Source organism: Oncorhynchus clarkii, chromosome 20, assembly GCF_045791955.1.
Source record: "Oncorhynchus clarkii lewisi isolate Uvic-CL-2024 chromosome 20, UVic_Ocla_1.0, whole genome shotgun sequence".
In the NCBI taxonomy this organism is placed as follows: Eukaryota; Metazoa; Chordata; class Actinopteri; order Salmoniformes; family Salmonidae; genus Oncorhynchus; species Oncorhynchus clarkii.
This window is the reverse complement of record NC_092166.1, coordinates 50,070,047-50,142,135: the sequence shown is the minus strand read 5'-3', so window position 1 is coordinate 50,142,135 and position 72,089 is coordinate 50,070,047. Positions and strand designations below refer to the sequence as shown.

Below are 72,089 nucleotides of genomic sequence, written 5' to 3'. Positions count from 1 at the left end.
TGTGTACATACACTAGATGCTGTAGTAGTTACCATTACTTGACAATGTGTGTGTGTACATACATTAGATGCTGTAGTAGTTACCATTACTTGACAGTGTGTGTGTGTACATACACTAGATGCTGTAGTAGTTACCATTACTTGACAGTGTGTGTGTATACATACACTAGATGCTGTAGTAGTTACCATTACTTGACAGTGTGTTTGTGTGTACATACACTAGATGCTGTAGTAGTTACCATTACTTGACAATGTGTTTGAGTGTGTATACATACACTAGATGCTGTAGTAGTTACCATTACTTGACAATGTGTTTGTGTGTGTATACATACACTAGATGCTGTAGTAGTTACCATTACTTGACAATGTGTGTGTGTGTGTGTGTGTGTGTACATACACTAGATGCTGTAGTAGTTACCATTACTTGACAATGTGTGTGTATACATACACTAGATGCTGTAGTAGTTACCATTACTTGACAAAGTGTGTGTGTGTATACATACACTAGATGCTGTAGTAGCTACCATTACTTGACAATGTGTTTGTGTGTGTACATACACTAGATGCTGTAGTAGTTACCATTACTTGACAATGTGTGTGTGTACATACACTAGATGCTGTAGTAGTTACCATTACTTGACAATGTGTGTGTGTGTGTGTGTACATACACTAGATGCTGTAGTAGTTACCATTACTTGACAGTGTGTTTGTGTGTGTATACATACACTAGATGCTGTAGTAGTTACCATTACTTGACAATGTGTGTGTGTACATACATTAGATGCTGTAGTAGTTACCATTACTTGACAGTGTGTGTGTGTACATACACTAGATGCTGTAGTAGTTACCATTACTTGACAATGTGTTTGTGTGTGTGTACATACACTAGATGCTGTAGTAGTTACCATTACTTGACAGTGTGTTTGTGTGTGTATACATACACTAGATGCTGTAGTAGTTACCATTACTTGACAGTGTGTGTGTACATACACTAGATGCTGTAGTAGTTACCATTACTTGACAGTGTGTGTGTATAAATACACTAGATGCTGTAGTAGTTACCATTACTTGACAGTGTGTGTGTATACATACACTAGATGCTGTAGTAGTTACCATTACTTGACAGTGTGTGTATACATACACTAGATGCTGTAGTAGTTACCATTACTTGACAATGTTTGTGTGTGTACATACACTAGATGCTGTAGTAGTTACCATTACTTGACAGTGTGTGTACATACACTAGATGCTGTAGTAGTTACCATTACTTGACAATGTGTGTGTGTGTGTGTACATACACTAGATGCTGTAGTAGTTACCATTACTTGACAGTGTGTGTACATACACTAGAAGCTGTAGTAGTTACCATTACTTGACAATGTGTGTGTGTGTGTGTACATACATTAGATGCTGTAGTAGTTACCATTACTTGACAATGTGTTTGTGTGTACATACACTAGATGCTGTAGTAGTTGCCATTACTTGACAGTGTGAGTGTGTACATACACTAGATGCTGTAGTAGTTACCATTACTTGACAATGTGTGTGTGTGTGTGTGTGTGTGTGTGTGTACATACACTAGATGCTGTAGTAGTTACCATTACTTGACAATGTGTGTGTATACATACACTAGATGCTGTAGTAGTTACCATTACTTGACAAAGTGTGTGTGTGTATACATACACTAGATGCTGTAGTAGTTACCATTACTTGACAATGTGTGTGTGTGTGTACATACACTAGATGCTGTAGTAGTTACCATTACTTGACAAAGTGTGTGTGTGTATACATACACTAGATGCTGTAGTAGTTATCATTACTTGACAATGTGTGTGTGTGTACATACACTAGATGCTGTAGTAGTTACCATTACTTGACAATGTGTGTGTGTGTGTGTGTACACACACTAGATGCCGTAGTAGTTACCATTACTTGACAATGTGTGTGTGTACATACATTAGATGCTGTAGTAGTTACCATTACTTGACAGTGTGTGTGTGTACATACACTAGATGCTGTAGTAGTTACCATTACTTGACAATGTGTTTGTGTGTGTATACATACACTAGATGCTGTAGTAGTTACCATTACTTGACAATGTGTTTGTGTGTGTACATACACTAGATGCTGTAGTAGTTACCATTACTTGACAATGTGTGTGTGTGTACATACACTAGATGCTGTAGTAGTTACCATTACTTGACAATGTGTGTGTGTGTGTGTACATACACTAGATGCTGTAGTAGTTACCATTACTTGACAGTGTGTGTGTATACATACACTAGATGCTGTAGTAGTTACCATTACTTGACAGTGTGTTTGTGTGTACATACACTAGATGCTGTAGTAGTTACCATTACTTGACAAAGTGTGTGTGTGCATACATACACTAGATGCTGTAGTAGTTACCATTACTTGACAATGTGTTTGTGTGTGTACATACACTAGATGCTGTAGTAGTTACCATTACTTGACAATGTGTGTGTGTACATACACTAGATGCTGTAGTAGTTACCATTACTTGACAATGTGTGTGTGTGTGTGTGTGTGTGTGTACATACACTAGATGCTGTAGTAGTTACCATTACTTGACAATGTGTGTGTGTACATACATTAGATGCTGTAGTAGTTACCATTACTTGACAGTGTGTGTGTGTACATACACTAGATGCTGTAGTAGTTACCATTACTTGACAATGTGTTTGTGTGTGTGTACATACACTAGATGCTGTAGCAGTTACCATTACTTGACAATGTGTTTGTGTGTGTGTACATACACTAGATGCTGTAGTAGTTACCATTACTTGACAGTGTGTTTGTGTGTGTATACATACACTAGATGCTGTAGTAGTTACCATTACTTGACAGTGTGTGTGTACATACATTAGATGCTGTAGTAGTTACCATTACTTGACAGTGTGTGTGTGTACATACACTAGATGCTGTAGTAGTTACCATTACTTGACAGTGTGTGTGTATACATACACTATATGCTGTAGTAGTTACCATTACTTGACAGTGTGTTTGTGTTTACATACACTAGATGCTGTAGTATTTACCATTACTTGACAATGTGTTTGTGTGTGTATACATACACTAGATGCTGTAGTAGTTACCATTACTTGACAATGTGTTTGTGTGTGTATACATACACTAGATGCTGTAGTAGTTACCATTACTTGACAATGTGTGTGTGTGTGTGTGTGTGTGTACATACACTAGATGCTGTAGTAGTTACCATTACTTGACAATGTGTGTGTATACATACACTAGATGCTGTAGTAGTTACCATTACTTGACAAAGTGTGTGTGTGTATACATACACTAGATGCTGTAGTAGTTACCATTACTTGACAATGTGTTTGTGTGTGTACATACACTAGATGCTGTAGTAGTTACCATTACTTGACAATGTGTGTGTGTACATACACTAGATGCTGTAGTAGTTACCATTACTTGACAATGTATGTGTGTGTGTGTGTGTACATACACTAGATGCTGTAGTAGTTACCATTACTTGACAATGTGTGTGTGTACATACATTAGATGCTGTAGTAGTTACCATTACTTGACAGTGTGTGTGTGTACATACACTAGATGCTGTAGTAGTTACCATTACTTGACAATGTGTTTGTGTGTGTGTACATACACTAGATGCTGTAGTAGTTACCATTACTTGACAGTGTGTGTGTGTGTATACATACACTAGATGCTGTAGTAGTTACCATTACTTGACATGTGTGTGTGTGTACATACACTAGATGCTGTAGTAGTTACCATTACTTGACAGTGTGTGTGTATACATACACTAGATGCTGTAGTAGTTACCATTACTTGGCAGTGTGTGTGTATACATACACTAGATGCTGTAGTAGTTACCATTACTTGACAGTGTGTGTGTGTATACATACACTAGATGCTGTAGTAGTTACCATTACTTGACAGTGTGTGTGTATAAATACACTAGATGCTGTAGTAGTTACCATTACTTGACAGTGTGTGTATACATACACTAGATGCTGTAGTAGTTACCATTACTTGACAATGTTTGTGTGTGTACATACACTAGATGCTGTAGTAGTTACCATTACTTGACAGTGTGTGTACATACACTAGATGCTGTAGTAGTTACCATTACTTGACAATGTGTGTGTGTGTGTGTGTGTACATACACTAGATGCTGTAGTAGTTACCATTACTTGACATGTGTGTGTGTGTGTACATACACTAGATGCTGTAGTAGTTACCATTACTTGACAATGTGTGTGTGTGTACATACACTAGATGCTGTAGTAGTTACCATTACTTGACAGTGTGTGTGTGTACATACACTAGATGCTGTAGTAGTTACCATTACTTGACAGTGTGTGTGTGTGTGTGTACATACACTAGATGCTGTAGTAGTTACCATTACTTGACAATGTGTTTGTGTGTACATACACTAGATGCTGTAGTAGTTGCCATTACTTGACAGTGTGTGTGTGTACATACACTAGATGCTGTAGTAGTTACCATTACTTGACAGTGTGTGTGTGTGTGTGTACATACACTAGATGCTGTAGTAGTTACCATTACTTGACAATGTGTGTGTGTGTGTGTGTGTGTGTGTGTGTGTGTGTACATACACTAGATGCTGTAGTAGTTACCATTACTTGACAATGTGTGTGTATACATACACTAGATGCTGTAGTAGTTACCATTACTTGACAAAGTGTGTGTGTGTATACATACACTAGATGCTGTAGTAGTTACCATTACTTGACAATGTGTGTGTGTGTGTACATACACTAGATGCTGTAGTAGTTACCATTACTTGACAAAGTGTGTGTGTGTATACATACACTAGATGCTGTAGTAGTTACCATTACTTGACAATGTGTCTGTGTGTACATACACTAGATGCTGTAGTAGTTACCATTACTTGACAATGTGTGTGTGTGTGTGTGTACATACACTAGATGCTGTAGTAGTTACCATTACTTGACAGTGTGTGTGTGTGTGTGTGTGTGTACATACACTAGATGCTGTAGTAGTTACCATTACTTGACAATGTGTTTGTGTGTACATACACTAGATGCTGTAGTAGTTACCATTACTTGACAATGTGTGTGTGTGTGTGTGTGTGTACATACACTAGATGCTGTAGTAGTTACCATTACTTGACAATGTGTGTGTGTACATACATTAGATGCTGTAGTAGTTACCATTACTTGACAGTGTGTGTGTATACATACACTAGATGCTGTAGTAGTTACCATTACTTGACAGTGTGTGTGTATACATACACTAGATGCTGTAGTAGTTACCATTACTTGACAGTGTGTGTGTGTATACATACACTAGATGCTGTAGTAGTTACCATTACTTGACAGTGTGTGTGTGTACATACACTAGATGCTGTAGTAGTTACCATTACTTGACAGTGTGTGTATACATACACTAGATGCTGTAGTAGTTACCATTACTTGACAATGTTTGTGTGTGTACATACACTAGATGCTGTAGTAGTTACCATTACTTGACAGTGTGTGTACATACACTAGATGCTGTAGTAGTTACCATTACTTGACAATGTGTGTGTGTGTGTGTGTACATACACTAGATGCTGTAGTAGTTACCATTACTTGACAGTGTGTGTGTATACATACACTAGATGCTGTAGTAGTTACCATTACTTGGCAGTGTGTGTGTATACATACACTAGATGCTGTAGTAGTTACCATTACTTGACAGTGTGTGTGTGTATACATACACTAGATGCTGTAGTAGTTACCATTACTTGACAGTGTGTGTGTATAAATACACTAGATGCTGTAGTAGTTACCATTACTTGACAGTGTGTGTATACATACACTAGATGCTGTAGTAGTTACCATTACTTGACAATGTTTGTGTGTGTACATACACTAGATGCTGTAGTAGTTACCATTACTTGACAGTGTGTGTACATACACTAGATGCTGTAGTAGTTACCATTACTTGACAATGTGTGTGTGTGTGTGTGTACATACACTAGATGCTGTAGTAGTTACCATTACTTGACAGTGTGTGTACATACACTAGATGCTGTAGTAGTTACCATTACTTGACAATGTGTTTGTGTGTACATACACTAGATGCTGTAGTAGTTGCCATTACTTGACAGTGTGTGTGTGTACATACACTAGATGCTGTAGTAGTTACCATTACTTGACAGTGTGTGTGTGTGTGTGTACATACACTAGATGCTGTAGTAGTTACCATTACTTGACAATGTGTTTGTGTGTACATACACTAGATGCTGTAGTAGTTGCCATTACTTGACAGTGTGTGTGTGTACATACACTAGATGCTGTAGTAGTTACCATTACTTGACAGTGTGTGTGTGTGTGTGTACATACACTAGATGCTGTAGTAGTTACCATTACTTGACAATGTGTGTGTGTGTGTGTGTGTGTGTGTGTGTACATACACTAGATGCTGTAGTAGTTACCATTACTTGACAATGTGTGTGTATACATACACTAGATGCTGTAGTAGTTACCATTACTTGACAAAGTGTGTGTGTGTATACATACACTAGATGCTGTAGTAGTTACCATTACTTGAAAATGTGTGTGTGTGTGTACATACACTAGATGCTGTAGTAGTTACCATTACTTGACAAAGAGTGTGTGTGTGTATACATACACTAGATGCTGTAGTAGTTACCATTACTTGACAATGTGTCTGTGTGTACATACACTAGATGCTGTAGTAGTTACCATTACTTGACAATGTGTGTGTGTGTGTGTGTACATACACTAGATGCTGTAGTAGTTACCATTACTTGACAGTGTGTGTGTGTGTGTGTGTGTACATACACTAGATGCTGTAGTAGTTACCATTACTTGACAATGTGTTTGTGTGTACATACACTAGATGCTGTAGTAGTTGCCATTACTTGACAGTGTGTGTGTGCACATACACTAGATGCTGTAGTAGTTACCATTACTTGACAGTGTGTGTGTGTGTGTGTACATACACTAGATGCTGTAGTAGTTACCATTACTTGACAATGTGTGTGTGTGTGTGTGTGTGTACATACACTAGATGCTGTAGTAGTTACCATTACTTGACAGTGTGTTTGTACATACACTAGATGCTGTAGTAGTTACCATTACTTGACAGTGTGTGTGTATACATACACTAGATGCTGTAGTAGTTACCATTACTTGGCAGTGTGTGTGTATACATACACTAGATGCTGTAGTAGTTACCATTACTTGACAGTGTGTGTGTGTATACATACACTAGATGCTGTAGTAGTTACCATTACTTGACAGTGTGTGTGTATAAATACACTAGATGCTGTAGTAGTTACCATTACTTGACAGTGTGTGTATACATACACTAGATGCTGTAGTAGTTACCATTACTTGACAATGTTTGTGTGTGTACATACACTAGATGCTGTAGTAGTTACCATTACTTGACAGTGTGTGTACATACACTAGATGCTGTAGTAGTTACCATTACTTGACAATGTGTGTGTGTGTGTGTGTACATACACTAGATGCTGTAGTAGTTACCATTACTTGACAATGTGTTTGTGTGTACATACACTAGATGCTGTAGTAGTTGCCATTACTTGACAGTGTGTGTGTGTACATACACTAGATGCTGTAGTAGTTACCATTACTTGACAGTGTGTGTGTGTGTGTGTACATACACTAGATGCTGTAGTAGTTACCATTACTTGACAATGTGTTTGTGTGTACATACACTAGATGCTGTAGTAGTTGCCATTACTTGACAGTGTGTGTGTGTACATACACTAGATGCTGTAGTAGTTACCATTACTTGACAGTGTGTGTGTGTGTGTGTACATACACTAGATGCTGTAGTAGTTACCATTACTTGACAATGTGTGTGTGTGTGTGTGTGTGTGTGTGTGTGTGTGTGTGTGTACATACACTAGATGCTGTAGTAGTTACCATTACTTGACAATGTGTGTGTATACATACACTAGATGCTGTAGTAGTTACCATTACTTGACAAAGTGTGTGTGTGTATACATACACTAGATGCTGTAGTAGTTACCATTACTTGACAATGTGTGTGTGTGTGTACATACACTAGATGCTGTAGTAGTTACCATTACTTGACAAAGTGTGTGTGTGTATACATACACTAGATGCTGTAGTAGTTACCATTACTTGACAATGTGTGTGTGTGTACATACACTAGATGCTGTAGTAGTTACCATTACTTGACAATGTGTGTGTGTGTGTGTGTACATACACTAGATGCTGTAGTAGTTACCATTACTTGACAGTGTGTGTGTGTGTGTGTGTGTACATACACTAGATGCTGTAGTAGTTACCATTACTTGACAATGTGTTTGTGTGTACATACACTAGATGCTGTAGTAGTTGCCATTACTTGACAGTGTGTGTGTGTGTACATACACTAGATGCTGTAGTAGTTACCATTACTTGACAGTGTGTGTGTGTGTGTGTACATACACTAGATGCTGTAGTAGTTACCATTACTTGACAATGTGTGTGTGTGTGTGTGTGTACATACACTAGATGCTGTAGTAGTTACCATTACTTGACAATGTGTGTGTATACATACACTAGATGCTGTAGTAGTTACCATTACTTGACAAAGTGTGTGTGTGTATACATACACTAGATGCTGTAGTAGTTACCATTACTTGACAATGTGTGTGTGTGTGTACATACACTAGATGCTGTAGTAGTTACCATTACTTGACAAAGTGTGTGTGTGTATACATACACTAGATGCTGTAGTAGTTATCATTACTTGACAATGTGTGTGTGTGTACATACACTAGATGCTGTAGTAGTTACCATTACTTGACAATGTGTGTGTGTGTGTGTACATACACTAGATGCTGTAGTAGTTACCATTACTTGACAATGTGTGTGTGTACATACATTAGATGCTGTAGTAGTTACCATTACTTGACAGTGTGTGTGTGTACATACACTAGATGCTGTAGTAGTTACCATTACTTGACAATGTGTTTGTGTGTGTATACATACACTAGATGCTGTAGTAGTTACCATTACTTGACAATGTGTTTGTGTGTGTACATACACTAGATGCTGTAGTAGTTACCATTACTTGACAATGTGTGTGTGTACATACACTAGATGCTGTAGTAGTTACCATTACTTGACAATGTGTGTGTGTGTGTGTGTGTGTGTGTGTACATACACTAGATGCTGTAGTAGTTACCATTACTTGACAGTGTGTGTATACATACACTAGATGCTGTAGTAGTTACCATTACTTGACAGTGTGTTTGTGTGTACATACACTAGATGCTGTAGTAGTTACCATTACTTGACAAAGTGTGTGTGTGTATACATACACTAGATGCTGTAGTAGTTACCATTACTTGACAATGTGTTTGTGTGTGTACGTACACTAGATGCTGTAGTAGTTACCATTACTTGACAATGTGTGTGTGTACATACACTAGATGCTGTAGTAGTTACCATTACTTGACAATGTGTGTGTGTGTGTGTGTGTGTACATACACTAGATGCTGTAGTAGTTACCATTACTTGACAATGTGTGTGTGTACATACATTAGATGCTGTAGTAGTTACCATTACTTGACAGTGTGTGTGTGTACATACACTAGATGCTGTAGTAGTTACCATTACTTGACAATGTGTTTGTGTGTGTGTACATACACTAGATGCTGTAGCAGTTACCATTACTTGACAATGTGTTTGTGTGTGTGTACATACACTAGATGCTGTAGTAGTTACCATTACTTGACAGTGTGTTTGTGTGTGTATACATACACTAGATGCTGTAGTAGTTACAATTACTTGACAGTGTGTGTGTACATACACTAGATGCTGTAGTAGTTACCATTACTTGACAGTGTGTGTATACATACACTAGATGCTGTAGTAGTTACCATTACTTGACAGTGTGTGTGTATACATACACTAGATGCTGTAGTAGTTACCATTACTTGACAGTGTGTGTGTGTATACATACACTAGATGCTGTAGTAGTTACCATTACTTGACAATGTGTATACATACACTAGATGCTGTAGTAGTTACCATTACTTGACAGTGTGTGTGTGTACATACACTAGATGCTGTAGTAGTTACCATTACTTGACAAAGTGTGTGTGTGTATACATACACTAGATGCTGTAGTAGTTATCATTACTTGACAATGTGTGTGTGTGTACATACACTAGATGCTGTAGTAGTTACCATTACTTGACAATGTGTGTGTGTGTGTGTGTACATACACTAGATGCTGTAGTAGTTACCATTACTTGACAATGTGTGTGTGTACATACATTAGATGCTGTAGTAGTTACCATTACTTGACAGTGTGTGTGTGTACATACACTAGATGCTGTAGTAGTTACCATTACTTGACAATGTGTTTGTGTGTGTACATACACTAGATGCTGTAGTAGTTACCATTACTTGACAATGTGTGTGTGTACATACACTAGATGCTGTAGTAGTTACCATTACTTGACAAAGTGTGTGTGTGTATACATACACTAGATGCTGTAGTAGTTACCATTACTTGACAATGTGTGTGTGTGTGTACATACACTAGATGCTGTAGTAGTTACCATTACTTGACAAAGTGTGTGTGTGTATACATACACTAGATGCTGTAGTAGTTACCATTACTTGACAATGTGTGTGTGTACATACATTAGATGCTGTAGTAGTTACCATTACTTGACAGTGTGTGTGTGTACATACACTAGATGCTGTAGTAGTTACCATTACTTGACAATGTGTTTGTGTGTGTATACATACACTAGATGCTGTAGTAGTTACCATTACTTGACAATGTGTTTGTGTGTGTACATACACTAGATGCTGTAGTAGTTACCATTACTTGACAATGTGTGTGTGTACATACACTAGATGCTGTAGTAGTTACCATTACTTGACAATGTGTGTGTGTGTGTGTGTGTGTGTACATACACTAGATGCTGTAGTAGTTACCATTACTTGACAGTGTGTGTATACATACACTAGATGCTGTAGTAGTTACCATTACTTGACAGTGTGTTTGTGTGTACATACACTAGATGCTGTAGTAGTTACCATTACTTGACAAAGTGTGTGTGTGTATACATACACTAGATGCTGTAGTAGTTACCATTACTTGACAATGTGTTTGTGTGTGTACGTACACTAGATGCTGTAGTAGTTACCATTACTTGACAATGTGTGTGTGTACATACACTAGATGCTGTAGTAGTTACCATTACTTGACAATGTGTGTGTGTGTGTGTGTGTGTACATACACTAGATGCTGTAGTAGTTACCATTACTTGACAATGTGTGTGTGTACATACATTAGATGCTGTAGTAGTTACCATTACTTGACAGTGTGTGTGTGTACATACACTAGATGCTGTAGTAGTTACCATTACTTGACAATGTGTTTGTGTGTGTGTACATACACTAGATGCTGTAGCAGTTACCATTACTTGACAATGTGTTTGTGTGTGTGTACATACACTAGATGCTGTAGTAGTTACCATTACTTGACAGTGTGTTTGTGTGTGTATACATACACTAGATGCTGTAGTAGTTACAATTACTTGACAGTGTGTGTGTACATACACTAGATGCTGTAGTAGTTACCATTACTTGACAGTGTGTGTATACATACACTAGATGCTGTAGTAGTTACCATTACTTGACAGTGTGTGTGTATACATACACTAGATGCTGTAGTAGTTACCATTACTTGACAGTGTGTGTGTGTATACATACACTAGATGCTGTAGTAGTTACCATTACTTGACAATGTGTATACATACACTAGATGCTGTAGTAGTTACCATTACTTGACAGTGTGTGTGTGTACATACACTAGATGCTGTAGTAGTTACCATTACTTGACAAAGTGTGTGTGTGTATACATACACTAGATGCTGTAGTAGTTATCATTACTTGACAATGTGTGTGTGTGTACATACACTAGATGCTGTAGTAGTTACCATTACTTGACAATGTGTGTGTGTGTGTGTGTACATACACTAGATGCTGTAGTAGTTACCATTACTTGACAATGTGTGTGTGTACATACATTAGATGCTGTAGTAGTTACCATTACTTGACAGTGTGTGTGTGTACATACACTAGATGCTGTAGTAGTTACCATTACTTGACAATGTGTTTGTGTGTGTACATACACTAGATGCTGTAGTAGTTACCATTACTTGACAATGTGTGTGTGTACATACACTAGATGCTGTAGTAGTTACCATTACTTGACAAAGTGTGTGTGTGTATACATACACTAGATGCTGTAGTAGTTACCATTACTTGACAATGTGTGTGTGTGTGTACATACACTAGATGCTGTAGTAGTTACCATTACTTGACAAAGTGTGTGTGTGTATACATACACTAGATGCTGTAGTAGTTATCATTACTTGACAATGTGTGTGTGTGTACATACACTAGATGCTGTAGTAGTTACCATTACTTGACAATGTGTGTGTGTGTGTGTGTACATACACTAGATGCTGTAGTAGTTACCATTACTTGACAATGTGTGTGTGTACATACATTAGATGCTGTAGTAGTTACCATTACTTGACAGTGTGTGTGTATACATACACTAGATGCTGTAGTAGTTACCATTACTTGACAGTGTGTTTGTGTGTACATACACTAGATGCCGTAGTAGTTACCATTACTTGACAAAGTGTGTGTGTGTATACATACACTAGATGCTGTAGTAGTTACCATTACTTGACAATGTGTGTGTGTACATACATTAGATGCTGTAGTAGTTACCATTACTTGACAGTGTGTGTGTGTACATACACTAGATGCTGTAGTAGTTACCATTACTTGACAATGTGTTTGTGTGTGTGTACATACACTAGATGCTGTAGCAGTTACCATTACTTGACAATGTGTTTGTGTGTGTGTACATACACTAGATGCTGTAGTAGTTACCATTACTTGACAGTGTGTTTGTGTGTGTACATACACTAGATGCTGTAGTAGTTACAATTACTTGACAGTGTGTGTGTACATACACTAGATGCTGTAGTAGTTACCATTACTTGACAGTGTGTGTGTATACATACACTAGATGCTGTAGTAGTTACCATTACTTGACAGTGTGTGTGTATACATACACTAGATGCTGTAGTAGTTACCATTACTTGACAATGTGTATACATACACTAGATGCTGTAGTAGTTACCATTACTTGACAGTGTGTGTGTATACATACACTAGATGCTGTAGTAGTTACCATTACCTGACAGTGTGTGTATACATACACTAGATGCTGTAGTAGTTACCATTACTTGACAATGTTTGTGTGTGTACATACACTAGATGCTGTAGTAGTTACCATTACTTGACAGTGTGTGTACATACACTAGATGCTGTAGTAGTTACCATTACTTGACAATGTGTGTGTGTGTGTGTACATACACTAGATGCTGTAGTAGTTACCATTACTTGACAGTGTGTGTACATACACTAGATGCTGTAGTAGTTACCATTACTTGACAATGTGTTTGTGTGTACATACACTAGATGCTGTAGTAGTTACCATTACTTGACAATGTGTGTGTGTGTGTACATACACTAGATGCTGTAGTAGTTACCATTACTTGACAATGTGTGTGTGTGTGTGTACATACACTAGATGCTGTAGTAGTTACCATTACTTGACAATGTGTTTGTGTGTGTACATACACTCGATGCTGTAGTAGTTACCATTACTTGACAATGTGTGTGTGTACATACACTAGATGCTGTAGTAGTTACCATTACTTGACAAAGTGTGTGTGTGTATACATACACTAGATGCTGTAGTAGTTACCATTACTTGACAATGTGTGTGTGTGTGTACATACACTAGATGCTGTAGTAGTTACCATTACTTGACAAAGTGTGTGTGTGTATACATACACTAGATGCTGTAGTAGTTATCATTACTTGACAATGTGTGTGTGTGTACATACACTAGATGCTGTAGTAGTTACCATTACTTGACAATGTGTGTGTGTGTGTGTGTACATACACTAGATGCTGTAGTAGTTACCATTACTTGACAATGTGTGTGTACATACATTAGATGCTGTAGTAGTTACCATTACTTGACAGTGTGTGTGTGTACATACACTAGATGCTGTAGTAGTTACCATTACTTGACAATGTGTGTGTGTGTGTGTGTGTACATACACTAGATGCTGTAGTAGTTACCATTACTTGACAATGTGTGTGTGTACATACATTAGATGCTGTAGTAGTTACCATTACTTGACAGTGTGTGTGTGTACATACACTAGATGCTGTAGTAGTTACCATTACTTGACAGTGTGTTTGTGTGTACATACACTAGATGCTGTAGTAGTTACCATTACTTGACAAAGTGTGTGTGTGTATACATACACTAGATGCTGTAGTAGTTACCATTACTTGACAATGTGTTTGTGTGTGTGTACATACACTAGATGCTGTAGCAGTTACCATTACTTGACAATGTGTTTGTGTGTGTGTACATACACTAGATGCTGTAGTAGTTACCATTACTTGACAGTGTGTTTGTGTACATACACTAGATGCTGTAGTAGTTACCATTACTTGACAGTGTGTGTGTATACATACACTAGATGCTGTAGTAGTTACAATTACTTGACAGTGTGTGTGTACATACACTAGATGCTGTAGTAGTTACCATTACTTGACAGTGTGTGTGTATACATACACTAGATGCTGTAGTAGTTACCATTACTTGACAGTGTGTGTGTATACATACACTAGATGCTGTAGTAGTTACCATTACTTGACAGTGTGTGTGTGTATACATACACTAGATGCTGTAGTAGTTACCATTACTTGACAATGTGTATACATACACTAGATGCTGTAGTAGTTACCATTACTTGACAGTGTGTGTGTATACATACACTAGATGCTGTAGTAGTTACCATTACTTGACAGTGTGTGTATACATACACTAGATGCTGTAGTAGTTACCATTACTTGACAATGTTTGTGTGTGTACATACACTAGATGCTGTAGTAGTTACCATTACTTGACAGTGTGTGTACATACACTAGATGCTGTAGTAGTTACCATTACTTGACAATGTGTGTGTGTGTGTGTACATACACTAGATGCTGTAGTAGTTACCATTACTTGACAGTGTGTGTACATACACTAGATGCTGTAGTAGTTACCATTACTTGACAATGTGTTTGTGTGTACATACACTAGATGCTGTAGTAGTTGCCATTACTTGACAGTGTGTGTGTGTACATACACTAGATGCTGTAGTAGTTACCATTACTTGACAATGTGTGTGTGTGTGTACATACACTAGATGCTGTAGTAGTTACCATTACTTGACAATGTGTGTGTGTGTGTACATACACTAGATGCTGTAGTAGTTACCATTACTTGACAATGTGTGTGTGTGTGTGTACATACACTAGATGCTGTAGTAGTTACCATTACTTGACAAAGTGTGTGTGTGTGTGTATACATACACTAGATGCTGTAGTAGTTATCATTACTTGACAATGTGTGTGTGTGTACATACACTAGATGCTGTAGTAGTTACCATTACTTGACAATGTGTGTGTGTGTGTGTGTACATACACTAGATGCTGTAGTAGTTACCATTACTTGACAATGTGTGTGTGTACATACATTAGATGCTGTAGTAGTTACCATTACTTGACAGTGTGTGTGTGTACATACACTAGATGCTGTAGTAGTTACCATTACTTGACAATGTGTGTGTGTGTGTACATACACTAGATGCTGTAGTAGTTACCATTACTTGACAATGTGTGTGTGTGTACATACACTAGATGCTGGAGTAGTTACCATTACTTGACAATGTGTGTGTGTGTGTGTGTGTGTACATACACTAGATGCTGTAGTAGTTACCATTACTTGACAGTGTGTGTGTGTACATACACTAGATGCTGTAGTAACCATTACTTGACAGTGTGTTTGTGTGTACATACACTAGATGCTGTAGTAGTTACCATTACTTGACAAAGTGTGTGTGTGTATACATACACTAGATGCTGTAGTAGTTACCATTACTTGACAATGTGTGTGTGTACATACACTAGATGCTGTAGTAGTTACCATTACTTGACAGTGTGTTTGTGTGTGTATACATACACTAGATGCTGTAGTAGTTACAATTACTTGACAGTGTGTGTGTACATACACTAGATGCTGTAGTAGTTACCATTACTTGACAGTGTGTGTATACATACACTAGATGCTGTAGTAGTTACCATTACTTGACAGTGTGTGTGTATACATACACTAGATGCTGTAGTAGTTACCATTACTTGACAGTGTGTGTGTATACATACACTAGATGCTGTAGTAGTTACCATTACTTGACAGTGTGTGTGTATACATACACTAGATGCTGTAGTAGTTACCATTACTTGACAGTGTGTGTGTGTGTATACATACACTAGATGCTGTAGTAGTTACCATTACTTGACAATGTGTATACATACACTAGATGCTGTAGTAGTTACCATTACTTGACAGTGTGTGTATACATACACTAGATGCTGTAGTAGTTACCATTACTTGACAGTGTGTGTGTGTGTGTGTACATACACTAGATGCTGTAGTAGTTACCATTACTTGACAGTGTGTGTACATACACTAGATGCTGTAGTAGTTACCATTACTTGACAATGTGTGTGTGTGTGTGTGTACATACACTAGATGCTGTAGTAGTTACCATTACTTGACAGTGTGTGTACATACACTAGATGCTGTAGTAGTTACCATTACTTGACAATGTGTTTGTGTGTACATACACTAGATGCTGTAGTAGTTGCCATTACTTGACAGTGTGTGTGTGTACATACACTAGATGCTGTAGTAGTTACCATTACTTGACAGTGTGTGTGTGTACATACACTAGATGCTGTAGTAGTTGCCATTACTTGACAGTGTGTGTGTGTACATACACTAGATGCTGTAGTAGTTACCATTACTTGACAATGTGTGTGTGTACATACACTAGATGCTGTAGTAGTTACCATTACTTGACAATGTGTGTGTGTGTGTACATACACTAGATGCTGTAGTAGTTACCATTACTTGACAATGTGTGTGTGTGTGTGTACATACACTAGATGCTGTAGTAGTTACCATTACTTGACAATGTTTTTGATGTTACAATGGTCATAAAGAATCAGTCAAAGCGTGTATTCATTCAATAATGTTTATTTTGCAGGTTACAACTGAAAAAACGTCACTTGACATCTGCCCCGACTACACTGCCAAAAGAAAACCTGTCACACGGCAAATGCAGTAATCTTGTTAATACACAACTATTCAAAACTCAGTCGAAAAACCATTCACTCGACAAAGAGTAGTCAATAATGATATTACACTACAAAGTATTCAAAGATACGGAAGCTGACAGTTTTCAAGCTGGGAAAGTTGATTAATGTGGTACAAAGGGAGAATAGTGTAGTAGAGGTGCAATGTCAAGTGAAATAACCCAAGATGATGTTTGGAATGAAGACTGGCTGGCTCTGTTAAACCAGGTTCCTCTGGCTCAGTAGTCTCTCCTATCCTGGTTCTGGTAGCCCCCTTTGTAGCCCCCCCTGTAGCCTCCCTGGTAGCCCCCGCCTCCCTGGTAGCCCCCGCCTCCCTGGTAGCCCCCGCCTCCCTGGTAGCCCCCGCCTCCCTGGTAGCCCCCCCTGTTCTGGCCCTGGTAGCCACCACCACCTCCTCTGTTTCCGTCTGTGGACCAGAGATGGAGACGAAAAATAACGATTCAGAGATTAAATTAGGAAAATGTGAACAGAACAGTGACACTAAAATGGCCAGACAAAATGAGCTGACAAGACATATCACAATATATGTGGGCTAATGCTAACAAGTTGTGCGAAGAACAGAAGTGAAAGACTGCAAGAGAGAATGGTGTGTGTGTGTTTTGGGGGGGATTAGAGTAGCCAAAAGGCTCAGGCATGGAGGGAGGATGACAAGGGACTACAGGTCACAGACTGTGGCTTTAACAAATAGCTCAAGTAAAATCTGGACATTTCTAGGATAAAGGTGGCATAAATTCATAAGCACCTCGGTTGTAACCGCCCCTCTGTTGGTAACTGCCTCCATCTGAAACCAACCAGAAATGGTAAACATGTGTGAGGCATGTCCAGTATAACCAACAAATGACTTTTTTTGCATTGGTGCTTATGCATTGGTTAGTTGTTTTTATTTCCATGCAGGGTTAAGGTACTTTTTCTTCCTTCTCATAAAAATAAGTTCTTACTGGGTTCAAATACATGTTAACTCTGTTTCAGAGATTTAGCTCATGCAATCCACAAATAAAATACATTTTTTCCAAAAGAAAAATAAAGTTAATAGGTCTGAAATACCAGTTTCTTTAGACCTACCTAAACATAGCCAATGCATTGTTTATTTTTAAGATGGTATATAATTAAATGGAATTAGTACACTTAAAAATGGTTGATTTTGACATTTTTATTCTATAGGCATGAAATCCCATAGGTTCTAGACTACTGGTAATAGTGCCAAGACTCGGGCATAGCGGAATGAGAGAAAAAGGGGAGAGCCGCTCACTGAATGAAGGTGGCTTTTAGAATAAACAGAAGAAAGTGATAAGAAAATAAAGGTGGTATAAAATGGTCGATAAGCACCTCGGTTGTAACCGCCCCTCTGTTGGTAACCGCCTCCATCTGAAACCAACCAGAAACTGTAAGCACGAGCGAATCCACAATTCAATGTGGCCAATATCATTCACAACTTACTTGTGCACTTTTAGAACTACATATATTTTCCTTTATAATGTCTATACGTGTGTGTTCTTTAGGTGTTTGTCACTAGACCTTGCATGCAGGTTTAGGTAAAATATATATATAATAATCTCATGGCGAGAAGCCGTTATTTGGTTCAATTACATGTTTCATAGTTTTAGCGAGAGCAATCCAAAGCTGAAATGTATTAAACACAAAAAAAAAACAATTACACAGTACAGTAATGAATACATTGTGTTAGAAATTCTAACTTATGACATCCTAATGTTTCTGAAGAGCTGCCTAAAGACAACCAACGCATATTATTGTGATGGTGTACATGGAAATATTACACGTTAAAATGTAGACGTTAAAAAGATAGTTGTTGCCGCCACCTGGTGTGAAATCCTGATGTCTGATCATTCATAGAGGGGACTGCAGCTCACTGATAGTGAATTTAAAAATAGCAGGATTCCCCCCCCCCCCCTTTTAAAAAGACTTCCATTAGAAAATAAAGGAGGTATAAATTGGGACATAAGCACCTCTGTTGTAACCTCCCTGCTTCGGTTGGTAGCTGCCTCTCTGACCATCTGAAAACACACAACAGTTTAGACACAGCTGTGACACATGTTGGGCATACACACACAAAGGGGATAAAAAAACAACATTTGACTACATTCATATACTATTTGTTTCTCACTCACATATACACTGAAATAAGACAAATACACAGTCGCTCTCATAATATTCCGACAATCATGCATTTCAATCAGTTATTTCAAACACCTCGGTTGTAACCGCCTTGCTTCTGTTGGTAACTGCCTCTCTGGTCTGAAACCGTACAGTGAAAACAGTTTAGAAAACACACAGCTGTGGCATGCAATGAGCGTGGGCGTAGACAAACAATAAAAAATAATCATACAAAATATACAGTGCCTTAAGAAAGTATTCAGACCCCTTGACTTCTCCCAGAGTGTTACATTACAGCCTTATTTTAAATTATTTATTTTATTTGAATCTACACACAATATCATAATGACATTGCAGAAACTGAAATATCATATTTAGATAAGTATTCAGACCCTTTACTCAGTGCTTTTTGAAGCACCTTTGGCAGTGATTGCAGCCTCAAGTCTTGGGTATGACGCGACAAGCTTGGCACACCTGTATTTGGGGAGTTTCTCCCGTTCTTCTCTGCAGATCCTCAAGCTCTTTCAGGCACAGCTATTTTCAGGTCTCTCCAGAGATGGTCGATCGGGTTCAAGTCCAGGCTCAGTCCACTCAAGGACATAGACTTGTCCCGAAGCCACTCCTGCTGTCACGCCCTGGTCAAAGTATTTTGTGTTTATCTTCATGTATTGGGTCAGGCCAGGGTGTGGCATGGGGTTTTTGTATTGTGGTGTGTTTTGTCTTGGGGTTTTGGTGTGTATATATTGGGATTGTAGCTAGTGGGGTGATCTAGCAAAGTCTATGGCTGTCTGGAGTGGTTCTCAATCAGAGGCAGGTGTTTATCGTTGTCTCTGATTGGGAACCATATTTAGGCAGCCATATTCTTTGAGTTTGTCGTGGGTGATTGTCCTTAGTGTCTTTGTTCCTGTCGCTGTGTTAGTTGACACAAGTATAGGCTGTTTCGGTTTTCGTTACGTTTATTGTTTTGTAGTGTTTTGTATTGATTCGTGTTTACGTTTGTTTGATTAAACATGGATCGCAATCTACACGCTGCATTTTGGTCCGACTCTCCTTCACCACAAGAGAACCGTAACACCTGCATTGTCTTGGCAGTGTGCTTCACCACAGTCTGAGGCACTGAGCAAGTTCCCATCAAGGATCTCCCAGTCCCTGCCGCTGAAAAGCATCCCCACAGCATGATGCTGCCACCACCATGCTTCACCGTAGGGATGGGGCCAGGTATCCTCTAGACGCTTGGCATTCAGGCCAAAGAGTTCAATCTTGGTTTCATCAGAAACAGATAATCTTGTTTCTCATGGTCTGAGAGTCTTTAGGTGCATTTTGGCAAACTCCAAGCGGGCTGTCATGTGCCTTTTACTGAGGAGTGGCTTCTGTCTGGCCACTGTACCATAAAATGCCCAATTGGTGGAGTGCTGCAGAGATGTTTGTCCTTCTGGAAGGTTCTCCCATCTCCACAGAGGAACTCTGGAGCTCTGTCAGTGACCACCGGGTTCTTGGCCACCTCCCTGACCAAGGCCCTTCTCCCCTGATTGCTCAGTTTGGCTGGGAAGCCGGGCAGCCAGCTCTAGGAAGAGTCTGGGTGGTTCCAAACGTCTTCCTTTAAGAATGATGGAGGCCACTGTGTTCTTCAATGCTGCAGAAATGTTTTAGTACCCTTCTCCAGATCTGTGCCTTGACACAATCCTGTCTTGGAGTTCAGTGGGACCTTAGACAGGTGTGTGCCTTTCCAAATTTGTATTGTTGTTTATTGAACCTATATTTAACTAGGAAAGTCCATTAAGAACAAATTCTTATTTCCAATGACGGCCTACCCCGGCCAAACCTGGACAACACGGGGCCAATTGTGGGCCTCCCTATGGGACCCCCAATCACGGCCGGATGTGATACAGCCTGGATCATGTCCAATCTATTGAATTTACCACCAGGTGGACTCCAATCAAGATGTAAAAACATCAAAGATGATCATTGGAAACAGGATACTGAATTTGGCGGCTCATAGCAAAGGTTCTGAATACTTAGGTAAATATTGTATTTCTGTTTATTTTTTGAACATATTTCAAAAAAAAAAAAAAAAAAACTGTTTTTCGCTTGGTCATTATGGGGTTCTAGTGTGTAGATTGACAAGGGGAGAAAAATATTGAATGCATTTTAGAATAAGGCTGTAATATAACAAAGGGAAGGGGTCTGAATACTTTCTGAATGCACTGTAGGTATATTTTATTGTTCACACGAAACATGCCTCCAGGCGCACATGCACACCAATGTCTTTCACACTATCGTGCCAGCCATACTTGTATTGTGCTAGCTTAATATTTTATTTTCACATTCTCTCCAGCACCGTTCCAGGATTTATAGTGGATGTGTAACCAGGCCATCGCAATACAGCTTGGCCGGGCCCAGTACTGTGAAATAGGCGACACACTCAAACATCTTAACATATTCAATAAATCATGCATCATAATTAACTTTCAATATTGGGGTGGGGATAATTTAAACATTCAGGACAGCGGCTTCCTGCGATGCATCTACTGTAAGAAACATGCAGGTTGGCTAAGGATAATATTGTGGTCAGTGGTACGGAAACACTCCCTAAGGGTCTACGGCAGACGCCCTGTTTGTTCAAGATTGGCACTTACCTCTGTTGTAACCACCCTGCTTCTGCTGGTAGCCACCTTTCTGATCTGTAACAGACACACACATACAGGACCCAACAAATCACTTACAGCCAGTGTTACTTGAGGTACCTTAGGTGTAATAATCACCAGTCTGCCAGTATCTGTGACCGTGTAATCACCAGTCTGCTAGTATCTGTGAGCGTGTAATAATCACCAGTCTGCCGGTATCTGTGACCGTGTAATAATCACCAGTATCTGTGACCGTGTAACCATCACCAGTCTGCCAGTATCTGTGACCGTGTAACCATCACCAGTCTGCCAGTATCTGTGACCGTGACCTAGTGTGTAATAATCACCAGTCTGCCAGTATAATAATCACCAGTCTGCCAGTATCTGTGACCGTGTAATAATCACCAGTCTGCCAGTATCTGTGACCGTGTAATCATCACCAGTCTGCCAGTATCTGTGACCGTGTAATAATCACCAGTATCTGTGACCGTGTAATAGTCACCAGTCTGCTAGTATCTGTGGCCGTGTAATAATCACCAGTCTGCCAGTATATGTGACCGTGTAATCATCACCAGTCTGCCAGTATCTGTGACCGTGTAACAATCACCAGTCTGCCAGTATCTGTGACCGTGTAATCATCACCAGTCTGCCAGTATCTGTGACTGTGTAACAATCACCAGTCTGCCAGTATCTGTGACCGTGTAATAATCACCAGTCTGCCAGTATCTGTGAGCGTGTAATCACCAGTCCGCTAGTATCTGTGAGCGTGTAATCACCAGTCTGCTAGTATCTGTGACCGTGTAATAATCACCAGTATCTGTGACCGTGTAACCATCACCAGTCTGCCAGTATCTGTGAGCGTGTAATCATCACCAGTCTGCCAGTATCTGTGAGCGTGTAATCACCAGTCTGCTAGTATCTGTGACCGTGTAATAATCACCAGTCTGCAAGTATCTGTGACCGTGTAATAGTCACCAGTCTGCAAGTATCTGTGACCGTGTAATAATCACCAGTATCTGTGACCGTGTAATAATCACCAGTTTGCTAGTATCTGTGACCGTGTAATAGTCACCAGTCTGCCAGTATCTGTGACCGTGTAATAATCACCAGTCTGCCAGTATCTGTGACCGTGTAATAATCACCAGTCTGCCAGTATCTGTGACCGTGTAATAATCACCAGTCTGCCAGTATCTGTGACCGCGTAATAATCACCAGTCTGCCAGTATCTGTGACCGTGTAATAATCACCAGTATCTGTGACCGTGTAATAATCACCAGTCTGCCAGTATCTGTGACCGTGTAATAATCACCAGTATCTGTGACCGTGTAATCATCACCAGTCTGCCAGTATCTGTGACCGTGTAATAATCACCAGTCTGCTAGTATCTGTGACCGTGTAACCATCACCAGTCTGCTAGTATCTGTGAGCGTGTAACCATCACCAGTCTGCTAGTACCTGTGACACAACTACGAAATAGTGGATGTGTGCTTGACTAACACATACAATTTTGGAACATGTATTTGGCAAACAGTTCGTTCTCCATTTGTCCTACCCTTTTCCCCCCTTAACAGTGGTATCAACAGACGAAGTGGAGTGCTACCATCCAAGCTTGAGAGGAAACCACTACAACTACGGGTGCGGGTTGGAGCGCTAGAGATGCCCAAGTCCTCTGATTGGCCAAGACCTCTGATTGGCTTCAACTTCAGATAGTTCAGTCAAAAACAACATGATAAAATATGCAAAAATAGGCTTCTAGTGGAGGTAGTTTTTCATACCGGTGTACGTTGGACTCAAAATGTGTGGATGATCGGCAAAATGCGTGCAGTTTGGCAGGTCTGCATGTATTCTATGGGGCAGCCCCACTAACCTCTGTTGAAGTAGCCACCATACACGCCCTGCTTGAGGTCAAAGATGCGCTCATTGTTCTCGACCAGGCCGCCCAGCTTCTCAGCCAGCTGCAGGGCCATGTTTTGCAGGGAGGTGGGCTCTGTGCGATGCATCACCACAGTCTGGGTGGGCTGGTCCAGGGACGCCTGTGTGAGGGGAGACATGATACACACAGGAGAAAGCCATTCAGACACAGACATCATCTAGCTTCATTAAATCTGTGGGGTTGTACGATCTACACACAGCCCTTTGAGACCATTGATGCCGCGGGTTTTACCATGAGCTCCTCATTGATGATCATCTTGCTGATGATGCTGTGCACTGTGGGCAGCTCCAGCTCAAACATTTCATTCAGTGTCTCCATACTGAGACACAAAGAGGGGGGGGGGGGGGGGGGGGGGGAGAAGAAATGTCTGAATTTTATTTATCCATTCTTTAACCAGGTAAGACAATTATATGATGAGGCACAGTAGATGTAGCCTGGTCCCATTTTGTGCTGTAAAACCAATGGTAGCCTTGGAATCCCAGGCTACTCACATTAGTGTGAAAGCCTGGGGAAGTAACCTAAGCATGACTACTCCGAAGGAGATGGTTGACATCACCGTTTAACAATTGTCCTATTGTGGTTATGTACCCATTAAACATTGTGATGCACAATGCTAAATCGACCCTGTTGCTGCCCCCCCTTAAATTAAAATAGTTTTATACAAAAACGCTTCTAAAAACGACAGTTGGGCTATAGCACGAAATCGAATCCAACTAGACAAATCATGAGGAAAGAATGTTGAAAGTCTGGGGAGAAGCTAAGTGAAGGCAATAGAAAGACCTTCTCTGATACTCCTTTCTGGTAGAGGGGCAGAACGGGTGTGTGTGGGGCGCACATGGAGCCGTGACTGTCCGATGAGGAACGGGCTGTTTTACCGTAGTGAGCTAGATTACAGCCCTAAATCACTGTCTGTGAAATGTGAAATTGGCCTGACTTAATAGTCAAGTGAAAGAGATGGGATTTTGGAAGGCTGGCTACGTTGGAAACACTAAGTCTATAGTAATCTCCATGGTCATCGCTGTCGGCTACACAACACAAACAGTTGGGGACCAGGCTACAGTAATTAAGAATCTCCACTAAATGTGCTTTTTAGTCCAAGACTAGGTGTAATCTGTAACTGGGAAACCACCTCTGACCGTTTGAAAAGTTATTACCTGATGGAGTCATAAACGCTGCTGTAGGTGAACAGGTACGTCCTCAGAGACTCCTCCTGGATCTTCCTGCAACCACAAACCACCAGGAAACGTTACAGGAATGTTACCTCTGAAGGACGGGCTGCCGAAACGGTCGTTTAGTCATGAAATAAGCAGTCACTGTGAGTAATAGTGTAAAACTTATTTTGTCTAAAGAAAGCTACTAAAAAGGTAGTGTTTAATTAGCTATTTGACGATCTTGATTGAATTAATTTTATTAAAACCATTCCAGGCCACGATTGGTTGATACTGACCTCTGATCAAACAAGGGAGAGTTGAACAAGAGGGGTGTTGATGCAGACCTTATTTCAGAAAACTCACCGGACGAGCATCTCTCGTACACACTGCGTCTCAGGGAACAGATCCCACACCTTGCTGTTCATCTTCTCGTTGATGATGAACGAGTGGCAGGTGCGCCAGTCGCCCATCTTCATGGACTTGCTGGCCGCCACCACGTGCTCGCGCATGCTCTCTGGGGGTCCTGGAGGATGCACGGAAAGGGACGGATTTGTTTAGTGTCTGTATGTCCATTTTTGTGCCTGTACAGCTAATACAGACAAGTACCAATACAATCTTAGACCTTTAAGTTAATGCAGCCGTTTTTATCTCAATATCAAATCATTTCTGGTTAACGATTAAATACTTCACTGAGATTCTGTTTCTATTACAATGGTCAAAAAAGATGGAGAACAAAAGCTTAGAAAAATAGTAATTTCTCAAGCAAGAATTGTCAGAGAGAGCGGTCTGAGTGGGGAGGGGAAAACCGAAAACTAGTTATTGGCAGAGAGGTTTAGAACGCATTTTTATTGGTTTATTAACTCATTTAATTCCTGAGCATGTCAACACAGTAAAACATAGAACCAGGACTACATGGAACTCTATTCCACATCAAGTAACTGACGCAAGCAGTAAAATTACATTTTAAAACACCTTATGGAACAGCGGGGACTGTGAAGTAACAAACATTGGCACAGACACATGTATACACACACACACACACACACACACACACACGGACTTAGTACTGTAGATATGTGGTAGTGGTGGAGTAGGGGCCTTAGGGCACACAGCATGTTGTGAAATCTGTGAATGTATTGTAATGCTTTTAAAATTGTATAAGCTGACATCATTTTATTCTATATGCTTTAATAGTTCGAATTTTATAATTGAACTTAGCGGAATAAAATACAACATGTATTTTTCCCAGTCCGGAGCGAGTGTGCATATGAAGTGCCCATGTTGAGCGTAAAAGTGATCATTTGAGGTTCTATACGTCAGATTGAGTTATTTGGTTAAATGAGTTATGAATTGTGCAAAAAAAGGTTATGCTCTGTTCCGTGCTACACACGCTGTTCTCTCATCAAGTGATCATATGTTCACCCATCAGACTATTCTCAGTTTAATCTGGTTTTTACTAATATGTCAAATGTATGATTTAGAATGGCCCATTATTAAATGGTCAGGAACAGGGGCAAGAGACAAAACACGTCATCTAAATATTGTCTGTGAGTATAACAGAACTGATATTGCAGGCGAAACCCTGAGGAAAATCAAACCAGGAAGTGGCTTCTATTTTGAAAACTCCATGTTCCATAGCCTGCCTTTGCTCCATTTAAAGGGATATCAACCAGATTCATTTTCCTATCACTTCAAGGTGTCAGTCTTTAGACAGGCTTTTATTTTGAAAAATGAGGGAGAAAGATAACATTGCGTCATTGTATGGCCGGGTGCCAGCAGCGTTTTGCTTGGTGCAACAGAGTTTGGGTAGCCATTGCCTTTCCCTCTCCGACTGAAAAAGACAGTTGCGGTTGATATATTATTGATTATATATTTTAAAAACAACCTGAGGATTTTGATTATAAAAAATCGTTTGACATGTTTCTGTTCACATTACGGATACTATTTGGAATTTGTCTGCGTTGTCGTGATCGCTCTTTCCTGTGGATTTCTGAACATAACGCGCCAAACAAATGGAGGTATTTTGGATATAAAATAATCTTTATGGAACAAAAGGAACATTTGTGTAACTGGGAGTCTCGTGAGTGAAAACATCCGAAGACCAAAGGTAAACTATTAATTTAATTGCTTTTCTGATTTTCGTGACCAAGCTACTTGATGCTAGGTGTACATAATGTTTTGTCGAGCGATTGATAAACTTACAAACTATTGGATTGCTTTCGCTGTAAAGCATATTTTCAAAATCTGACACGACAGGTGGATTAACAAAGGGCTAAACTGTGTTTTGCTATACTGCACTTGTGATTTCATGAATATAAATATTTTTAGTAATATTATTTGAATGTGGCGCTATGCAATTCAGCGGTTGTTGATGACAATTATCCCGTTAATGGGATGGCAGCCATAAGAAGTTAAAGGGACAATAGAGCACAGAGTACCAGGTCGTTACCCACGCATGTCCAGAGTGCATAAGAGGAGATTACATGGCCACTCAACGGTCATGTGAAATTTACCTGCGGTCATGACTGCCTGTGGCGGTAATACGGTCATCACAACATCTCTAAATAGTCATTGTGTTGACATCTCAGGATTACTGGATATTTGAGGCCAATCAGAATAAAACAGCCCTTTTTGCCCATCTTAAGTCCTGTGTCTCTTTGAGGCATGAGTTACTTGTCCCCACCCACCCTTTGGTCCTAAACTCGGCGGTGTTCATTACGGCACGCAACGGAAAACGTTCTAAAACCAAAATGAGTGTCTTTTTGGAAAGGTCCAGGCAGTCCCTGTCCATTTCAGTCTGTTTTCTTCCATTTGGTGCCTAATGAACACAACCCTGCTTCGTCACCACAGTCTACTGTACGTACCGAGAAGGGGCTGCCTCTCGCCCACCCTCAGCTGGTGGTGGAACTGCTTGCTGATCATCCTGCGGCGGGCATCAAACTCATGGGCTGCCATGTAGGGGATCTCCAGCAGCATGGCAGACACCAGGTACACGCACTCCAGCAGCTCCAGGTTGATGTGCATGTGGAAGGGCACCTGGAACAAGATGGACAACAACGTCACGTCGTAAACCAACCCCAGTCAGTGTAGTGTATCAGTGCAATACTGTAAAATATTCAAAACAGGCTCCAGTATATCATCCTGAAAATCTTTATTTAATCTTTCCAGACAAAGGCTTTACAGCTGGGAACCTACTCGGTCGGGTTTTACCTAGCCCCATGTTTAACCTAGCCTACCTGTCTGTTTAGCCGAGAGTGATACGAGACGACTGGTAGACCAATCGTTTCCTGCTCGGCTGGGTTTATCCTTGCCTAGCATACCTGCGTTGTCTTTTGCTTGATTTGGTTTAGCGTAGCCTACCTGTCAACTGTTCTGCTGGGTTTAGCCTAGCCTACCGCTCGTCTCTTCTGTTCTGCATTTGACTAGCCTAGGCTAACTGTAGTGTATTTACAATCCTCTACTGTTCTGCTTGCTGGCTTCAACCTATCCTAGCCTTAGTCTACCAGTGGTTTCTTCCACTGAGTTAAGCTTAGCCTAGCCGTAGCTTACCTGTCGCCTCTTCTCGATCTTCTCCTGTTCTGCATTCCTCTCCTGCATGTTCCTCATGAGTAGGCCCTGGCCCAGCAGTTCCTTGGCACGGCCACTCGACTGGATGTCCAGCAGGGCATTGTGGGCGTCCTTGATCATGCCCTGGCGGAAGGCACAGATCCCCAGCTGCACCATGGTCCTGTTGTACAGGATCTGGAGGGGGAGACATGGTCACACACAGAGGTCTATCAGTCTGTGTGGGTGGGTGTACACAGTTTATGTGCAGGGCCCCACAGTGCAATAATTTAGTTGATTTTTGAGACCGACTTGGTTGTGCAAGTTCAATGTTTTCTTGGTCACATCGGTACGAGCTGCAAATTCTAGTTGATCACTTTACAAGGCTTTCTGTTTTTGGGGAGGATAAAAGCTTGATTTGGTCAAGCAGGCTTATCCTGATCCCTGCAATTAAAGTGTCTGCCCTGCCCCTGTTTCGCTGGCAGGAGCGACTCACTCCCTCCCCTGAGCACTTCGCGTAGAGAAAGAAAATGTGTTCCGATTGCGCAGCAATTCAAAATTCAATCGCGAGAAAGAACGGTTTTGAAAGCAACTACTGTTGTAATACTGTTATATAAATAATCTAATATCAAGCATTACTAGCAGGCCAATGCTCTGGTTAAACCGGATGTCCTCAGATAACTCTGGGCCCAGTGTCCTCAGTCAAGTTTAGAGCCTACGTGCAATAACATGATTATCCGAAGGACACGCAGCTGCCATCACGCAAATATACTCCCCTGTAAACTACAAAGAATCCTGCAACACTAACGAGCTTAGAGTGCCAAACTATCTCACTGACATTGACCCTTGCATGCACTCCTGCAGAGACAGGAAACACCTGAGCCTAAAGCAGACATTGCCAGTCCCTATATTCACGCTTCCTTGACACACAAACATCTCATGAGCACTGTACACTCACACTCCACCCCCCCTACTGCTGTGCACCAATGGGGCCCCTGCTCTGGCTAGAGCAGGCCCGCCTCCAACTCTTCAGGACCAGTCAGAAGACCAACACGACGAGACTCCACCTACATTATTCTGTGTATACATTCTGCTGTAAACTCTGGCTGGGCAGCCTAATTTAGCTGACTCCTCAGAGTAATATGGCTTAGGTCCGTGCACGCTGTAGGACAAGATATCTCTGACTTTAAATAAACTGCCCTTTTGCTACACCTGATTCCACTCTGTCCAGCGTCGTTGTTTTGCACTCCCTCTCCTGTATGAGACACCAACAATACCTACATGTGTTTGTTTATTTTCTCAACTATAAGTAGTGTTTTAGCACCGTTTTTAGAACAAATAAACTGGTATGGATCTTAGATTCGGATCGGGCAAAGCGCGTATCGGCCTTTTCTGATGATTGCATAGGCCTATATAGATATCATTGAGTAGTACATGGCAAAGTTTAGGACATTAAATGTACTGTTAGTTGTAATTAATCTAACAAGCAGTTTATTATATTTAGTGATCTAGATAATGAGTTGAATTTCCACTTCCTTAGATGGTGAATAAGCCCCAAATAGAGTAAAGCGTATGTGATATTAGCAGAGGTGCAACTTTGGTTTTAGAGGTGGGGGGGAGACATTATTTTATAAAAACATTTATCCAGTCGGATAAACACTCCAGTCGACCCGACCGCTCAGACACAGCCGCATGGTCCTAAAGTGCATCCTTGCCTCGTTTTGTAGCACATTCCAATGATAAAACATACATATTTTTGATATACTAACATCCGAAAATATGCAAGTAAATGAATTGTGTGAACAGCTTGACATCCTGGGTGCCGGTGTTGTGTGCCCCCACACTCACGTGTTCATACCTGTACGGGTGGGTCGGCGTGCTGAATATTATCCTGCAGGTGGCTCATGAGCATCAGGTCACGGGCCTGGTACCAACGCGAGTGTAGCGCGTGGTGGTAAATGTGGCACAGGATGGCGCACGTGCGGATGCGGTCCGTGCGGTCCTTGGCGTAGATGAACTTGCACAGGCGGTCCATGATGAAGGCGCTGTCCTCACCCTCGCTCTCCTCCGCATCCTGCTCAGACTAGGGAGGAGAAATGTAGAGGGATAGAGTGATAACTCAATGGGAAGTGAGTACAAGGTTGGGTTAGGACATTAGCTCATGGATAAGAATTATTTTGTATACAACTAACACTTCGTAGTCATGAAAAGCATTCCATTGACTATTTAGGGGGCCCTCAGAGGTCAGCCGATTAATTATGGCCGATTTCAATTTCACACCAAAATTGGTAATCTGCCTTTTTGGACGCCAATTACATTGCAATCCACAAGGAGACTGTGGCAGGCTGACCACCTGTTACGCGAGTGCAGCATCAAAAATAATTTGTGGCTGCAAGGAGCCAAGGTAAGCTGCCAGCTAGCATTAAACTTTTAAAAAACTATCTTCACATAATCACTAGTTAACTACACATGGTTGATGATATTACTAGGTTAACGAGTCGGACGCGTACAATATACTGCCTTTTCAGGAACAGGCCCAGATCCCCGTGATTTGAGTGAAGAAAAAGGGGCCGGAGCGCAGGCTGCCTTCTGAGAATTCGTAGGTGACCGAATAAACCCCCACTTCCTTCCATTCTGCTAGCAAATGTGCAATCTCTGGACAATAAACATTTACGAGTTATGGCGAAGATTAAACTACCAACGGGACATTAAAAACAAACATCTTATGCTTCACGGAGTCGTGGCTGGACGACGACAATATCAACATACTGGCTGGTTATACACTGTACCGGCAGGATAGAACAGCGGCGTCTGGTAAGTCGTGGCTGAACGAGGACAATATCAACATACTGGCTGGTTATACACTGTACCGGCAGGATAGAACAGCGGCGTCTGGTAAGTCGTGGCTGAACGAGGACAATATCAACATACTGGCTGGTTAAACACTGTACCGGCAGGATAGAACAGCGGCGTCTGGTAAGTCGTGGCTGAACGATGACAATATCAACATACTGGCTGGTAGGATAGAACAGCGGCATCTGGTAAGACAAAGGGCGGCGGACTATGTCTTTTTGTAAATAACAGCTGGTGCACGATAATTAAGGAATTCTCAAGCTATTGCTCGCCTGAGGTAGAGAATCTCACGATAAAATGTAGACCACACTACCTCCCTAGAGAGTTTTGTATTTTTCCATATCTGTTTACATACCACCGCAGTCAGAGGCTGGCACTAAGACAGCATTGAATTAGCTGCATTCAGCCACAAGCAAACAAGAAAACGCTCACCCAGAGGCGGCGTAGCCTAGTAGCCGGGGACTTTAATGCAGGGAAACTTAAATTAGTTTGACCAAATTTCTAATCAGGGTAGTGCGTACAGCCCAGTACATCACTGGGGCCAAGCTCCCTGCAATCCAGCATGTGACTAATAACATTTTATTTACATTGCAACCTTCAATGTAACAGCAATATTTAGACTTAGGGTTGCCACCCGTTCGATAAAATACAGAACGGTGCCATATTTCAATGAAATAATAAATGTTTTGTTTTCGAAATGATAGGTCGATATTATGGTCAAATCTGAAAACTAAGACTCGTATTTGTGTGTTTTTTATATTATAATTAAGTCTATGATTTGATAGAGCAGTCTGAGCGGTGGTAGACTGCAGCAGGCTTGTAAGCATTCATTCAAACATCACTTTACTGCATTTGCGAACAGCTTTTAGCAATGCTTGAAGCACAGCGCTGTTTATGACTTCAGGCCTATCAACTCCCAAGATTAGGCTGGCAATACTAAAGTGCCTATAAGAACATCCAATAGACAAAGGTATATGAAATACAAATGGTATAGAGAAATAGTCGACGCGTCATAACTCCGATAATGACTACAACCTAAAACTTCTTACCTGGGAATATTGAAGACTCATGTTAAAAGGAACCACCAACATGTTCTCATGTTCTGAGCATGGAACTGAAACGTTAGCTTTTTTACATGGCACATATTGCACTTTTACTTTCTTCTCCAACACTTTGTTTTTGCATTTTTGAAACCAAATTGAAACCAAATTGATTATTTATTTGAGATTAAATTGATTTTATTTCTGTATTATATTAAATTCAAGTGTTGTAATTCAGTATTGTTGTAATTGTCATTACAAATGTATATACAAATATATATTTAAAAACAAAAAATAATAAAAGAAATCGGACGATTAATCGGTATCAGCTTCTTTTTTTTTGGTCCTCCAATAATTGGTAACGTAATTGAAGAATAATATTCGGTCGACCTCTAACCCCAAAAGATACGTTCTGAACAAATTCCTAGTGAGTATCTGCCATATTGCTGACATCTCCTATCCTGAAATTTCAAACGAGAAAGATATTAAGTAATTTTAAACAATTGAGATGCAGCCTTGGGGTCCATAGAAATAGAATTACTAAAACAGACATTACCATTAGAGTTCTAGGATGTGTGGACCGGCTGCCAAATTTAATGTACCCATGACAAGGATGTCATTCTATGTCTATGTTGGGGTCTCTGTCCATTTCCTTACCTTGGTCTCTCCCTGGAGGCCCAGAGCGCGGCGGTGAGCCTTGTAGTCAAACTTATAGTAGGTGTGCATGATGCGGCGTAGGTAAACACGGCACACCTCCTCCGTGCTGCCCTTGGTCTCCAGGTAGCCCAGCAGGCGGTCGATGATGCCGCATACACGCCCCTCATCCTTCAGGTTGTCCACATACTCTGGGGGAGATCGAGTGAGTGATTGAATGATCATTATTGCAAGGGAGTGTGAAATATCAGCTCAAACTGCAGTGGTAAGGAAACACACTAATTATGGGTATGGGGGTTTATAGGTAAAAAAAAAAAAAAAAAGTGATCCTAATAATTTGTGGTGTACAGGTTTCCATAGAAACTTTATTGCCGTCTACTCTATCAATTTAGTTTGTCTTTGACAAACGCACAAGTGACCTCTATAATGTGAAAAGGGGAATGTGGATCCAAAATGGGCCTCACCTTGAGAGTGGGGGTCAGTGTTCTGCATGATCTTGGTGAATTCCTCATCCATCCTCTCCACCAAGGTCAGAATGCAGCCGCGCACCCTGAATGGCTGAGGAAGATAGAAAAACTGACTTTAGTTGGACAATCTACTTCAAAACTGTAGCCTATCACGTGGAGTGTATTGTCATTCTTGCCATGACTGCCTATCCTTGCCAAAAGTAAATAAAAGCTTGTTATACTTGAAAGGTTTATCTAACGTACATACTGCTTGTTCTTGATTGTGTACGTATTTATTTATGTTTAAATTATATTAGAGCTTAATTTTCCTGTGAGGGAACTTCTTGTTTGGATTAGTTCAAATAAATGTAACCAACCAATCAATAATTCTCTAAGAAATGTAATCAACCAATCATTCACTAAGAGTTTGAGAATTACCTGAGAGTCGGTTACGGCCAGGTTCTCGCTGTCCTCTGCGATGTTCTCGCCGATAAAGATGTTGTTGTTGTTAAAGAGGATGTCCAGCAGCTCGTCAATGCAGTCCAGACACGTCTTCCACATGTCAGCCTGGGAGAGGGGTTGTGCGGGAACAGGTAAAGGGGATGAGGAGAATATTAGCGGGAATTGGGTCAGGGACAAATACAGGAGAATCCGGGCTGTACACGGGAGTTTATGGCTGTCAGCACCATTTTGCCAGGACAAATTCCTTGTAAACGTAAATGTACTTGGTGAAAACAGTGGCTTGCAAAAGTATTCACCCCCCCTTGGCATTTTTTCTATTTTGTTGCATTATAATCTGGAATTAAAATGGATTTTTGAGGGGTTTATATCAATTGCTTTACGTAACATGTCTACCACTTTGAAGATGCAAAATATTTTTGTGAGAAACAAACAAGACAAAACTTGAGCGTGCATAACTATTCACCAAAAAGCCATGACAACTGTTCACCCCCCAAAGTCAATACTTTGTAGAGCCACCTTTTGCAGCAATTACAGCTGCAAGTCTCTTAGGGTGTCTATAAACTTGGCACAGGGAAACTGCTCCAGCTCCTTCAAGTTGGATGGGTTCCGCTGACGTAAAGCAATCTTTAAGTCATACCACAGATTCTCAATTGGATTGAGGTCTGGGCTTTGACTAGGCCATTCCAAGACATTTAAATCTTTCCCCCTTAAACCACTCGAGTGTTGCTTTAGCAGTATGCTTAAGGTCATTGTCCTGCTGGAAGGTAAACCTCTGTCCCAGTCTCAAATCTATGGAAGACAAACAGGTTTCCCCCTCAATAATTTATTGTATTAAAACGCCATCCATCATTCCTTCAATTCTGACCAGTTTCCCAGTCGATGGAAAAACTTCCCCACAGCATGACGCTGTGTTCTCGGGGTGATAAGGGGTTGGGTTTGCGCCAGACATAGCGTTTTCCTTGATGGCCAAAAAGCTCAATATTAGTCTCTCCTGAGCAGAGCACCTGCACCCACATGTTTGGGGAGTCTTCCACATGCCTTTTGACGAACACCAAACATGTTTGCTTATTTTTTTTCTGGCCACTCTTCCGTAAAGCCCAGCTCTGTGGAGTGTACGACTTAGTGGTCCTATGGACAGATACTCTAATCTCCGCTGTGGAGCTTTGCAGCTAACTTCAGGGTCATCTTTGGTCTCTTTGTTGCCTCTGATTTATGCCATCCTTGCTTGGTCCGTGACTTGTGGTGGGCTGCCCTCTCTTGGCAGGTTTGTTGTGGTAGCATATTCTTTCCATTTTTTAATAATGGATTTAAATGGTGCTCCGTGAGATATTCAAAGTTTCTGATATTTAAAAAAACCCAACTGTGATCTGTACTTCTCCACAACTTCGTCCCTGACCTGTTTGGAGAGCTCCTTGATATTCATAGTGCCACTTGCTTGGTGGTGCCCCTTAGTGGTGTTGCAGACTCAGGGGCCTTTCAGAACAGGTGTATATATACAGAGATCATGTGACACTTAGATTGCACACAGGTGGACTTTAACTAATTGTGACTGAAGGTAATTGGTTGCACCAGATCTTTAGGTGCTTCATAGCAAAGGGGGTGAATACATATGCAACCATCACTTTTCCGTTTTTATCATTTTTTAAAGCAAGTTCTTTTTTTTGTTTCACTTCACCAATTTGGACAATTTTGTATGTCCATTACATGAAATCGAAGTAAAAATCTATTTCAATCACAGGTTGTATTGCAAGAAAATGCCAAGGGAGGTGAATACTTTTGCAAGCCTCTGTAAATTTCGAGAAGACATTTCTAAAAATGGGCAAAGTACAACTTGAACTTGTCCAATAAGTTCAAGTTGTACCCGTTTAACCCCCAACTACTATTGGGGATAGAATAGCCATTATTGCAGGATTCTCAGATATTTATTTTTTCCCCCCCTCTCTCCAAATGAGCAATCCTTTCATAGAGGTGGCGGAATTAAGGTCGCTCAGGCTCAACCCCATAAGAAAACGGAAAGTCTTTGTCCCGTTAGCATAGCCACACATCCATGGAGGCAGACTAAAAACAGGAAGGTTTTAGCATTTGGCAACTAGTCATTTAACAATTAAGCATTTCACAAATGATCATTTAACAGAAGTGCATCTGACCTTCATGAAGGCGGCCAGGTTGGGGTTGTAGTCGTACAGTGAGGCGATGATGTTGAACTTGATCTTGACCAGGATGCCCTCACCCAGGTTGTTCTCGTTGGAGATGTTGGCCAGAGCGTGGAGAAGTTCAATCTGGGCAGCTCTGAACAGAGCAGAAGTAGACGTGGTGGTAGACAGAAACAGGGGGTGTAAGAACAGTGTTAGGTTAGTTTTGGGTCTTTTCAGGCGTTGGTGTCATATCGGCTTGGGCTTTAACTTATTTTTTTTTGTCTGGTCGCAAAAGAAACCCCAAAACCCTACGGGGTGTCCCCTTGTAGACAAAGTGCTATATCAGTGAAAGGCTAAAATGTTGTCTAGCCTTAGGAAGAACCGATACCATCTTGTTGCCATCAGCCTGGATTTCAGATCAACAAAGGGCCAACGAGAAGTGACTAGGGGCTAATTTTGGGACAGAGCATATGTAAATGAGGTCAAATGAGTAGTACCTGTCTGTTCCCTTCTTTCCACGGGCCTGCAGAATCTCATTGAGTTTCTTTACCACAACTGTTGTGTTGATCTCTGTTCCCTTGGCAAACATCTTAAGATTCCCCTGTCGGGAGAAGCAATTAGCACACATCCTCTGGCAGGTTTGGGTCTGTATAAAAGAGTCTCAGAGGAGTACTAATCTAGGATCAGGTTCATTACAATCTATAGACTTGATCCTAGATTAGCAGCACTTCTACTCAGAAGCGTTATGGCTCTGGGCCCAAGTCTATGGGACCATTGGGTCGTGTTCATTTGGGCATGCAACAGAAAATGCACTACAACATTTTGCAATGGAAAATGAAAATTAGCATTTCTTGTTGGTAAAGTCCAAGTGGTTGCTCTCCGTTTCAATCAGTTCTCTTACATTTGGAGCCTAATGAATACAAACCATATATACAGATAAGTGTAGTGAGGATGCTCTGTATTGTCATGCCACGACTTGATCACCCACCTTGACAAGGGGCACGCCTCCCTTCACCTTCTCCCATTCGCCTTCACCCTCCTCTTGGGCCTCTTCCTCGGCCTCTTCCTCCAGCCGCTCCTTCCGCCTGTGTCTCTTCTTCCTATCCTCCTTTTTCTTCTCGCTGGTGTGTCGCTCTGCCTCACTACCAGGCCTGGCGAGACAGAATGGGGTGTTGTAAATACATTAGACAGTGTCTAAAACTTGTCAGAGACAAGTCTCTAGAGCAGCGGTAGGCAACTAGATTCTGTTGTCAGCTGATTTCTTCCCAGAACAGAAATCACGGGCCTGAATATGGCCCGCATACCATCTGTTGCTGACCCCTACTCTAGAGCATAGTTTTACATAGAGAGCTACTGAATGAAAGAAAGAGGCAGGATGTTTAGAATTAGAGCAATGTTCAGCTACACAGGCAGTGATGGGACAGAATGATTGTGGATTGAGTCTAACGCGTGAGGTACAAAGGATGTTGTAGTAAAAAGAACAGGGAAAGGGACTGACTTCTTCAGGAAGATTTGGGCCATGGAGGCATTCTTGCTCTCTTCGTCTTCACTACCATTGCCGCTTTCCACGGTGTCCGAGTCCCAGTCTTCGTCATCCTCATCACTGCTGCTGCTGGAAGCCTCCTTGTCCTGTTGAAGACAATGTACGCAGTCATTACACACATAAGTTAGATTAAAGTGATGGTGGACAATAAAGATGGACTGTCAGCGGGAGAGGGCTTGGTAGGGAGAATGATAGTGCTTTATGATTAGGCAGCCCCTCAGCCAAAACAGAGAAATGTCACACTCATTTTTTAAAAAGAATTTTCAAGCGAGTGTGCTTGCCAATAACTGCGCACTGCAATAGAGCGACTGCTCATCCTCTTACCGCCGCTGCCTTCAGGAACTTGCTGGCGTCCGGCAGAGGCGCTGCCACCTCGGCAGCCGGTTTCTTCTTCAGGAAGCTCTTGGCAACCCCCGGCACTTCGTCGCTATCTGACGACGACCCTACAGACACCAAGGTGATTAGAGAGACAACGGCAGTTAAAACAGAATCCATGTATCAATGGTGCACTGCGATTGGAAAGTCAAATCATACCACTCTAAAAATGGGCCCAATGCCTCTCTCCATTAAGGAAATGATTAACTACTAAAGTAGTCCGCATGCTTCTCAGCCAAAACAGTTCGGAAGAGTTTGTGCATATACTATGACAACATTTTGTGACGTTTGTTTTGGATATCGGTAAGGGTTTAAGTTATTTGTGCACACATTTTTCCTTGAGGCAAGCTGAAGTCGGTAGCCAGTAGGGAGTCTTCAGTAAAGGCTTTGTCATTCAATGAGAGACTACTCATTTTAATGCACATTGTTTTCTTTGAGAAATACTGCAACAAACATCTCAGTTGGATGTAAAATTGAGCGACTAAGATCTCCTCAGAAAAACAACTAAATTAAATGAGATGAGTTATCTTTGAGGAAATGTATACTGGCTACAACTTCTCTAAAATGGACAAAGTACTATGTCTCTCAAGATAATGTCTTAAGGGAGTCTGTAAGCACACTTATTCAGTTCGCCTAGCCGAACAGAAGCATGTCGACGCCTTAGGGCCTTGCAATAGATTTGTGTCCTGTCCAGGGGGTGTACTAGTACATCAAGCTGCCTCATTATACCAAAACAGGAGGTAGTCCCATGTCGGTCAGTTCTGGCTTTAATAAAAGCAGACTCAAGTCTTCCATTACTGGTATTTACTGTAGGCTCGAGGTGTAATGAAAAGGTGAGGTAAGAAACTCACCTGAGTCGACATCATACTTCTCCTCCTCCTCCTCCTCCTCATCCGCTGACGCCATTGGGTTCTGAATGAGAGGGAGAAAAGTCAGATTGCCATTATGTCAACGGGCCATTAGTAGGAACTAAGCGTCTCACCCTGAATCGGAGTATCTTGAGAAAGGTTGATTATGAAGTTGAAATCACAAGGGGGGTGTTGGATTGAATTTATGCGTGCAGGAGTAACTTCAGACTGTGGAGTGTAAGCCAGCATAATTGTCATGAAAAGCCATTAACCTACAGTGCATTAAAGGAAAGTATTCAGGACTTTTCCCACATTATGTTACATTATGGCCTTATTCTAAAATGAATTAAATAGTTTCCTCATCTACTCACAATACCCCATAATGACAAAGCGATAACAGTTTAGGAATGTTTTCAAATGTATTCATTTTTGTTTTTAATACCTAATTTACATAAGTATTCAGACCCTTTGCTACGATGCTTGTTTCCATTAAGCATCCAACAACTTGGAGTCCATAAGAACAACAATCTCCACCAATCAGGCCTTTATGGTAGAGTAGCCAGACAGAAGTCAATCCTCAGTAAAAAGGCACATGACAGCCCACTTAGAGTTTGCTATAAGGCACCTAAAGATTCTCAGACCATGAGAAACAAGAGATTATCTGGTTTGATGAAACCAAGATTGAACTCTTTGGCCTGAATGCCAAGTGCCACGCCTGGAGAAAACCAGGCACCATCCCTAAGGTGAAGCATTGCGGTGGAAGCATCATGCTGTGATGTTTTTCAACAGTAGGGACTGGGAGACAAGGCTTTACACCCACTGCTATATTGTGAAAAAAAGAGAGTCACTTGTCTAACAGAATACAGAGGGTGTTCTTCAATGGAAGCCTCTCCAACATAATCCAGGTAAAATCAGGAATTATCCAGGGCAGCTGTCTAGGCCCATTACTTTAAAAAAATATTTACTAATGACATGCCACTGGCGTTCAGTAAAGCCAGAGTGTCTATGTACGCAGATGACTCAACACTATACATGTCAGCTACTACAGCGACTGAAATGACTGCAACACTTAAAGAGCTGCAGTTCTTTTCAGAGTGGGCGGCAAGGAATAAATTAGTCCTAAATATTTCTAAAACTAAAAGCATTGTATTTGGGACAAATCATTCACTAAACCCTAAAACATCAACTAAATATTGTAATAAATAATGTGGACATTGAGCAAGTTGCGGTGACTAAACTGCTGGAAGTAACCCTGGATTGTAAACGTTCATGGTCAAAACATATTGATACAACAGTATCTAGGATTGGGAGAAGTATGTCCATAATAAGGCGCTGCTCTACCTTCTAGACAGCACTATCAACAAGGCAGGTCCTACAGGCCCTAGTTTCTACCTTCTTAACATCAGAAGCCTCCTCCCTAAGTTTGCTTTATTCACTGCTTTAGCACACCGCCAACCCTGATGTCCTAGCCGTGTCTGAATCCTGGCTGAGGAAGGCCACCAAAAATTCTGAAATTTCCATCCCCAATTACAACATTTTCAGTCAAGACAGAACTGCTAAAGGGGGCGGAATTGCAATCTACTGCAGAGATAGCCTGCAGAGTTCTGTCATACTTTCCAGGTCTATGCCCACAGTTTGAGCATCTACTTTTAAAAATCCATCTCTCCAGAAACAAGTCCCTCACTATTGCTGCTTGTTATAGAGCTCTCAGCTGTCCCTTGGACACCATATGTGAATTCATTGCCCCCCATCTATCAGAGTACGTACTGCTAGGTGACCTCAATTGGGATATGCTTAACAGCCCGGCCGTCCAACAATCTAAGCTAGATGCCCTCAATCTACAACCGATCCACTTAATCACTAAACCACATTTGATTAATTTGAACCACCAACCATGCATTTTGTTTGAACTCTAATCAGCTGTAAGCAACAACGATGAAAAAAATTCTGAAAAACTGAATTCCGAAACACAATCCAGTTTATAAATGTACTAGAATGTTGTTGCATTCATGACAAGACATTATCGCTTTTCATTAATTTGAAACATTTAAAAAACAACTGACATTATGGGGTATTGTGTACAGGCCAGTGACAAAACCTCAATTTAATCTTTATGGAACAAAAGGAACATTTGCTGTTTAACTGGGAGTTTCGTGAGTGAAAACATCCGAAGATCAACGGTAAACGGTTAATTTGATTGCTTTTCTGATTTTCGTGACCAAGCTTCCTGCTGCTAGCTGTACATAATGCTATCGATAAACTTACAAACTCTTGTCTTGCTTTGGCTGTAAAGCATCATTTCAAAATCTGAGATGACAGGGTGATACAAAAGGCTAAGCTGTGTTTCACTATATTTTACCTGTGATTTCATGAATATGAACATTTTCTAGTAATATTTTTTGACTGTTGCGCTATGCTAATTAGTGTAGTTGATGACAATTCTCCTGGATCCGGGATGGGTAGTTCCAAGAGGATTTATTAATACAATTTTACTTCAGGCTGTAGAACATTATGGAAGAAATCAAGGTGTGAAGGCACTGAATGTTCAAAAAAAGGTGCCATAATGAATATCTAGATTCTTCAATGGAGCTTCATATGTGCGTTCCTTATTGGTAAGTTTTATATGCACGTTTTTTTATTTTTAAAAACAGCTTTTTAAGAATCTACCGTCCTGTGTTGCTGTAGTGAAAAGCCTCACCTCCTTATAGCTGGTGATTTCCGTCTCGTAATCCCTGTTGTACTTGCGGATCTTCTGCCGCAGGGTGCTGAGGGCTTTGGCGTTGTTCTTGTTCATCTTCTTCTTGCCTTCTTTGTCCTCCCAAAGCTGTAGGGAAACATGAAACATCATGTCTTTAGGGATAATGTTAAGAATGTGTCTTCATAAATCACAGCGTTCCAGTCATTACTTCATGTTTTTTCTATCGATAACGTCTGTGCATATTTTTCATCACTTTCATAGTTTGGAAAACCTCACATCAATAGATCAAGACCTTGGGACTACAAGGTTCTCTCTGAATTTTTTGTAAAATGTGTTAGTAACACAATTGATCTTTAGATGTTTTTTCAAACAAATACAACATTTGAACTTGGCAACATAAGGGCCTATGTGCAAACCAATTACAAGCCAGAACAAATACAGATCGCATTTAGTTTGTTCCTATGAGCACTACACAATGGATTCAAATAATCAAATCTCGAGGAGTTGGTTGTTTGAATAAGCTGTGCAGTGCTAGAGCAAAAACCATAATGCGCATCCATGGTGGGGCCCCATGAACAAGTTTGGGAAACCGTGATCTAGGCTAGCCAGCAATAATGGCTGGCAAGCAACAACAAAAAAGTAAATGGTGTTGTCATGATGTTAACACATTTACTAATGTATTTGACGATGTGTTCTGACTATCTAATGAAACAAAAATAGAACTGTTTGGCCATAATGACCATCATTATGTTTAGAGGAAAAAGGGGGAGGCTTGCAAGCCGAAGAACACCATCCCAACCGTGAAGCACGGGGGTGGCAGCATCATGTTGTTGGGGTGCTTTGCTGCAGGATGGACTGGTGCACTTCACAAAAATAGATGACAACATGAAAATGGAAATGTGGATATATTGAAGCAACCGCTCAAGACATTGGTCAGGAAGTTAAAGCTTGGTCACAAATGGGTCTTCCAAATGGACAATGACCCCAAGCATACTTCCAAAGTTGTGGTGAAATGGCTTAAAGACAACAAAGTCAAGGTATTGGAGTGGCCATCACAAAGCCCTGACCTCAATCCTATAGAACATTTGCGAGCAGAACTGAAACAGCGTGTGTGAGGAAGGAGGCCTATAAACCTGACTCAGTTACACCAGCTCTGTCAGGAGGAATGGGCCAAAATTCACCCAACTTGTTGTGGGAAGCTTGTGGAAGGCTACCCAAAATGTTTGACCCAAGTTAAACAATTTAAAGGCAATGCTACCAAATACTAATTGAGTGTATGTAAACTTCTGACACACTGGGAATGTGATGAAATAAATAAAAGCTGGAATAAATCACTACTATTATTCTGACATTACACATTCTTAAAATAAAGTGGTGATCCTAACTGAACTAAGACAGGGAATTTTTACCAGTATTAAATGTCAGTTTAAATGTATTTGGTTAAGGTGTATGTAAACTTCCAACTTCAACTGTTTTTGCTTGACAATCACTGGCTGACAATTTTGTGACTTCCACAGCCCTAGTTGCACCCCCCTAAAAAGCTGATTGACAAAATGTCTCAGGATTTTGATACTCTGCACTTTAGGTACCTTTAAGGCGAGACCCTTAATGGGTTATGAAAGAAAAATCCACTACAAAACAATTCTGAGATCTGAAAACGGATGTTCATATCTCAGAAATATGCTTTGCGCTAGAACCTTACAGTCCCAAGATATCACAGGCTGACATTCGAGCAGTTTGACATGCAGAGAAAGTGTGAACTGTGGAGGTTTACCTGATTCAAATAGTCCTCCAGGTCAGCCAGAAGACGGATGTAGAAAGGGGGCACCCCTTCCTTGTCCACTATAGTCTTGCTTTTGAGGAACGCTCGACATAGCTGCTCAAACTCCTCCAGACACTTGGACATGTCTCGGATCTTCATGGCGTTGCGGATCGTCTTGATCAGGTTTGTCAGCTCCTCAAACCTGGGATATAAGAATTGGTTAGATGGCATAGTCAAGGGCAGGCATACTAACAACGCATACTGTCTGAGGCAGTCCAGTCAAGGGACACTAGTCAGGTCCCAGATACAGTACCAGTCAAAAGTTAGGACACACCTATTCATTCAAGGGTTTTTACAGACAGACAGCAAAACAAATGATAGTGGGACTAAGCCCAAACCAGGTGAGATAGTTGCACAATGCTGTGGTAGCCATGCTAATTAAGTGTGCCTTGAATTCTAAATAAATCAAAGTTCTTGAAATCTTCCGCATTGACTGACATTCATGTCTTAAAGTAATGACGGACTGTCGTTTCTCTTTGCTTATTTGAGCTGTTCTTTCCATAGCCCTATTTGGTAAAAGTCCAGATTATCTTCTGTATACCACCCCTACCATGTCACAACACAACTGATTGGCACAAACACATTAAGGAAAGAAATTACACAAATGAACTTAAGGAACACCAGTTACTTGAAATGCATTCCAGGTGACTACCCCTAAGCTGGTTGAGAGAATGCAAAGCTGTCATCAAGGCAAAGGGTGGCTACTTTGAAGTTTCTCAAATATAAAACATATTTGGGTTTGTTGAACACTTTTTCGTTACATGATTCCATGCGAGTTCTCATTCTACAATGTAGAAAACGGTAAAAATAAAGAGAAACCCTGAAATGAGTAGGTGTCCAACCTTTTGACTGGTACTGTATGTTTATGCTATACAGCCAACTCCTATGGGTGGTAGCCTGGTCCCAGATCAGTTATGCCAGGGTTGCATATTTTGGGTAATATTCAGAGGTAGAAACTTTCCGTGGGAATTACCGGGAATATGCTAATTAATATTAATACCATTTAAATGTTGATGTTTTTTGCATTGGATATATTTACCATATCACATGGAGACAGAAACATTTTACCTTATCATAAGTAGACAATTGCAAATGATTAAATCCTTAAAATAATTTAGTTACGAATTGAACTTTAAATTAGTTGACTGATTTTACTGAACAACAAAAGAGAATATTGAATGATCCCCAATGATCCATCGCATGTCTCAAAAACATTTAACATACATCTGTGAAATGATAGTCTAGAAACTAAAGCTTTGGTTGTCTTCCTCTCAGGTTTCCATGTCTTCTCCCTGGACCACCTCAATGTCCACCTCTTGAACATCAGACTGAGGCCTCATCTTCACTGTCACTTTCCAACCTTGAGGATAACTCGTTGTCAGGCTCAAAAAGCCTTAAATTTGCCCAGACAGCCACCAATTTTTTAACCCTTGGACCAGTTGCGCTCTGAGGTGGCTGATGTTGGTGGAATTTGGAGGATGGAGGCAACAGGGGAAAGAGCCTCAGATCCACATAGTCCCTTCCACCAGGTGGCCGATGAGACTGCCAAATTGCATCTCCATCCCAAGACCTTGCTTGGAAGTGTACTTCGCCAGACTGCCAAGAACCTTGCCCTCTTCCAGGCCAGGGTAGTGAGTCACAGTAGGGATTGCACCATAGGCCTTGTTGATCTCAGCACCAGACAGGATGCTCTTGCCAGCGTACTTGGGGTCCAACATGTACACTGTGGCGTGTTTGGGCTTCAGGCAGAAGTCTTCTCCCTTTTTGATGTATTTCAGAACTGCAGTTTCCTCTGCTTGGCGCAACAGTGAAGTGGGCAGTATGGATTTCTTCTCTTACATCTGCAAGCAGAGTCTGAACATCAGACAGGATGGCATTTTCTCCCTCAATCCGTGCAATGGCTACTGCTATAGGTTTCAGGAGTTTCAGGCTGCTTACCACTCTCTCCCAAAATACATCATCCAGGAGGATCCTCTTGATGGGGCTGTCTATATCGGCAGACTGTGATATGGCCATTTCTTGGAGACTCCTGCCCCTCCAGGAGACTGTCACACATGATGAAAAAACCACCCTAATGGGTGTTGCTGGGTAGCTTCAATGTGGTGTTCTTATTCTTCTCACTTTGCTTGGTAGATTGCTTGTATTACTTTATGACCTTTCACATACCTAACCATTTCCTTGGCTCTCTTGTAGAGTTTATACATTGTTTTCAGTTCCATGATGTCCTTGAGGAGCAGATTCAATGCATGAGCAGCACAGCCAATGGGTGTGCTATGAGGGTAGGACTCCTCCACTTTAGACAAAGCAGCCTTCATGTTCGCAGCATTGTCTGTCACCAGTGCAAATACCCTCTGTGGTCCAAGGTCATTGAGGACTGTCTTCAGCTCATCTGCAATGTAGAGACCGGTGTGTTGTCCCTTGTGTCTGTGCTCTTGTAGAATTATGGTTGAGGGGTGGAGATGTAGTTAATTATTCCTTGCCCACGAACATTCGACCATCCATAATTGATGATTGCAATGCAGTCTGCTTTCTCTATGATTTGCTTGACCTTCACTCAAACTCTGTTGAACTCCACATCTAGCAAATGAGTAGATAAAGCATGTCTGGTTGGAGGAGTGTATGCTGGACGAAGAATATTTTCCAATACACATTGCCTGTGAGCAGAGGTGAACCAGTTGCATACACAGCTCGAGCAAGACATTCATCAGCATTTCTCTGACTACGTTCCTCCATTGAGTAAAAAAACCCATCTGATTCCAGTAGGACCATGAGCTGTTGCTATCGATAAGGTGTCGTCTTCATCATTTTCACCTCAAATAGTAGAGACCTTTCAGAAGTTGCTTGTTGTGAGCGCTGAGAGAACTTTATGCACTTGGCCAGATGATTCTGCATCTTTGTTGCATTCTTCACATATGATTTGGCACAGTATTTGCAAATGTACAAAGCTTTTCCTTCTACATTAGCTTCAGTGAAATGTCTCCACACATCAGATAGTGTGCCCGTGGCATTTTCTTGTAAAGAGTAGAAAAAATAAATTTGCAAAAAAATAATAATACAATTTTATGTACAGATAAATAGTTAAGCAGTTAGATGAAACAACTACTTTTGTAAGATCTTTTTTTAATTTGATAAACATGTTAGATTAAACAACTTATTTGTAAGATACATGTTTTAAAATTAAACATGTATGGAAACAGGTGAATTAACACTCCACAATTAGCAGGCTCAAGCAAGCTAAAACCCACATGGTAGCAAAAACTAAGTAGCAGAAATTGTTACGTTTGAATGACTTAAACACTGCTGTGGGCTACTATTTACTAGTCAACAACAAATCATGTGTCATAAAATATTTTCACCCCACCCAGTATTGTAATCAAAACTTACCAGAAAGCATGTAGTCCTTAGCTCAAACAGTGTAATAGTGTGGGCTCAACAGCATCTCATTAGTGTGCAAGATCTTGAGAATCAGCTGTACATATGGCAGATTACACTGCACATCCCCATATTGTTAGTATCTCCACTTACACATCAGCACATTTATCACTCCAGTGGTAATGCTAAATTGTAATTATTTCACCTCTATGGCCTATTTATTGCCTTACCACCCTAATCTTACTACATCTGCACACACTGTACATAGATTCTTCCTACTGTGTTATTGACTATGTTTGTTTATGCCATGTGTAACTCTGTTGTTGTTTGTGTCGCACTGCTTTGCTTCATCTTGGATGGGTCGCAGTTGTAAATGAGAACTTGTTCTCAACTGGCCTACCTGGTTACATTTTTAAAAAAATGGAAGAGTGCACTGTGCATGCAGAGGGTTGCAGTTCCCTTGAATTGCCTTGTGTATCCCACAAAAAAAGGTTCACTGTTATAAGCTAACTGATGAATTTAAGCACTTAACTTCCCATGGAAAATTTCCAAGAAGGTTTCTGACACTTTGCAACCCTAGTTATGCCTATGCTGTATTACCAACTCCTATGATGGTTGATAGCCAAAGGGCATAATAACTACCATAGAAGCTGACTGTACAGCACAACTAGATCAGGGACAAGGCTTAGATGGTTCTTTGGATCATGAAGTAGAGTAAATGCCTGACCTCTTGTCCTTGGCACTCCGCACCACTCTCTTGGTGTCCTCCTCATCGTCACTAAGTAGCAATGACCTGCACGGACCAAATGTGGAAAAGTGAGAGAGCTGTAGAAACAACAGTTAGTGTGACTGAGGTTTTGACAAGAGAAAAGTAGTACTGACTGCTTGGTGAAAGTAGCTCCAGGTGCTTTAGGGGTGATCTCGTCAGCCGACGAGGAGGATTCGGACTCGCTGTCGGACCCGGTGGCAAAGAAACGTGACATTGCTGAAGGCTGCCGTCAATCTGTGGAAGTGGAATAATGGTATTTTACAATGAGGTTCAAACATCTAGTGTGAAGGAGCAACATGAAATTACAGATAACATTTTTGTTCTAGAACCCACTTCCCTGACCACATACTGTATTTATCTGTAGAAATTCCACATCAGATGTAGGCCTACATGCAACTGGAAAGCTAACACGCACCAGTTGAAAAACAAGTGAAAATCCCCCACATTATTGAAACGATGCAGCTGGCTAGCTGGATGTTAAAGTTTGTCTCATGGCACAAGACTAATAGCTAAATATCTAGCTAACACTTGCCCTGTGAACAACAGCTAGTTAATGTAAGCTAGCTCACTAGGAAGCAAGCTATGTCTGATTGATGTACAAGTAACCAAAAATATGGAATATCCTCCCTGGCAAAATCGTATCATGGTCAGAGCAGCTAGTCAGCTATCTGACAAAGTTGTATAAATGGCTGACAAACTAGCATGCTAACACTAATGTTAGCTTCCGGTAAGCAGAAAAGCATATGGTAGGTTCACTACCGGAGCCATATATTTAGAGGTAGGCCAACTTTTAGAATTTGGTTCTAATTCTAAACATTCAGTAAATACATAATAGTACTGTTGTTAGTATTTTAATTTGTTTATATTCCCCATGTAATGTAATGAGGTTACATGGCTCATTTAGAATGTTAGTCATTTAAATGCACCATAATGCTCAGTCTAGACACTGTTGTATAGTATTTTAAATGTGTTTATATTCCCCATGTAATTGAGAGTTGGCCTCTGCAGAGTCCCCAACAACCGGATGTTCCATTTCCCCCGAAAACCAGAATAAGAGCCTGTGACGCGACTTCTGGACGTAAACAAGGCGACACTCCATATTAAAACACCTCCTCCACATTTACTGGATTGGTTGAACAGTGCAGAAGAGAACCTCTCAACATTTTATTTTTGTCAAGACCAGTATGTATGTTAACTGCTAATTTGTTGAGAGGCTTATTTGATTGAATAGAAGTTTAATAGTGGTTAGGTTGTTACTGATATAAGTTGACGCACATGGCATTTCGGCCACTTTGAAAAATGTAACTTTACATAGGAATAATGCTTGTCAGAGATTAGTGTTGCACAGTATACCAAAACGTCAGTACTTTTCTGATACAAGAACACAAAAAAATAGTTTGGTACTACATTTGTATCTTCTTTCGGTACTTCTGTCAAATGTGTCAGATGTCATATTCAAATTGAGAGGATTGAGTCTGTCCAGTAATTTGTCTGAATCTTCCTTTAGGGGGCAGCTGACAGTGCGAGCTACGAGTCTCAGATATAGTTTTGCATAAGGAAAATGTAAGTATTCTTTTGATATTTAATGTGGTGTTTTATTTTTTTGAAGAAATGTAATATACAGTGAACAAAAATATAAACGTAACATGTAAAGTGTTAGTCCCATGAAATAAAAGCTGAAATATGAGCTGAAATAAAAGATCCAGAAATGTTCCATTGTCACAAAAAGCCGATTTCTCTAAAATCTGCTCAAATTTGTTTACATTCCTGTTAGTCAGCATTTCTCCTTTGCCAAGATAATCCATCAAGAGCCTGATTAAACGGCATGATCATTACACAGGTGCACCTTGCGCTGGGGACAATGTAAGGCCACTTATATTTTGTAACAACGCCACAGATGTCTCAAGTTGAGTGCGTGCAATCGGCATGTTGACTGCAGGAATGTCCATCAGAGCTTTTGCCAGAGAATTAAATGTTAATTTCTCTACCATACGCCGCCGCAAACTTAATTTGAGTGAATTTGGCAGTACGTCCAACCAGTCTCACAATCGCAGACGACGTGTATGGCTTCGTGTGGTTTGCTGATGTCAACGTTGTGAACAGAGTGCCCCATGGTGGCGTTAAGGTTATGGTACGGGCAGGCATAAGCTACGGACAACAAACACGATCGCATTTTATTAATGGCAATTTGGATGCATAGAGATACCGCGCGTGATAAGATCATGAGGGCCATTTTAGTGCCATTCAACCGCCACCATCACCTCATGTTAATGCAAGGCCCCATGTCACAAGAATCTGTACACAATTCCTGGAAGCTGAAAATATCCCAGTTCTTCCATGGCCTGCATACTCACCAGACATGCCATCCATTGAGCATGTTTGGGGATGCTCTGGATCGGCATGTACGACAGCGTGGTCCAGTTCCGGCCAATATCCAGCAACTTCGCACATCCCACAGGCCACAAGCAACCTAATGAACTCTATGCAAAGGAGATGTGACGCACTGCTTGAGGCAAATGCTGGTCACACTAGATTGTGACTGGTTTTCTGGTCCACGCCCCTACCCTTTTTAAGATATCTGTGACCAACATATGCATGTCTGTATTCCCAGTCATGTAAAATCCATAGATTAGGGCCTATTAAAATCTCAAATTGCTGTGTTGATATTTCTGTTCAGTATATAATTTGTTTTATTTGTTCTACCAGTTATCAACATGGTCAAAGTTTTTTATTTTTTTATTAAGCCCAGTGGTTATTCTGTGACTTTAGCGAATAGGCATATTGTTTTGCCTTGGTATCATTTTGTATTGAGTACCGTTTTGGTATCGAGTATCATGACCTGGTATCAAAGTAAAAAATGTGGTATTGTGATAACACTAATAGAGGACTCACGGACATGACCCATTTTAGAATGGACACAGCAATTGGGGGCATCCACCATTTTAAAAAGTAGTCAACTGGTTGGGGATTCCTATGAGTCTGGATCAAAACAGCCAATGAAGAAAATGCACTACTTTTAAATGGAGATGGCCTTGATCACACGTATCTGCCCTCTCATTGGCTAGAATGGTCCCACCTGAACTCGCCTCCTCTCGTATGCCTTCCATCTTTGAGGACATGCATTTCCATTGTTAGAGCCATCACTCGAATATATTGTCAACAGACAATCTTTTAATTAGATTTGAAATAGACAATATGGCGGCGTACGCATTGCTAGATTACTTCATGGGAAAAAACATTCGTTTTAATAACGGAGCATTTTCTAAATTCCAACGTACCATCTGCAACTGGACATTTTAGAAGAAATGTTTGACCGAATCGAGAACTAAGATAGTAGAAAAATACTAGGTTTACGGAAAAAAATACCTGGCTAAGTTTTGGATCGGCAAACTCCCGGTAGTAATGGATACCAAATCTTTGGTTAAAAATCACATTATCGGGTGTAAGAATCTGCCTATTAGTTAATTCAGAAACTAGTTAGCAAGTAAACTAACCATTGGTTTCACATATTCCTCGCACTGTGAAATGGTAAAGGGTATACCTAGCGAACAAGATCGCTTCCTTTTCAAGGCAACAACGACGACCCGCTAGCTAGTGTGCTGCTGACGAACTACTACTAGGCCCAGACATGCCTAGACAAAACGTTATCAGCTAATGTAAATTAAACACAGCTCCAACTAATCATTACAAGGGACTCACCTATGTCCAGGAAAAACCTTCTGTTGTGTGTCTGACCACTTGGGAATGATTTCTACTCCACCTTTGCAATTTTACGGGTACAGCACTCGAGTGCAATGCCTCTGTCAGGCACTGGCTTCAGGAAAGGGGAATAACGTGGTTCCAGGGACGTGACGTCACTTCCTCTTCTTCTTCAGTGGGGTTTATCGACGTTTGGCATCCAACGTTATGGTGCATTACCACCACCAACTGTACTGGAGTGTGGGCCAGAGAAGGAGAGAAACTAAATGATAACAAAATATTTGAGACTATATCTGATCACGTTCTAATCAATAAACGAATTTCCTGCATTCCCTTCTCCCTCATACTACCTCTCTCGTTCCCTTTGATACTGCCCACACTGTAGCAATACATGCTCCACAGTCTGTTTCCTGGCAACAATTACACTTTCCTGTTGAATGCTTTCCTATCACATGCTGTTTTCCGGTTGAATTGGACCGATTTACACGTTTTCTCTCTGAAAAATGTATTTAATTTAATCTGATTGTCATAAGGTTCCATGACTTTGTCCACACAGGGCATCTGATTTTCATAAAATGTAGGGTTTTATTTAACTTTTGTACACCTGTGGTGGTCATTAGAAATAAATGGGTGAGACTACAATTAGTGTAGCTTAACTTCCAACAGTATGGCCATCAGCTCAGCCGTATATACAGCCAGATGATCTGTAATACGTTTCCTGACTCTCAAGTTCCTGCACTTCAAATACTGACCCAGTGCATCCTGTCCTTGGATCTTTAAAACCATCTGTGTAAAAGGCCATAAAATCCTGATGCACAGTATCCAGACGTCTCTTAAACCAATCAGATGGATCAACACCCTCCCTATCTTTCTTTAGTCTCTCCAACACTTCTAGATCAAATCAAATGTTATTGGTCACATAGACATGGTTAGCAGATGTTATTGCGAGTGTAGCGAAGTGGCCAATGATTTCAAGTCTGTATATAGGCAGCAGCATCTCTGTGTTAGTGATGGCTGTTTAACAGTCTGATGGCCTTGAGATAGAAGCTGTGTTTCAGTCTCTCGGTCCCAGATTTGATGCACCTGCACTGACCTCGCCTTCTGGATGGTAGCGGGGTGAACAGGCTGCTCGGGTGGTTGTTGTCCTTGATGATCTTTTTGGCCTTCCTGTGACATCGAGTGCTGTAGGTGTACTGGAGGGCAGGTCGTTTGCCCCCGGTGATGCGTTGTGCAGACCTCACTACCCTCTGGAGAGCCTTGCGGTTGTGGGTGGTGCAGTTGCCATACCAGGCGGTGATACAGCCCGACAGGATGCTGTTCTCAATTGTGCATCTGTAAAGGTTTGTGAGGGTTTTAGGTGACAAGCCAAATTTCTTCAGCCTCCTGAGGTTGAAGAGGCGCTGTTGCGCCTTCTTCACCACAATGTCTGTGTGGGTGAACCATTTCAGTTTGTCAGTGATGTGTACGCTGAGGAACTTAAAACTTTCCACCTTAACCAATGCTGTCCTGTCAATGTGGATAGGGGGGTGCTCCCTCTGCTGACACAAAAGTGTTTTCTGACCTAGGAAGGCTAGAAGGTAACTACAAAATCCGCCTGAAAGAGGATGCTGTCCCCTATGCCCTTACCACCCCCCGCCGTGCCTATATCTTTATTGGCCAAGTCTAAAATAGAGAGTCCCACAGACTGGGTTGCAGGGATGGTAGTGGTCCCAAAAGCCAATGGGGACATAAGGATCTGTGTGGACATGACTAACTTGAGTGAGGCACTCTGCAGAGAGAGAGGCACATCTTACCATCAGTGGAGCAGTCACTGGCTCAGATGGATGGCTCACAAGTCTTCACAAAGCTGGATGCCCGCTCAGGTTTCTGGCAGAGAAGCCGCTGTCATCAGAGAGCAGGGCACTCACAACGTTCATAACACCATTTGGCCGTTACTGTTTTAATGTTTTGCCATTTGGAATCGCTTCCGGTCCTGAGCATTTCCAAAGACGCATGTCCCAGCTGTTGGATGGGCTGAGTGGCGTCATAGTCCACGCGGACGATGTGCTCGTGTGCGGAAGGGACAGAGCAGAACATGATGTAAGGCTCACAGCAGTTCTGACCCGACTCCAGAAGACTGGCCTGACACTGACACAATGGAAAATGCAGTTTTGCACAGTCAGAAGTCTTGTTCTTGGGACACAAAACAGGGCAGCTGGAATAGAGCCGGACCCGGAGAAGATCAGCGCCATCACAGATATGCCCAGACCCCAGAATATGGCTGAAGTCAGGACCTTCTTAGGCATGGCCACATATGCGGGAAGTTCCTCCCACAGTTTTCAGATACAGCCAAACCCCTGAGACTTACTAGCCAAAGAGAATGACTGTTCACGGGGTCACATGCAACAGGTGGCGTTTGATCGATTTCCCTGTTTGTGGGTGTTTTTATTTATTATTATTTTTTATTTCACCTTTATTTAACCAGGTAGGCTAGTTGAGAACAAGTTCTCATTTGCAACTGCGACCTGGCAAAGATAAAGCATAGCAGTGTGAACAGACAACACAAAGTTACACATGGAGTAAGTAAACAATTAACAAGTCAATAACACAGTAGAAAAAAAAGGGGAGTCTATATACATTGTGTGCAAAAGGCATGAGGAGGTAGGCGAATAATTACAATTTTGCAGATTAATAACACTGGAGTGATAAATGATCAGATGGTCATGTACAGGTAGAGATATTGGTGTGCAAAAGAGCAGAAAAGTAAATAAATAAAAACAGTATGGGGATGAGGTAGGTAAAAATGGGTAGGCTATTTACCGATAGACTATGTACAGGTAAAAATGTCCATATTTTTCCACAATCATGGTTAACACAGAAAGCATACCTTGAGTCTGTGCAGATATCAGCTGTTTTTCCTTCAGCCTGTTTGCATGCTTCTGTCAAAGCCAACCATTCTGCCACAATGTGATAGTGCCTGTCACTATCACATTGTAGTAACTGCCCAGCCTGCCTTTCTCACACTCCCTTCCACAATGCTTGAACCGTCTGTGTATAAGATAAACTCAGGGTTTTCCAACAGATTACTTAGTAAACCCATCAGAAAGCTGAACCAAAACCAAATCTCAACAGTTGTGTTCAAGTAATGTGGTATCTGGAGGAAGCATCAGACTATCTGGATTACATGGTTTGCCACGTTGTATGATGTTAGGAGCCTCCAGCACAGTTGACCACTAGATCCAACGAGCAGCTGTGACCTGTGCAGCTTGATTCATTGTCAAGAGTATGAACAGCATGTGGACCCTAGAGATTCATGGATAGAGGGGCTAAGCTTCTTTTAGGGGGGTCTGGGCATACTCCCCTAGGATTTGTTTTAAAGTCCTCAAAATGTATTTTCATCATGTATTTTTTAGAGTAGCAACGGGTGTAAAATCAAAATAAGGTTATTTTTGGTCAATTTTAGCTAAAAATATACCTGTCTCATAGTTTGTTAGACACTGATCTAATATGACTTACAGTTGAAGTCACTTAGGTTGGAGTCACAGATAGTGCAGATAAGACTTCTGTGACTTTTAGAAAATGAAAAACCGGCTTACTGTTTTCCACATCAGCTGAGGGGCTGAAACAATAGACCGGTCAGGATCGTGTTGGCCATTTTTTCATCATAAAGAAAACAGGCAGAAATAAAATGCTTATTAAAAACATCAAATTTCAGCTCAGTCACTGATCCCGATGTAATTTGCTTCGGCAGGGAAGTCAAGGAGTTTCCTGGTTTAAGTGAGTTTTCCAGAATTTAGAGGGATCACCAGCAGACTGTCATAGCATCAAGAAAATACCTAGATTTTTACAATTTTAAAAACCATTTATTTCTCAATTGCCTGAAAAGCAGCCAATCAGCTGTTTAACCAGTTTTCCTCGCCAAGGCCCATGGTTTATTCTTTTGCAGAAAAAGGATTTTCAAATCACAGGAGAACCAAGGATTAGTTCAATTATCATAGAAAGTTGTTTGGGGCTAGTTGTAGGGCTGTTTCGTTGTAAATTGTTTAGATGGCAGGGGTCCACTTGCTTCCGGACAAAGTTGTTTGTTCCTTTGGGGGCAGCAGAAGAAATCTCAGACTCTTCCAATACCCGGTATCTGTTTCCCAGTTCCAAGGCATCACCTTGCCTTGGTGTTTTCCTGCCAAGGTGTTTTGGTTTCCGTACAGTAATCCATGGCTCCTGAGGTGGAGCAGAGGGAGTGGAGCAGACCGGGTGCTTGAGCACAGCCGCCCCGGTAATGGCCAAGGCTCGTCCAGCGGGACCAAAGCACGTCTCACAGCTGCAGGCTCTTCCGAGGCCGCGGTGACAAGCCATGGGCAAGTGACTTCGTTCTCCACATTTTTTGGCGGACTCAAGAAAAGAGTCGATCAGCTGTTCATCTTTTTTAATCTGATGAAGAATAGACAATCTAGCCTCCAATTCAGCAATGTTCTGGGTCATTTGTTGGAAATTGACACATCCAGGGGTGAGTTTGGTCATTATTCTGAGTCGTTAGCTAGCAACGCTAACTAGATTTAGTGTGGGGGTAGGCCCAAATCGAGCTCATACGCTAGCCAGCGTAGTCCAATACAATTCTCTTTGCAGATAGTCTAACTCCACTCATATAGTCTGTTTGTAATCATAAATGTGACCATGTAGGAAGCTTATGCGAGTCAAATACAAATTACAATGGTGTGACAGACATAATTGAGTAACCTCTGTAGATCTGTGGGGCATACTTAATGACTAGCTCAGAATATGAGCCAAAAGGTATTAATATACAGAGCAGTCTTTTCGGTAGCCCAGATAAGTTATTTATGAATTCCATCATTGAATGTTTTGGTAGTTGGGTTTCCCAAGGGACTCCATAGCCAGCATAGCTGAGCTAAGTTGTAAATATAGAAAAAAGGAGTAACTAGTAATATGTATCTTTCAAATCATGGCATGTTATCAAACCATTCCATGATATCAGTAAGGGTACAGATTCCACAGTTGTACCATTGGGGGGGATGCAAAAGACCACCCTCCAGATCACACGCATTATTGTAAAATATTAGATTATGCCATTTTGATTCCCAGTTATTGGTTTCACATTTTGCACCGAATAGAATTGATGTGACTAATAGGACCAAAGCCTAGTTTACATTGTTTAACAGATATTTCAGTGAAGATCACCTCTTCCAGGGCAATAGGAGACAACATATTTCTCTATACTCAGCTAGGGCGCAGAAGAATAATGTCTAAACCAATTTAGGATTTGGTGAAATGCTTGTCTGGGAATACAATTTAAAGTTTGGTACGGATAGTCCTCCTACGTCTTTCCCTCTTTATAAATGTGCTATTTTTACCCGGGATTGTTTACCTTGCCATATACAGTGGGGCAAAAAAGTATTTAGTCAGCCACCAATTGTGCAAGTTCTCCCACTTAAAAAGATGAGGCCTGTAATTTTCATCATAGGTACACTTCAAGTATGACAGACAAAATAAGAAAAAAAATCCAGAAAATCACATCGTAGGATTTTTAATGAATTTATTTGCAAATTATGGTGGAAAATAAGTATTTGGTCAATAACAAAAGTTTCTCAATACTTTGTTATATACCCTTTTTTGGCAATGACAGAGGTCAAAGGTTTTCCCTCACACCCATACATCAACGTCATTTTTGGAAGTTGTCAACACCAACTCACAAAGCTCACAAAACGGGTACAACAACCCAACTAATCACCTCCCCCAGAAAACTACCATGAGACACCCACTTTCTCATCAGGGCATCCTCTTGGAGAAAATAGCCATGGGCGACATCTCCCAACTGTTCCACAGGCACAATTTGGTCACGGAACTCTTCTAATGTGGGGTCATCCCGTTGCGCATTGATTAGATCTGAGCGGGTTACAGATAACGGGATAACAGGGAAAATAGTAAAGGACTTTTGTGGTTCTCTCCTTAGTCGGTGCAGTGACCAGGTCGCCACGACTCAGAACGCGTCACTTCACCAGGAGAACACCTCAAGGGAAACACCGCAAGCTCATCAGGAATACCTATAAAAGACGGGATAGTGGAAACCAAACACGACAGGCCATACACGCTCACCAGCCAAGTTATTCCCAAGGATAACGTCGATACCCTCAATAGGCAATGAAGGACGCACCCACACAACAGCCTCGCCTTTCACCAGTACACAATCCAACATCAGTTTATGCAATGGAACCGACAGTGTTCAAACCTATTCCCCTCATTAGAACACTATTCCCCAAATCAGTCTCAGCAGAGAAGGGTAGCAGACTCCAACACAAATGATTCAGAGGCACCTGTCGCTCAGGATCTTCACTGGCACTAGGTCCTTACTTCCTAACAGACACAAAACCCTCTGTAATGAAAGGTAAATAGTTTGGGTCAATATGGACTTTCACATGAACCTGGGCATGAGACAATGTGCCAGGAGTGAACTGATGTGGAACAGGCGCAGCCAACGCCGTAGGCTTAGATTTAACTTAAACACACGTACTGAATTTACCCCTAGCCCGGAGAACTGGACAGTAGTTTTTCCAATGATCTGAACCTTGACAGTAGTGACTATTGACCAAAGTCGGCTTTACCACAGGAGTCAGGCTCAACCCTAGTTGAAAAGTACTGCCCCGTGAACCAAAGTAACTCGGTGAGCGAAGCCCAAATCTCTCCTAACGCCCCCACTCATTCCGAGTATGGGGCTCTGCAAAGACACTTTTGTAAGTCAAAACATACTCGTCCGCCAACACCGCAGCTTCAGCAACATTCTTTACTTTTCGTTTGTTAATGTACGTGGCTATACGATCAGGAATTGTGTCCTTAAATTGCTTTAACATAATCAGATCAGAGGCCTTGGAAATTCATAACTGCAGAGGCAGAACACCAGCGATTTAAACAAGATAATTCTCACGCAAACTCAACATGAGTCTGTTTATCATCCTTTTTAAAGTTAAATCGTTGGCGTTAAGCCTCAGGGACCAATTCATAAATTAAAAGCTGTTTTAACTTTATCATAGCTGCCACTGTCGTGTACACTAAGAGCTGAATATGCTTCCTGCGCTTTATCAGTCAACACACACTGCAACATTAAAGTGCAGTCAGAATCCGGCCAACTCCTAGCGTCACCAACACGCTCAAACAATGAAAAGAAAGTCTCAGGGTCCTTTTCATTAAATTTAGGCAACAACCGTAAGTTCCCAACAATATAAAATGTGTCCAGGGCACGACCAAAAGAGGAGTGACCCCTAGGTACATCTGGGTTACTTTCCCAGAGCAAACTCTCCTGAGAGCTTTCCTTCCCTAACCAGCTCTAGCCACTCTTGTTGCTGCTTGATTTTTAGCAAGCTCCGAATTCTGTTTAAATGCCAATTATTTTTCATATTTTACAGAGAGAATTTGGCAGAGTGGAAGGGTCATCACATCTGTTTGCAACAATAGTACTTAACATGATTTAAGAATGACTACCTCATCTCTATACCCCACTTTTTAGATCAAACTATACTAAATATAATCAAGTCACCAAATACTTGATTAAAACACACAATTTTGCAAAGGTCTACAGTAGCCTCAATAGCACTCTGTAGGGTAGCACCATGGTGTAACCGGAGGACAGCTAGCTTCTGTCCTCCTCTGGGTACATTAACTTCAATACAAAACCTAGGAGGCTCATGGTTCTCACCCCCTTCCATAGACTTACATAGTAATTATGACAACTATCAGAGCTATTGCAGCATGAACTGACATGTTGTCCACCCAATCAAAGGATCAGAGAATGAATCTAGTACTGAATGCATGAGCTACAGCTAGCTAGCACTGCAGTGTATAAAATGTGGTGAGTAGTTGACTTCAAAGAGAGAAAGACAATAGTTGAACAGTTTCTTCCAAAATGGAGAAGCAAGAGAAATAGAGAGAAGCTGGAAAACTGATGATTTTTAATGGAATATCTACATAGGCATACAGAGCCCCATTATCAGCAACCATCACTCCTGTGTTCCAATGGCACGTTGTGTTAACTAATCCAAGTTTATCATTTTAAAAGGCTAATTGATCATTAGAAAACCCTTTTGCAATTATGTTAGCACAGCTGAAAACTGCAGTGCTAATTAAAGAAGCAATAAAACTGGCCTTCATTAGACTATTTGAGTATCTGGAGACCTTTCTTCTGAAACTCGTCAGTCTATTCTTGTTCTGAGAAATGAAGGCTATTCCATGTGATAAATTGCCAAGAAACTGAAGATTTCTTTGAACGCTGTGTACTACTCCCTTCACAGAACAGCACAAACTGGCCCTAACCAGAATAGAAAGAGGAGTGGGAGGCCCCGGTGCACAACTGAGCAAGAGGACAACTACATTAGTGTCTAGTTTGAGAAACGGGCGCCTCACAAGTCCTCAACTGGCAGCTTAATTAAATATTACCCGCAAAACACCAGTCTCAACGTCAACAGTGAAGAGGCGACTCCGGGATGCTGGCCTTCTAGGCAGAGTTCCTCTGTCCAGTGTCTGTGTTCTTTTGCCAGTCGGAGATATGGCTTTTTCTTTACAACTCTAACACCTCTACCAAGGTTCCGTTCACGTGGTCCTCTGCCACTGACCGGTCGTTCCGGGACCTCAACCACTGCTCCTGTCTTGGTTCATCCTGACCTTCCCGTCAGTTTGTGGTGTAGGCTGATGCTTTAGATGTCGGAGTGGCCATTTCTGCCTACCCTGACCCTGAGCCTGCCTGCCGTCCTGTACCTTTGCCCCACCTATCTGGATTACTGACCCCTGCCTGCCTTGACCTCTCTTTTGTCTGCTCCTGCTGGATTAATAAACTGTCGTTAATTCGACGCTGTCTGCATCTGTGTCTTACCTGAAACATAATACTTGTTTCTATGATAATATTTACCGACATCCAACAGTACATTCCAAATAAATAGGAAGTGATCATTGATTCGAGCAGGATGTTCAATGATGTAAGGTCAGTTTTCAGAGTTACAATGAAATGCAATAACACATTGTTGGGTAAAATACTTTATTCCAAGGCTCCAGTACAAACATTACATTAGTTAGGTGTTACAGACTAAGGAATAATGTTGCATGTTGTGTAAAAACATGACGATGGAAATCATTTCACCTTAAGGGAATGGAGGCAGAACTTTAATTGTTTTGAATCTTCTCTCTGAAGCAAGAGCCCAAAGAAAGGTTTGCGTTGAATTTTTTCCGTATCGATGTATCAAACAAGTGGTGTCGCAGAGGGTCGAGTAGAGACGGCTTTTAGGAGGTACCAGAAACAACATGGCACTCCCCATGGTGTGGGAGGGGGGTGTAGGGAGGGTTAGGAGAGGGATGCTGATGAGTGTCCATGCTTAATAAGCATGGTTGGCCACGAACAGTGAATCTCCAGCAGCGGCGCTGTCTCCAGAAGAAACATACTTGCCTTGGCAGGCCAGGCTGTTGGCCTGTGGAAGGAAAGAAGCACAACATCAACTTGTTTTCAGCTGATATTTTCGAAGTGTGGAATATACTGTACATTGTGACTTCCTATACATCCATACTATAAACATTCCACTGGGCACACACTGGTTGAATCAACGTTGTTTCCACGTCATTTCAATGAAATTACGTTGAATCAACATGAAATAGATGTTGATTTGACGTCTGTGCCCAGTGGGATGTGGCCTCTATACAGCTATAAATAATCACATATAAAATATAAGCAAAATATATGAAAATAAATGGAAAAAATATATTTGGTTGTTCGTACCAGTGCTCTCTTGATGAACTCCTCCTGGGCAGCCTTGCCATTCCCGGGCTTTCCACCCCATGCCTTAAGGGCGGATGCCTGGAGGGCACGGCCATAGGAGAAAGTAATGGCCCATGGCCTGTGCAGGGGGCACTGGTTCATGACATTCAGGTTGATGGAGGCTTCCTCCTCAGACTGGCCACCGGACAGGAAGGTGATGCCTGTGGGTGAAGCGGGTAAGGAGAGGGGTTGTTTTATTTAAAAAAACTACTGAAAAAAGATACATCAAGAAATTGTTGTGTCTACATTTGTATGTGAAATATTTAATAACATGCTGTATATAATAATGTAACTGAACACTGTATATGAAAGTGCCATAGTCATAGAGGGCGAGTTTTTGTGTTTGGGAAAATGTGTGATAACATTGCGTGTGAGTAGGTGAAGCTGGAAGTTTAGAAATGTATAAGTGTATCGTGCTGTACTGTATATTGGGCTGTATTCAGTGTGTTGTCGGCCGCTCACCGGGGACTGCTGGGGGCACGGTACGGCGCAGGGCGGTAATGGTGGCCATGGCGATGTCCTGGTGGGTGTACTTGTGTGAGCAGGAATGTCCAGCAGTGACCATGTTGGGCTTCAGGAGGGTACCCTCCAGGTAGACGTGGTGGTCGGACAGAGCCTTGTACATTGCGGCCAGGACCTTCTCAGTCACGTACTGGGTGCGCTTCAGGTCATGGTCACCGTCGGGGAGGATCTCGGGCTCAACAATGGGGACAATGCCGTGCTAGCAGAGGGCAGAGTTAATGACTACTAAAAGACACTTTTAGCCAACAGAGCATGTTATTGGTCATGACAGTTAACAGTCAGAACAGTGGGACCTTAGTGGTGGCTCTTCTATCTTTCCTCTCTATCCCTCTACAGCTATATATTCAATAAAAACAAACAGAGAAACTGTGTTTTAAGATTGTGATTTTCCAATGTGTGATTTGTAATATGTGTGTGTTGTTTTACTAGGATTATGGGACCTACACCAGTGAGCAGTCCTGGCTAAACCGATGTCCCTGAACTATGGTTGTGAAGAGATCAGAAATTACTGTTATTTACTTGTCTGATATTTAACTGACATACAGTATCAGTCAAAAGTTTGGACACACCTACTCATTCAAGGGTTTTTCTGTACTTTTACTATTTTCTACATTGTAGACTAATAGTGAAGACATCAAAACTATGAAATAACACATAGTAGTAGTAGTAACCAAAGAAAAGTGTTGAACCAATCAAAAAAGTGTTAAACAAAATATATTTTCGTTTTTAGATTCTTCAAAGTAGCCAGCCTTTGCCTTGATGACAGCTTTGGACACTCTTGGCATTCTCTCAACCAGCTTTACTTAGAATGATTTTCCAAAGGCCTTGAAGGAGTTCCCACATATGCTGAACACTTTTTGGCTGCTTTTCCTTCACTCTGCAGTCCAACTCATCCCAAACCATCTCAATTGGGTTGAGGTCGAGTGAAGGCCAAGTCATCTGATGCAGCACTCCATCACTCTCCTTCTTGGTCAAATAGCCCTTACACAGCCTGGAGGTGTGTTCGGTCCTTGTCCTGTTGAAAAACTAATTATAGTCCCACTAAACGCAAACCAGATGGAATGGTGTATCGCTGCAGAAAGTATGCCTTGAATTCTAAATAAATCACTGACAGTGTCACCAGTAAACCCCTCACCATCACACCTCCTCCTCCATGCTTTCGCGGTTGGAACTACGTATGCGGAGATAATCCGTTCCCCTACTCTGCGTCTCACAAAGACACAGCAGTTAGAATCCAACATTTCTAATTTGGACTCATCAGACCAAAGGACAGATTTCCACTGGTCTAATGTCCATTTCTCGTGTTTCTTGGCCCAAACAAATCTCTTCTTATTATTGGTGTCCTTTAGTAGTGGTTTCTTTGCAGCAATCCGACAATGAATGCTTGATTCACGCAGTCTCCTCTGAACAGTTGATGTTGAGGTGTGTCTGTTATATGAACTCTGTGAAGCATTTATTTGGGCTGCATTTTCTGAGGCTGGTAACTCTAATGAACTTATCCTCTGCAGCAGAGGTAACTCTGGGTCTTCCTTTCCTGTGGCGGTGCTCATGAAAGTCAGTTTCATCATAGCGCTTGATGGTTTTTGCGACTGCACTTGATGAAACTTTCAAAGTTCTTGAAACGATCCATTTTAACTGACCTTCCTGTCTTAAAGTAATGATGGACTGTCAGTTCCCTTTGCTTAGTTGAGCTGTTCTTGCCATAATAAGGACTTTGTATTTTACCAAATAGGGCTATCTTCTGTATACCATCCCTACCTTGTCACAACACAACTGACTGGCTCAAATGCATTAAGAAAATACATTTCCCAAATTCACTTTTATCGAGGAACACCTGTTAATTGAAATGCATTCCAGGTGACTACCTCATGAAGCTGGTTGAGAGAATGCCAAGTGTGTGCAAAGCTGTCATCAAGGCAAAGGGTAGCTACTTTGAAGAATCTCAAATATATAATATATTTTGATTTGTTTAACACTTTTTTGGTTGCTATATGATTCCATATGTGTTATTTCACAGTTTTGATATCTTCACTATTATTCTATAATGTAGGAAATAGTCAAAATAAAGAAAAACCCTGGAATGAGTAGGTGTGTCCAAACATTTGACTCTATTCATTTATCTTAATATCTCACTGATAGCACTACCCACTGAGCCACCAAGTAAGGCCAGGCACATACCAGAAAATCTGCTGTACCTTACTCATGACAAAACATACTGTAGTGTTCATATCTTTAAAATAACTAAAGAGAGTTGCTTGGTTCTGGTACTAACTTTATACACTTTTAATAACACTTAGGTATGTATTTATAATATTTGTAATAATTTATGAAGAATTTATATGCATTTAATAAATTTATAATGGCTTATTTCATGAAAGTGAATATAGTGTAACCCACATGTATACAGAGAGTCAATGATTCGAAGGTAACTTATGGCCCATGGGGGAATTGAATACACAAACTTGCAATTGTTGACACTGTGCTTTTTAACTACTTAAGCTAATGATTTAACAAGACCACTGAAGGCTCGAGAGAGGATATTTTCTATGTGATTCTTACCATCTGGCATATGCTGGCATAACGGGCCAGGACATTGCAATTCTCCATGATAGCAAGGCGAGAGGGGGTGGTGGAGGTGATTTTCAGCACACAACGCCACTTGGCGAAGTCGCAACCGTCCTTCTTGTACTGGGCGCAACGCTCATACAGGCCATCCAAACCTGAAGGAGAAAAGGATGGAGGCAGGGACAGAAAAAAGAGATGAGTATGGGAGGGTATTTTGTAAAGGTTTTGTATTGTATGTGTGTATTGTATCTAGGTTGGAATACTATTCAGGCATTTTGTGACTTGATAAACAAATGGGATTGGTTGTATGTTGCATTGATTGCGTGTATGTTGTTGTTGTACTGTATGTATTTAGATTAATTGTGAATCCCATAGGTGTTCTATTCTTCCTCTTTACCCTGGGTGGTGGTCTCTCCGTTGGTTCCGGCGAGGGGGACGACACCTTTGTCAACCTTGATGCCTACAACCCAGCCTCTGGACTTGACGTGCTCGGGGAAGGTCTTGCCGGCATCGGTTTTCTGGTACAGGGTCTCGTGGAAGAAGATGACACCACCAATGCAAGGACCGGCGCGCTCGTCAGCGGTGAAGAGCAGCTGACGGTACAGTCTCCTGTTCTCCTCTGTGTTCTCAGTGTTGATGCTCTGGAAGCGCTTGGCAACGCTGCCTGTTGGGTGGAAAGTGAGAGAGGGAGTGAGGATTAGATTCGCAGAATGAAATAGAGCAAACATTGTTATATACATTTTTCAACACGGAAGTCAACACATTGCACATATAAACACATTTCTGTTGGATGAAAATAGTAAAATATTTAAGAAACAAACCAAAAATATTGGCCAGTTATTGAACATGTGTATGTCCTAATGTGTCTTCTGTTGCATTAAAAGTTACTATGGCCTTTTAGGTTAAGAATCAGTAAAAGCATGACTGGTTGGACTTAATCATTTTTGTGGCTCTGTTGAGAAGGCTTGGAAGCTGTTACATGTTCAGAGCAGAGGGGAGGCCATTTCATTTCTTAGCTGCTTTAAATGAGAAGGCCGATTGTGCAAAAGTGGTGGACCGTCTGGAGATGATACAGTAACTTGTTAACCTAAGGTGATTTTTAACCTCCTATTTTTCTTGGAGCAGAAATGTACAAACACCCTCAGAGGAGGGGTTATTAGATAATGAGTTATGTTGTAAACCAGGCAGTTGATCTGAGAACAGAATGTTGTCGAATCTAAACAGATTGAACTTAGTGAGGATATTGCAGTGGGGTAGTGCTGCATTTTTTTGTACAGGATTTTGAGTGCTTTGTAGAGTGATTTGAGAGGTTTCAGGGATGTCTCACATGCTTGGGACCAGACATGTGAGAATACCTTAACATAGCATGAGTATCTTATTAACTGGAAATTGGCTAGGCTGGTTTTGATTGTGTTGGTCATGTGCTTTTTTTAAGTTGAGTGGGAGGTATTTTAATTCTATGACGGTTTTGATCTTTTGGCCATGTATGAGGATGTCGGGGTAGACTTGCTGCTTTTGTTTGATGGAGAAATATATGGCCACTGTTTTTACCACATTTAGGGTGAGAAATGAGTCGAGACATTCTGAAACATTCTTCATAACCTCTAAAAGCCTAAGTCGTTGGGGTGGGGGGATCATTTACTTATTTGATTTGGAATTTTAGGACCCCTCTAGGTTGGGCAGGGGACAATCATACTATGGATCATTTAGCAATTTGATTTAGAATTCTAACAGGTATAAAAACCGATAATTTTTTTTTTGGATAAAGTATTGAATTTGGCCTTTACTACTGTAGCCCATAGAAACACAATGAACAATACATTCATAAATGGCAAAAAAGACAGTCCCAAAATAAATGATAAGGAATAAGGTGTCTGTCCTATATCTAGGAGATTTAAGGTAGTATTATTGTTTATTGGAAGCATATTTATTTTTGTTGGCTCCATTCTTCCATTCATTTGTATGGGCTACCTTCAGATGAGTACCGTGACACTTGTGAGAGTCGTAGAGCAACACAGACAACACCATCATGTGCGTCATTAGACTCAATAGACTCTTAAGGAATGACAGATGTTAACTTGGAAGCCACTTGCTCAGCACTCCATGGGTGTGACCGTGTCGTCAGCGTACATCTGGATCTCCACTCCCTGGCACACAAAAGGAAGGTCATTGATGTATAGACTGAATAACAGAGGCCCAAGGATGGACCCCTGGGGCACTCCCATGGGGCACCTCCTTAATGTTGATAGGACATTTTTCCGGAGTCGGCTAGATAGGACTCCATCCAGTCAAGAGTACTTTCCTGGTTTAACCTCTCGCAGAGTTTGGAGAGAAGGACTTTATGGTTGACGTGTCAAGGAAGACCGCTTCTACCAGGCTTCCTGTATCCAGCTTGGCCTTGATCGTCTCTAGGAGATAGAAATATGCGGTCTCTGTTGAGTGGTTCACCTTAAACCCAAGCTGGATGGGTGAAGGGAGACAGTCCTTGTGTTCAGGTGTGCTGTGAGCTGTTCCAGTACAACTTTTTCAGCAACCTTAGAGATGACCGGGAGTATACTGATAGGCCTGTAGTTGCTCACTTCCTGCTGGTCTCCAGATTTATGTACAGAGGTCACGATGGCGGTCTTCCATGCTTTCGAGAGTAACTATCTTGCATTGAAAAGTTTAAGGTCTGGGTAAATCTGGGTAAATGGGGTGGCTAGGTTGTCTCTGTCATTCTTTTAAAATACGGCATCAAGACCATACACATCCTTTGCTTTAGACTTTGAAAGTGAGAAGAGGACTTTCTTGACCTTTTCCTCTTTGGTGGACTCCAAATAAGAAATGGTCCAATAAGACCTCTCCTGTCTCAGCCTTCTGTATTTCTGATGCAGTAGTTTGTGTCGGGGGGCTAAGGTCAGTCTGTTATATCTGGAGTATTTCTCCTGTCTTATCTGGTGTCCTGTGTGAATTTAAGTATGCTCTTTCTTTCTCTCTGAGGACCTGAACCCTAGGACCATGCCTCAGGACTACCTGGCATGATGACTCCTTGCTGTCCCCAGTCCACCCTGCCGTGCTGCTTCTCCAGTTTCAACTGTTCTGCCTGCGGCTATGGAACCTGTTCACTGGACGTGCTACCTGTCCCAGACCTGCTGTTTTCAACTCTCTAGAGACAGCAGGAGCGGTAGAGATACTCTGAATGATTGGCTATAAAAAGCCAACTAACATTTACTCTTGAGGTGCTGACCTGTTGCACCCTCTACAACCACTGTGATTATTATTATTTGACCCTGCTGGTCATTTATGAACATTTGAACATCTTGGCCATGGTCTGTTATCTCCACCCAGAAGGGGACTGGCCACCCCTCATAGCCTGGTATCTCTCGAGGTTTCTTCCTAAGTTCTGGCCTTTCTAGGGAGTTTTTCCTAGCCACTGTGCTTCTACACCTGCATTGCTTACTGTTTGGGTTTTTAGGCTGGGTTTCTGTACAGCACTTTGAGATATCAGCTGATGTAAGAAGGGCTTTATAAATACATTTGATTTGAAATGGTATGGCTATTGTTGCTGCGGATAATGGATAGGACTCTTGGTGTGAACATTTGGCCCAGCTCTAGGACTGAGTCAATAAATTAGTCATTAAAGGTGGTTGACTGAGCTGTTGTCTTGACGCTTTCCATTGACTTTCAGTTGTAGTTCACCAGACTTGGCATGACACTTCCCAGTGAGTTTGTTAATATTTTTCCATATGACCTTGCTGTTCCATTTTTTCCTCATTGATGATATTGAGAAAGAAATTGGCTTTGGCTTTCCTGAGGCTCATTATCACTTAGTTTCTCAATCCTTTATAGACTAGTCAACATCTAGGCCAGATATTAGAGACCGTTTCAGAGCAGCATCTCTCATCTTCATAAGTTGTCATAGTGTAATTGAACCAGGGTAGGCCTTGTTTTTGTTAGGTTTGTGAGGCACCTGCTTAGTGAACTTGATGAGAATCTGGATTTTGGCCATTAGTTTATTAGAGTCAATTTACAGTTACATCAATCTATTTGGTTTGCTCTATCTGGTTTGCCCAACGTATCACTGGGGGCACACTGACTTCCCTCCAGGACACCTACAGCACCCGATGTACAGGAAGGCCAAAAAGATCATCAAGGACATCAACCACCGGAGCCACGGCCTGTTCACACCGTTATCATCCAGAAGGCAAGGTCAGTACAGGTGCATCAAAGCTGGGACTGAGAGAAAAACAGCTTCTATCTCAAGGCCATCAGACTGTTAAATAGCCATCACTAGCCGGCTGCTACCTGATTATCAACCCTGCACCTAAGAGGCTGCTGCCCTATATACTGTACATAGGTATGGAATCACTGGCCACTTTAATAATGGAACACTAGCCTCCAGAGTGGTACAGCGGTCTAAGGCACTGCATCACAGTGCTAGCTGCGTCACTACAGATCCTGGTTCGATACTGAGCTGTGTCGGAGCTGACCTCGACCAGGAGACCCATGAGGCGGCTGACAATTGGCCCAGCTTCGTCTGGGTTAGGGGAGGGTTTGGTCGGCTGGGATGTCCTCGTCCCATTGCGCTCTAGCGACTCCTGTGGCGGGCCGGGCACATGCACGCTGACACAGTCGCCAGGTGTATGTGTTTCCTCTGACAGTTTGGTGCGGCTGGCTTCCGGGTTAAGCGAGCATTGTGTCAAGAAGCAGTGTGCCTTGATGGGGTTGTGTTTCGGGGGATGCACGGCTCTCGACCTTCGCCTCTCCCGAGTCCGTATGGGAGTTGCAGCGATGGGACAAGACTGTAACTACAAATTGGATATCATGAAATTGCAGCGAAAAAGGGGGTAAAAAATCCAATATATATATACAATTTATGGAACACTAGTCACTTTAATAATGTTTACATACTGCTTTACTCATCTCATATGTATATACTGTATTGTATTATACTGTATTTTAGTCAATGCCACTCCGACATTGCTCATCCTAATATTTATATATTTTTGAATTCCATTATTTGACTTTTAGATTTGTGCGCATTGTTATGAATTGTTAGATACTACTGCACTGTTGGAGCTAAGAACAAAAGCATTTCACTATTCCCGAAATAACATCTGCAAAAAAATAATAAAATGTGTATGTGACCTATTGTCACACCCTGATCTGTTTCACCTGTCCTCGTTATTGTCTCCACCCCCTCCAGGTGTAGCTTGTTTTCCCCAGTGTATTAATCCCTGCGTTTCCTGTCTCCCTGTACCAGTGTCTTTATCCCTGTGTTTCTTGTCTCTCTGTGCCAGTTTGTCTTGTATGTTTCCAAGTCAACCAGTGGTCTTCCCCCATTCTCCTGATTTTTACATTCTCCTTTTTCTAGTCCTCCTGATTTTGACCCTTGCCTGTTTCTGGACTTTGTATCCACCTGCCTGACCATTCTGCCTTCCTTGACCACAAGCCTGTTGGCCAATCTGTACCTCCTGGACTCTGATCTGGTTTTGACCTTTTTTCCTGTCCACGACCATTCTCTTACCTACCCCTTTGGATTAATAAACGTTGTAAGACTCCAACCATCTGCCTCCTGTGTTTGCATTTGGGTCTCGCCTTGTGCCTTAATACCAATAAAATGTGATGTTTTATTTGATCTACATATTACTCCAGGTCTCTGTTTGGGATGCAAGATATGTTTGTTTTGTTTTTTTACATTTGGGTTCTAATGGGATGTTTTGGAGAAGTTATAAGGTGAAGAAACAAAGCTATTGGGAAAATGTTGCTCTGATTATGAGTATGTCTCTGCATGTGTGACTTTTCATTCTATAGTGTGCCTGTGTGGGCAACCCAGATTTTTGCCACGCTTTGCATACCGGTAGACTCATCAGCGGCGAGGATTCCCTTGCCCTTGGCAACGATCTTGTGAGCAATGTCACTAAGCTCCTTCTTCTGGTCAGGAGTGAGGAAGGGGAATGCGTGAGGCATCTTGACTAAAGGAAGGGAAAAGGCAGGAGACACTGGTTAACATGACGTGTTCTGAGGAGAGAAAGAGGGCTTGAGATACACAAAAGTGCATACAGACAGATAAGTAGCAGATATTTGGTTGCCCCCCACCACCTCGCGGGCATTTGACAATTTTATAACAAATGTCATGCAAGTCTACGCATTTTGCCATGGGGTGGAGTCTCTTTGCAGTTTGAAAGTCAATTTCCTTTATTTAACTAGGCAAGTCAGTTAAGAACAAATTCTTATTTTCAATGAAGGCCTAGGAAGAGTGGGTTAACTGGGTTAACTGCCTTGTTCAGGGGCAGAATGACAGATTTTTACATTGTCAGCTCAGGGGATTCGATCTTGCAACATTTCGGTTACTAGTCCAGCGTTCTAACCACTAGGCTACCCTGCCTCCCCAATTAAAGAGTATGTAAGCGTGGTGAGGTTCCCCTTACACTGTAAAGAGCTTTGGGTGTCTAGAAGAGTGCCATGAAAGGCCAGACAATTATTATTATGCAATGTTTTATTATCTTCCATGGCTTAAAGAGCAAGCTTTGTGCAGAGATGGAAACTTGTGCAAAACACCAAAAAGGTGGACTGCAAGGCTATGAAAAGTTAAATAAATAAATGTCTATAGTAAGTGCCTAGGTGCCAAATATAGTAGCAGGGTTAAAGATTTCATCTTAAATCAGCAAAAAAATCAGATATACTCCAAAAAAATTGAATTTATGAACATTTCTGTGAAACTTTGTAATTGTGGATAAATAAATTACTTGTGGAATTTGAAGAAAAACATCTAAACACAAGATGTGCCAATCTGTGTGTCTAAACGCCATTTTTAAACTAACGCTGATATGGGAGTAAACCTATTTTGGGACAAATATCATGATATTTAAGTTTTAATAAGATGTCCCATTAACATTTTGCATATATAACGGTTGGTTTTATATATCTAATAAATGACCAAACCATTGATGGATCAATAGATAAAAGAAAGGCATGTCTCTCGTCTGCCCCTGCAAGCCGGTCGCCTCATCACACTCCCTTATCTGATTGGTCGAGTAGGCGGGCCACCTGCCTTTGTGGCTGTGGTAACTAGTGACGACTGTCCATTTGGATGATTGTCTGTCTGTCTTTTTGAATGTTCCTCTTCATGTCAGTATGTCTGTCTATCTTCCTCTCTTGTAATATGAAAGCTTAACATGCCCATACTATTTTTCTGTTTCTCTGTCGGTTGTCGTCTGTCTGTAGGTCTGTTTGAGAGTTCTGTGTAGCTGTGGTTGTCTGTCTGTATGTCTGTCCATTTGAGAGTGCTGTGTAACTGTTGTTGTTAAGCTCTGGTATCTGTTGCAGCAGCTGCCCCCACAGCCATGACAGGCATTTATTTATTTAAACTTTATTTAACCAGGTAGGCCAGTTGAGAACAAGTTTTCATTTACAACTGCGAATTGGCCAAGATAAAGCAAAGCAGTGCGACAAAAACAACAACACAGAGTTACACATAAACAAACGTACAGTCAATAACACAAAATAAAAGAAAAATAGAAAAATCTATGTCTAATGTGTGCAAATGTAGGGAGGTAGGCAATATATAGGCCCTAGAGGTGAAATAAAACCAATTTAGCATTAATACGGGAGTGATAGATGTGCAGATGATGATGTGCAAGTAGAGATACTGGGGTGCAAAAGGGTAAGTAATAATATGGGGATGAGGTAGTTGGGTGGGCTACAGTTGAAGTCGGAAGTTTACATACACCTTAGCCAAATACATTTAAACTCAGTTTTTCACAATTCCTGACATTTAATCCCA

General features: G+C 41.4%; 2 protein-coding genes across 3 annotated transcripts in view; both read right to left on the bottom strand.

Moving 5' to 3' along the window:
• Positions 1-17,239: 17,239 nt before the first annotated feature.
• On the bottom strand, positions 17,240-51,620 carry LOC139376460 (eukaryotic translation initiation factor 3 subunit C-like). Of its 2 annotated transcripts, XM_071119077.1 has the most exons (27): positions 51,454-51,620; positions 47,868-47,988; positions 47,713-47,778; positions 43,566-43,755; positions 41,792-41,917; positions 39,097-39,157; positions 38,195-38,313; positions 37,826-37,956; positions 37,316-37,478; positions 36,825-36,916; positions 36,340-36,481; positions 34,169-34,297; positions 33,749-33,842; positions 33,288-33,475; positions 30,596-30,820; positions 28,744-28,935; positions 28,059-28,230; positions 25,558-25,717; positions 25,198-25,263; positions 24,275-24,362; positions 23,978-24,143; positions 22,123-22,167; positions 19,583-19,627; positions 19,339-19,386; positions 18,701-18,739; positions 18,117-18,155; positions 17,240-17,780 (listed from the first exon to the last, which is right to left on the bottom strand). In XM_071119077.1, exons 2-27 carry the CDS (start codon positions 47,966-47,968, stop codon positions 17,593-17,595), a joined length of 3,075 nt encoding a protein of 1,024 aa, XP_070975178.1. In that variant the 5' UTR covers positions 47,969-47,988; positions 51,454-51,620; the 3' UTR covers positions 17,240-17,592. The 2 variants fall into 2 exon arrangements, with proteins under 2 accessions (XP_070975178.1, XP_070975179.1); XM_071119078.1 differs by lacking the exon at positions 19,583-19,627 and having other exon boundaries at positions 51,454-51,594.
• An 8,832-nt stretch (positions 51,621-60,452) lies between these two features.
• The window catches only part of LOC139376459 (fructose-bisphosphate aldolase A-like), a 15,975-nt gene continuing 4,338 nt past the window's right edge, over positions 60,453-72,089 (bottom strand). Inside the window, exons 2-7 of the mRNA XM_071119075.1 lie at positions 70,162-70,278; positions 64,722-64,988; positions 64,319-64,479; positions 61,700-61,958; positions 61,199-61,398; positions 60,453-60,893 (exon numbers count right to left, since the gene is read on the bottom strand). Coding sequence (XP_070975176.1) covers positions 60,801-60,893; positions 61,199-61,398; positions 61,700-61,958; positions 64,319-64,479; positions 64,722-64,988; positions 70,162-70,273 — 1,092 coding nt within the window. The 5' untranslated portion in view covers positions 70,274-70,278 and the 3' untranslated portion in view covers positions 60,453-60,800. The remainder of the gene's footprint in view (positions 60,894-61,198; positions 61,399-61,699; positions 61,959-64,318; positions 64,480-64,721; positions 64,989-70,161; positions 70,279-72,089) is intronic.

What these genes read in the sequence shown, in the direction of transcription:
- LOC139376460 (XM_071119077.1), bottom strand. Translation starts at nt 47,968, where the DNA reads ATGTCACGTTTCTTTGCCACCGGGTCCGACAGCGAGTCCGAATCCTCC. An exon ending in GGAAAGAAGGGAACAGACAG is followed by an intron (nt 36,482 to 36,824) that starts GTACTACTCATT and finishes TGCTCTGTTCAG; the next exon opens with AGCTGCCCAGATTGAACTTC. An exon ending in CACTGACCCCCACTCTCAAG is followed by an intron (nt 33,476 to 33,748) that starts GTGAGGCCCATT and finishes GATCTCCCCCAG; the next exon opens with AGTATGTGGACAACCTGAAG.